At 42.9% G+C, this 72,089-nt stretch overlaps 1 protein-coding gene across 10 annotated transcripts; it reads left to right on the forward strand.

Annotated features, from left to right (window-relative positions):
• The first annotated feature begins 4,675 nt into the window (after positions 1 to 4,675).
• C2H1orf116 (chromosome 2 C1orf116 homolog) lies at positions 4,676 to 47,227 on the forward strand. Of its 10 annotated transcripts, none has more exons than XM_056560694.1 (5): positions 15,835 to 15,994; positions 24,328 to 24,403; positions 38,025 to 38,187; positions 42,404 to 42,584; positions 44,391 to 47,227. In XM_056560694.1, exons 3-5 carry the CDS (start codon positions 38,074 to 38,076, stop codon positions 46,406 to 46,408), a joined length of 2,313 nt encoding a protein of 770 aa, XP_056416669.1. In that variant the 5' UTR covers positions 15,835 to 15,994; positions 24,328 to 24,403; positions 38,025 to 38,073; the 3' UTR covers positions 46,409 to 47,227. The 10 variants fall into 10 exon arrangements, with proteins under 10 accessions (XP_056416676.1, XP_056416670.1, XP_056416667.1 ...); XM_056560697.1 differs by having other exon boundaries at positions 24,328 to 24,365; XM_056560701.1 differs by lacking the exons at positions 15,835 to 15,994; positions 24,328 to 24,403 and adding an exon at positions 4,676 to 4,694.
• The last annotated feature ends 24,862 nt before the right edge of the window (positions 47,228 to 72,089 follow it).

Consider the following 72,089-nt stretch of genomic DNA (forward strand, 5'->3'; position numbering starts at 1 on the left):
GGTCTGTCTATGTATGTGTGCATGCAAGCAAGAGTGTATTTGTGTGTATGTATATATATATATATATATATATATATATATATATATACGCACACGTGCGGTGTGAGTTTGTGCTTTAGGGTGCACACCCTAATGCAATAGGCTGCGCATGCCTATGGGAACACGTCACCAGTCAGGCCGTCTCTACACCAGGTAGAAGCCTGCAACAATCCAATCTTTCCCTCCCCTGGCTCACCAGTGCATGCGAGAGCAACGTGGGACATTACACAACAAACTGGTGAGACATCTACACAGCATACACAGTGGGGGATATTTATCAAAGTTGTCTATGTCCCGCATCAATATAGACCAAACTACAGAGGGTTAGTCTGGTCTATTGTGCTCCTAATTTATCAAAAGGCGCACGGCTCTTGATAAATTCGCACACTGACTGCCGGATCTATGCTTTAGACTGTATTTAAACCTGCTCCAGCATGGTCTGACATTTCGGCGTACTTTCAGCCGATGCAACTTGTCGCTGAAAAGTCGCTTTTGATAAATTCAGCACCAATGCATTTTTCTGTCTAAAATAGACTAGAATGCTCTAAAATAGACTAGAATGCATCATGTTCTAAAAATCCTCTAAAGCAAAACTCGCAGAAAAGTTGCACAGATTTAGACTGCGACTTTCTGTGGAAAAACCAGTCTAAATCCTTTGATAAATATTCCCCTATGAATGGTACATAGTACCAATAATTACATTTGCCAGCAGTCTCTCTACAAGGAATGGACATATTTACAGGAATTGACACAAAAATGACCTCTTGAATATGTGACATTTATACAGGACTAGCTGAGTACCCAACATTGCCCGGTTTTTCCTTCCTAATCCTTTTTGGGGAGGAAAATCAACAAAGGAGGAAGCTTTTGACTTCATATCCCATCCCCATATATTGTTGTCATATCCCAACCCCATATCCCGTCCTCATACCACGACCTCCTAACCCGACCTCCTATCCCGACCTCTTATCCCGTCCTCCTATCCAGTCCTCCTATCCTGTCCTCCTATCTCGACTTCCTATCTCGACCTCCTATCTCGACCTCCTATCTTGACCTCCTATCCTGACTTCCTATCCAGACCTCCTATCCCGACCTCCAATCCCGTCCTCCTATCCCATCCTCCTATCCCGACCTCCTATCCCGACCATCCCGTCCTTCTTTCTTGACCTCCTATCTTGACCTCCTACCTCGACCTCCTATCCCGACCTCCTATCCCGTCCTCATATCCCAAACTGTAAGATGTGTACCAGGTATTGAAATATCTCCAGCCATACAGAAGTTATGTGAGAACATACATTTCCCATTGATTTGCATGGGACTTTAAACAAAAACTCCGCCCCTGGCAAATGGGGGTGAGTAAGGGTTAAATCACCTATCCTATGTTTGTTGTGATGCTGGAACATACACACATACATATACACATGTTGAGTTTTATATATATATATATATATATATATATATATATATACATAGATATATATATAGATATATATATAGATAGATAGATAAGACATATATATATATATATATATATATATATATATATTTATTTTTTTTATTTTTTTTTTTATTTTATTTTTTATAAATATATCTTATTTTATGGCTTTTTACTATATTTATTACCAAGCAGCTGCAAAGGCCCTTCAGCTGGCTCTGTGTAACTATTTGTATTCCTTTTTTTATTAAATTTTATTACCTAATTATTTCTAACAATACCAAAGTAATTAGATTCAAATACATTGCCATATACAGTGCAGCAGCTACATTCCATTTACATAGCAGCTCACCAGAGCATTTTATTTAAAACACATTAAAGGACCAAGCTTTTCTTTGTATATCATTTCTACCTCATTCTCAGTGGCGTACCAAGGGGGGGGGCGGTTTTGTGGCAGTCCTCCCCGGGTGCCACTCTCAAGGGGGGTGCCAGGGGCAGACTGACCCACCGCCGCAACTACTGAGGATCTGGGACACTCGTCCCAGATCCCCAACAGACAGCGCTACATTCTCCTGTATGCGCGATACACGCACATACAGGAGAAGGCGTCCCCTATGTGTGAGCCGCATTTGCAGCTACACAGAGGAGATGTGACCTCTGCCCCCACGCAGCACGCAGTACAGGCGCCGGTGACGTCACTCATCCGGCGCCTGTACTGTGGAGGGGAGAAGACGCGTGCCCCTGCTGAGGAGTTTGCTGTTTGGGATATCAGGTGAACATCCTTTTTTTTTTTTTTTTTAATCCTGCCTATACCTACAGGGAAGGGGGGGGGGGTGCTTTGCATATACCTATGGGAAAGGGAGGGAGAGGGGGGGTGCTCTGCGTATACCTATGGGAAAGGGAGGGAGAGGGGGGGTGCTCTGCATATACCTATGGGAAAGGGAGGGAGAGGGGGGATGCTCTGCATATACCTATGGGAAAGGGAGGGAGAGGGGGGGGTGCTCTGCATATACCTATGGGAAAGGGAGGGAGAGGGGGGGTGCTCTGCATATACCTATGGGAAAGGGAGGGAGAGTGGGGGTGCTCTGCATATACCTATGGGAAAGGGAGGGAGAGGGTGGGTGTAGCCCTGCATATACCTATGGGAAAGAGGGTGGGGTGTAACTCTGCATATACCTATGGGGAAGAGGAGGGGGGTGTAGCTCTGCATATACCTATGGGGAAGAGGAGGGGGGTGTAGCTCTGCATATACCTATGGGGAAGAGGGGGGGGTGTATCTCTGCATATACCTATGGGGAAGGGGGGTGTAACTCTGCATATACCTATGGGAAAGAGGGGGGTAACCCTGCATATACCTTTGGGAAAGATGGGGGTTGCAGCTCTGCATATACCTATGGGAAAGAGGGGGGGGTGTAACTCTGCATATACCTATGGGAAAGAGGGGGGTGTAGCTCTGCATATACCTATGGGAAAGAGGGGTGGGTGTAACTCTCCATATACCTATGGGAAAGAGGGGGGGTGTAACTCTGCATATACCTACTGGAAAGAGGGGGTTACCTGGCTACCTACCTACCTGCCCTTTTACTGTGCAGGACACCAAGGAGGGCATTATTACAGTTTGTGGGCCTATAGATGGGAAGATTGTGTAGAGGAGGGGAGGGCACTGACATGTTTTTCCTGCAGATGTTAAGAGATCTACATGGCAGTCTTATCCGGACAGAGAAGAAAAGGAAAGAGGACACCGCTGATCAGAAAAGACGTAATTGTGAGTCCCAAAATGTAACTGCAATCACTTATATAGTATACACATCCTGTGTGCAGCTGATATCTACCGCCATATGGTCCTGTATATAATCACTTATATTGTATACAGATCCTTTATAGTATACTGGTCTGTGTATAGTGGTTTAATTCAATACAGTATGGCGGTATTATCCAGTTATTGTGTGGTGGTATATATTTGCTCTTTGTATACCAGTATTATTGGTCATGGAAATTTACCTACGTTAAAGTGTTTCTTACATATATAAATTTTAATTTATTGTGTGTGGGATTTGGGTGGAATAGGAGCGTAGCAGAAGATTGACGAGCTGCAGAGCCTAGCAGGGGCCCTTGCCTTTTTTTTTGGTCCGGGGGCCCCGAATGTTGTCAATCCGCCCCTGGGGGGAGGGGAGGGTGGGGTGTAATTAAGGGAGGGGGGGTGCGTGTGTGTGTGTGTGTGGGGCGGGGGGGGGGGGGCAAATAAAGGGTCCGCCCCGGGTGCCAAATGCTCTAGGTACGCCCCTGCCCATTCTATTTTTCTATTCCATTCTTTTTTTTTTCTTTGCAAAATTACATATACCTCACAGTGGAGCAAGCTAGAGGACAGTATTATTGTTAGTGTATATCCCCTTAGGTTGTATAGGGGTACACAACCTTATCTACTACCACTACTAATTTGGTCACAGTTCTAATTTTTGTCCAACTACCTATTACCTTTCTGGAACAGGACTTGCTTAAAGCCTGCTTTAGCGTGTAAAGGACACTATTCTGGCCTGAACTAAACATAGATAGACTCTAAAATAGGTACAAACACAGAACTGGGAGACCTCCTCACACTTCTCTGGCCGGGCCAGGCTTTAACTGACTAGTTTAGGCCATGCCCTCCTCACCCTTATCCTTTATAGTGTACCCATCTCCTCACCCCCATACTTTGTAGTGTATTTCTTGCTCACCATGATACATTATAGTGTAGCTTGTCCTTGCCCCATACTGTATAGTACATACCTTTGTCATTCTTCATCCCCCCTCCTCACACCTATACTTTATAGTGTATCCCCTCTCAATCCTACGCTTTATCACCCCATTTATGAGCATGGCAATGTCAGTGGGTCCTAGGTGACTGATTCAGTGTGCACCGGTTGGAATTTTTCTGTCCGTAGCTTCCTCAGCGTGAACTTATCCTAAAGGTTATTTTTTTTTTTTATGGGCTTCAGCAACATATGAATATTTATGCAAATGCTGGAATATCCCTAAGCCCCAGATACTGTTTCAGAATGTGCTGTGAATGGTGCAAAAGTGAAAAGTCACTAAGGGGGAGATTCATCACACACTGTGCAAAGGAAGGGTGGTGCAGTTGCCCATGGCAACCAATCAGATTGCTTCTTTCATTTTTCACAGGTCTCTTTAAAAACAAAAGAAACAATCTGATTGGTTGCCATGAGAAACTGCACCACATAATGTAAATATTTGGAACTTGTGTAAACATTTTGGACTTCTGTTTGACTTTTTAGCTATGTATGGCCATACCCTACTAGTAAATTCACATATAATACAAATGCTAAAGATTTTACCCGCCAATTTTCACACAGTGAAACGTATTAGTGGGCAGGAGGATGATATCTTTTCTGTGGTAAAACATGGACATACCCTTTCTCAGAAGCTTTTTATTCCGCCCAAGAACAAACTTTCTAAGGGTGCATTCACACCACGTTTTTGCAATACAGTTCCGGTATACGTTTTCAATGTGAAAACCGTACGGAACCTTATTGAAAACCGTATGCATTGACTCTCCATTGAAAACCGTATGCCAAAAGATGCATCAGGTTGTGTCCGTTTTGCATCCTGTACGGTTTTGTCCGTTTTTTTTCCCGTACCCAAAACCGTAGCTTACCACAGTTTTTAGTCCGGGTGAAAAACAGTGTTAAACCGTATACGTTTTTTTTTAAACATGGGAGTCAATGGGAACTGTACAGAACTGTATGTGCATACGGTTCCATCAGTTTTCACCATACGTTTTTTGACCTTGCACAGTTTTTTTCTTGGAATTTCAATCAAACAAGTGAAACTTTATTCAAAATGGAGTGAAAAGTTAAAAACGTATACGTTTTTTTCTTAAAAAATGGATGCAACCGGACATCCTTTTTCAAACCGTATATGGTTTTTAACTGTATAAGGGTTGAAATTTGTACACACGTTTTGATACAGTTTAGTCCGGTTTTGAGAAATCAGTTCTTCATCAAAAACCTGATACGGGAACTGTATTGCAAAAACGTGGTGTGAATGCACCCTTAGGCTAAGTTTCCACTTGGGTTGTTTTCTGTCAGTTTTTGGAATACTGCCACTGCAGTTTTTGAGCCAAAGTCAGAAGTGGATCCATAAGGGAGGAGAAGTGTAAGTCCTTCCTTTATATGTCCTAACTTAGCCTAACACAACTTTATTTCTAGTTGAACTTATCTCCTTCACTGTGCAGGGAGCCATAATAAGATAATAGGCGGCCTAGGAATTGTGCCTTTTAGGTAGAGGGTATAGTTCATATTAGCTTTCATGTAACATCCTCTCTTTGATGTACATACTGTACTTGTGGGTGTGGTGGAAGACGTCTTTATTAGACTTTTGAGGAAGTCCTCTGTATAGACGTTCTGTACTTGAGCACTTGGATATTTAACAACCGTGTCATTAGCCACGTTCTGGGCTGTCATGGGTTAACTCCTTGCAGCATTCCTGATGTACCTGCACATGCAGCAGGTCCAGGTTGGAGACACGTGATTGGCTGGTTGGAGCCTCTACGTCCGCCCCTTCATGGTCAGGCACAAGGAGAGAGAGCAGGTTATGGAGGGAGGGACAGACAGGTGAGTCTTAACCTGTGTTGTTCATTGGGGAAGATCTCAGAAAGGACACTCAGAGTTGTAGGAAAGGATTTATTCTCTTGTACGTCCTCTGAAGCTCTTTCTACTTTAGACTTCTTTGTATATCCTGCTGGTGGTTGTGGTAAGTTAATAATTAACCCTTCATTTATATCTCATACCCATAGACTATGCTGGGACACCTGGGAAGTGTCTGTCCAATATGGCTTTTTTGTATATGTCTGTTTTCGTTTTAATTTTTTTTTTAAGTGAAAATGTAACTTCTCAGCATTTTCTTCATATGCTTGAAGGAAGGGAAAAAAGTTCATTGTGTCTTTAAAGCAGATTTTTTTTTTTTTTAACCATGTATGTCCCGGAGCAGCGCTTCAGGTAAGATCTTGGACATTGTACTCCTGTACTTGCCTGTCTGTTTTGAGGATGTTATAAAGCGGTGATAAAACCAGATTTTCTCATTTTACGTGTTTCTTAGCAGTTGAATGCAGTCTATTGTTCTTTGTAGGCAGCCGTCTCACCCTGGGGAAAGGCTCATTGCTGTGTTAATTTTTTTCGACTTACTTAAAGTCTCAAACTAAATACTTTTAAATATCTTTATTAAGAGTAAATTGTCTACAGATCTAGAAGTTTCCTTATGTTCGTGAATATTACCAGCAATTATAAGAGGCTTTTCTACTCTGGAGTTGGCAAACGTAATATCCATTTGTATATTTCATTGCAGAGTTGACTCCCCACACCTCAGGGGTCACACCTAGAGCACAATAGGGTTTGTTGTGGAAGTGAGCAGTACATTCTAACTTTTAGTTCTCATTGTAGTTGGCAGGATTACACTCTTTCCATTAGGATATAAATCAGTGGTCTCCAACCTGTGGACCTCCAGATGTTGCAAAACTACAACTCCCAGCATGCCCGGACAGCCAACGGCTGTCCGGGCATTCTGGGAGTCGTAGTTTTGCAACATCTGGAGGACCGCAGGTTGAAGACCACTGATATAGATTGTCCTCTTAAAGGGGTTATCCAGGAAAAAAAATAAAAATTATATATATATATATATATATATATATATATATATATATATATTACAGATTTGTAAATTACTTCTATTAAAAAATCTTAATCCTTTCAGTACTTATGAACTTCTGAAGTTGAGTTTTTTTTTTTTGTCTTGGGGTGCATGCACACCCCGTTTTTGCAATACAGTTCCTGTATCAGGTTTTTGATGAAAACGGATTCCTCAAAACCTGACTAAACTGTATGAAAACGTGTACAAATTTTAACCAATATAAGGTTGAAAACCGTATACGGTTTGAAAAATGATGTCCGGTTGCATCCGTTTTTAAAGAAAAAAAGTATACGTTTTAAACTTTTCACTTTATTTTGAATAAAGTTTCACTTGTTTGCAGTTTTTTTTCTTGTAATTTCAAAGTCAAAAACCGGATGGAACCGTACGCACGTACGGTTCCCATTGACTCCCATGTTAAAAAAAAACAAAACACGTATACCGTTTAATACAGTCTTTCACCCGGACCAAAAAAACGTGGTAGACTACAGTTTTGGGTATGGGTAAAAAACTGGACAAAACTGTATGATATGCAAAATGGACTAAACCGGATGATGCGTTTGACATACGGTTTACAATGTCAATGCATACAGTTTTCTATACAGTTCCGTACATTTTTTAACTTGAAACCGTATACGGGAACTGTAAAGCAAAAAACGTGGTGTGCATGCACCCTATGTGCTCTTTGATGACACCTGTCTCGGGAACCGCCCAGTTTAGAAGCGAATCCCCATAGCAAACCTCTTCTACTCTGTGCAGTTCCCAAGACAAGCAGAGAGGTCAGCAGAGAGCACTGTTGACAGAAAGAAAACAACAACTCAACTTCAGCAGCTGATAATTATTGAAAGGATTTAAGATTTTTTAATAGAAGTAATTTACAAATCTGTTTAACTTTCTGGAGCCAGTTGATGTATATAAAAATGTGTTTTCCTGGAATACCCCTTTAAAGAATGATTTAGACACCTGTGGGCAGATCTTGTGTAACCCTCTGGCAAAAAGACAAATAAGTTGTGCTAGTGGATCCTTAGCTTCCATTCCACTTACCCATGGACAGATGACTTCATAATCCCAAACACGTTTTCCTGAAACTCGATCGGCTGCTTTTATTTTAAAGCAGTGAGTAAAGTCCTTGCCTGAATACAGTACGTCAACTAGACTCTGTACTGTGTGGTTATATAGGGAGCCTCTTTGCTACAAGTCCCCATAGTATATCATTTTACATTAGTCATTTTTCACTCGTCTGGTTCATACGTTTTCTATAGGTGCCTCTAAAAGTATGATGGCGTATAAATTCCATTCCGCTAATTCATTCTCGCTGCCTAATTCTGTAATGTGCAATGTTTTGTAACATTATTTGTGGAACATAAAACAGATGTGGTGCCGGGGTGGAAGGATGCAATGGGGTGTTGCGGAGTGATAGTGTAGGGTACTGGTATTAACCCTTAAATGTCGTGATGCCAGGGTGAGGTTTCCTCAATGTAATAGTCCTACCGCCAACCGTCCCACAAGCGATGGGGAGAAATAACGGAATGTCCACAGCAGATTTTATGAAGTAAACTTGAAGTAACTTTACTGTATATTTTATGCAACGGCATGTCACACAACAGTCTTTTACGAGTGAACCGGGATACAGGTTCCTCACAGGTTTGCTTGGACTCCGGATCAATGAGCTTTGATTGCTAGCCACTGTGCTACTATTTTTAGGAGATTTGAGCTTCTAGTGGTCACACAGGATTCAGTAATTTGAGCTTGAGTAACTCACGTTTAGTGGCTGCGGATTCTTAGGCTATGGGCCTAGCTTGAATTGATGATTTGTGCTGAGATGTGCTTTAAGTGCCAGGAACAAGAGCATGAATTTAGTGGCAGCAGCCCCCTATATATTAAGGGGGTGGGACAAAACTCATTAGTCAGCAGAACCTGTCAGTTATGAACCCAGTGAACTCTGGGTGTAACACATGACCCAAAGGTCCTTAAACCATAGCATAACATAAATTAAAGGCACATGACCTCGAAGGTCCTATACAGAGGTATCCTAGGTTAATTAAATATTACCATATTAAGAGGCGACTAGGGGTTAGCCCTTCAGGAGAGCCCAAAGCGCTGCGGAATCTTTAGGTGCTATATAAATAAATTATTATTATTATTAGCATGGAGGGACTCCAGACAAAGGGACAGGACCAGGCCCTGCACCGTGACACCACACAGAGTTAACTACAATAGAAAGATTTGCACTTTTTTTGTTTTGCTCCCACTCCTAGCAGCCATTTCTTGTGCAAAATACTCATGTATAAATGAGGCCTAAGGCTGTGTTCACACACTGCAGTTGTGTTGCAGCATTTGTACTATGATTGCTCAGTACTGTGACCAGGGGCATAGCTATAGAAGTAGATGTTGCATCGGGGCCCTGGTGCCTAAGGGAGCTCAAAGCACATCTGCCCCATATGAGACCAGTATTATAATTGGCATATGGAGCCCTGTTGCAGATTTTGCATCGGGGCCCAGAAGCTTCAAGCTACACCTCTGACTGTGACATTACTGCAATGCAAGTGCATCATGTGAACACAGCCTTGGGCTGCAATGATTTACGATATACTCCTTTTTTTTTCTGTTAGACTGCTGACATTTTGCCAGGCATACATGCGCTCTGGCTTTTTTCACAGCTTGTCTTCGATAATGGACCTTACCTGCTGACAAGAATACAACGCTTATCAAAGCGGTCACAAGGTAGATGTGCTGAAGGTTCACTGACTGTGGAAAAGTGCAAACTGCCTTCTATCTACCATATGCTTGTATCCTGCCACGTCACATGTGGCACCCATCTTCATGTTCAGTTTGTCACTGAGCTTAGCACGGAGCATATTTACAGCCAGTGTATAGTGGCTACAAAGGTCATGAAGCACTTAAAGGAGCAGCAGAGCGAAGAGTGACTTGAGGGCTAAATGTCTCAAATGGCATATGCAACTATTGCTAGGTTACGGATTATTGGAAGGAATGCAGTGAAGAAAAAAGTAGAAGGTGCCCAGATGAACCAACCACGTTCCCCTTATTTATTTATTATTTTAAGAGGCCCTTAGTAAACCAAATATAGCAACATTGTTTGTTTTTGGGCAACTTCTTCGTTTTTCTCCATCATTACTGTAAAATTAACTGTTTAGGTTTCTACTGCACAACCATATGTGAGAATGGGTGGAGAATGGGCATGCTTCACAGGGTATGCCCACTGAGCTCTGAACTTGCAGCTGGGATGTGTAGTAGGCTGCATGACCCCTTTACCTGATAAAGCTGAGAATTTGTGAAAACTTGTGCTATCAACTTAATCCTCAGTATTTTTGTGTTCCTGTTGACTCGCACACAATTACTCCTGTTGTCTGAAAACAGTAAAAAAAAAAAATAAATGTTGAACAGGGATATATTTCTCCAACACAAAAAAAACTAAACAAAAAAAAACTTTTATATGTAGTTAGAAAAGGGGACAATATCATATCTACATCTATTTTCTCAGAATGCACTGGAACATGTTCAGGAATACAACCTCTGTTAGGCAATGTTTACACGGCGGAATGTCCCATTGATTTCAGAGGGATGTTACTGCATTGTGCACTGGCCAAATCTCCATGGCGGATGTTTCGGAGGATGCCGGAATCGGGATTTCCGTGGCAGAAGGAATAGACTTGTCTATAGTTTCAATGGATTCTGTTCGGAAATGCGTTGCAGTCTATTAGATGGCGCATTTCCCAGTGGTCCTAGTGTCCACCGGAATATTCAAATGTGAGGAATGTCTGCCCATGTTTTCCAGGCGGACATTCCACACATTTTTGGTCATCTGAACCCTGCCTTAGTCTGGGTTTCCACTTGGCTGTTTTTTGTAGTAGTGGTACTGCCGCAGCAATTTTTTGAGCCAAAACCAGAAGTGGATCAGGAAAGAGAAGTATAAGTTCTTCCTTTATATTTTCCATTCCATTTGAATCCACTTCTGTCTTTGGCTTAAACTGCAGGGGCATAAATCCAAAAAACAGCCAAGTGAAAACCTTGCCATAGTCTGTTCATATGTGCCTTTTTTTTTTTTTTTTTTAAAGTAGATTTGTTGTAGCAGGTTTTGCTACCCATTAAAGTCAATAGGCAGCAAAACCTGCAACAAAAATATGCACATGTGGACCTACTCTACGGTAGTGTTGCTCGCGAATATTCGCAAGGTGAATTTTATTAGCGAATATTGCATATTCGTGAATTCGTGAATATTCGCGAATATAGCCCTATATATTCTTAATTACGAATATTCATTTTTTTTAATTTTTTTTTTCACAGTACACATCAGTGATCACCCCTCTCTGCTTCCAGCTTGTGTGGTGTAAAGGCTCTAATACTACGGTTTGAGACTGGCGTGCAAATTTTCGCATATGCGAATATTTGCATATGCTAATTTTTGTATATGCTAATTTCCGCATATGTAAATTTTCGCATGCGTGAATTTTCGCATATGCGAAAATAAAACGAGAATATTACAAATATGCGAATATTCGTGAATATATGACGAATATTCGTCCATATATTTGCGAGTATTCGCGAATTCGAATGTGGCCTATGCCGCTCAACACTACTCTACAGTAGTTATTCAGACAGTTTGAGCTTATTTAAAAAAAAAAAAAGTGTTTTCTCCTTTTAGCTGAGTGTTTGTACAAGCTTTATTATATCATTCTACTTCATCCAAGTTAAGCACACATTGTGGTATCCGGCTATATTTTCCATTGTATTCCTGTACTTCTAAATCTGCACCATGTAGATTGATCAGAAAGAACTTGACACTTTCCAAATGTAAGGGCTATATATAGAGAACCCTGTCAGTGGAAGATGTGCTTCTGCTGATGTTAGGAATGTAAAGCTGGCACCCTCTTTGGTTCCTCATACTTGCCTTGTGAAACTAAATTGCTCCACCCTAAAGCAAGCTTTTACAGATCCCAGGGTGGTTTCGCATGTGGCCCAGACTTACTAAAACGATCTTAGACCAGGCAGACTTTGACACACAGTCTTTAATTGTACTAGATTTATCAAAGTGCATCAGACTAATAAACCTGGCATATCTGTAGACTGTCTAGTCTAAGTTTAGACCAACTATTAGGGTGGTTTTATGATGCAGTTTTTCAGCCAAAAGTGGATTTAAAAGGAACAGGAAATATAAGGGATTACCTTATGCTTCTCCTTCCTGCTGGATTCACTTCTGACTTGTGTGTTTTTCTTTTGGTGCATGTGGAATACATTGTCATCTATGGGGGGCGGCAATGTCAGTGCGGTCCTAGAACCAACTAACTTGGTAAGCTCCAACTGGAATTTTTCAGCCAGAGATTTCTTAGTATGAACCCTGTGTAATAGTTTGAAAGTGTAAACTTAGACTAGACATAGGCTTGCTTTGAGGGGGCGGAGCATGACATCACACGGGGCGGAGCCGTGACATCACAATGCTCCGGCCCCGTGATCTACAGTAATCAGACCTGGAGCGAACGCGCTCCGGGGACTGATTTTAATGGGGGGCGGCGTGCAAGATCACGGGGGTCCCCAGCACCGGGACCCCTGTGATCAGGCATCTTATCCCCTATCCAAAGGATAGGGGATACGATGTCTAAGCGCCGGAGTACCCCTTTAAACTCTGCCCGACTCTTGCTCCAAAAGTATGTACACCATTTTTTTTTGGGCATAAATTACATCAGAACTCTGGTGGGTTTTTAATAGTAAATATGCTTCATAAGGTGTGAAACAATTCAGTACAGTAGAAATGTTTGTGGGTACAGCTGGTAATGGGAAGGTCTAAAAATTCTTTCATAAATATTAATACAAGTGTTATAGCCTGTACTAACTTCAGCCCGGCCATTAGGAAGCTTTGCTTCCCGCTCCTGGGGAGTGACCTCTGAACTTGTCATAAAGCATGCCTAAAAACCTCTTCTATTCATATGAATAGGGAATGCTCTAGACCAGTGGTCTTCAACCAGCGGACCTCCCAGATGTTTCAAAACTATAACTCCCAGCATACCCGGACAGCCGTTGGCTGTCCGGGCATGCTGGGAGTTGTTGCAAAACGACATCTGGAGGTCCACATGTTGGAGACCACTGCTCTAGACCATTGTGTGTGTATATAGGCCTTGCTGTAAAACAATCTTCTAAATGTTGCTGGTTCGTACATCCAGTGATGGTCCGGCAGCTCTGAAGTTAGAGCTTTATTGCACTAAAGCAGTAACAAGATAGGGAGGGATGCAGAACAAAACATAAAAATAGGAGCTGGTAGGGAAAGTCTGATAAAATGACCAATAAAAAGAACGCAACACAGAGGCATGAACATGCATGAGTAGGCAATACCATACGCGGTCATGAGTATCAGGATATCTTTTTAAGGGGGAACTCCTCCCCTAGACATCTTATCCCCTATACAAAGGATAGGGGATATGATGTCAGATCGCTGGGGACCCCCTGGGATCTACCATGCAGCACCCACCTTTAGCGGCTTCCTGAACCGCTGGAGGTCCTCATCTCGAGTCCATCTCGACCAAGAGGACGGAGCATAGAGACGCCACGGCTCCGCCCCGTGTGACGTCACACTTCGCCCCCTCAATGCAAGTCTATTGGAGGGGCGTGACAGCTGTAACGCCCCTCCCATAGGCTTGCATTGAGGGGGCGGAGCGTGACATCACACGGGGGCGGAGCCGTTACGTCACTATGCTCCGTCCCCGTGATCGCCAGTAATCAGACCCGAAGCAAACACGCTCCGGGGACTGATTCTAACAGGGTGCGGTGTGGAAGATCAGGGGGGTCCCCAGCGGAGGGACCCCCGCGAGCAGGCATCTTATCCCCTATAGGGGATAAGATGTCTAAGCGCCGGAGTACCCCTTTAAAAATCCCAGAGAGTTGTTACTAGAGATGAGCGAACTTACAGTAAATTCGATTCGTCACGAACTTCTCGGCTCGGCAGTTGATGACTTTTCCTGCATATATTAGTTTCACTTTCAGGTGCTCCCGTGGGCTGGAAAAGGTGGATACAGTCCTAAAAGACTCTTTGCTAGGACTGTATCTACCTTTTCCAGCCCACCGGAGCACCTGAAAGCTGAACTAATTTATGCAGGATAAGTCAGCTACTGCCGAGCTGATAAGTTCGTGACTAATCGAATTTACTGTAAGTTCGCTCATCTCTAGTTGTTAACCTACTAAGACCATTGGGATCAAGAGATGGATTTGCCAAATGGTCGCAGACTCGCATGGGTCTTTCGACAAATATGAATGCATTTTCCTGTCTAAGGAATAGATGTACGCTATGGGGCCCCAAGTGAACCAAACAGATCACAGTTGGGGACGGTATGTTTAAAATATTGTTTGAGGGGGAAAATATATATATATTTTTTTTATTTATTTCCAGATACTACAGACTTGAATGTGTCATGCCTGTGTCAAGCAATGACTAATGCCCTGTAAAAGGTTTTAGCTAAACTGACAGAACATAAAAATCCTGCAAATTGCTTTTTAAAGATGACAAAAGAAGCCCCTCTGCCACTACAAGGCCTGTCATGTGCTGCTCCAATGCAACAGGATTTTGTGGATCAGCCTTTCATACATTGTATGCCAGTAGCAGGTCATTTACTCACATCAATGAGTGTTTGTTTTTTTTTTAATTTTTTTTAACCATTTAGTTCTTCAATATCCACATCTACTTTGTGCCCTCTCCAGTATGGAAATAGTTAGAATGATATGCAATAAATGGTTTGTGGAAGACTATTGCTGTCTGATAATGTATCAGTAAGATGGAGTACTGTATGATTTGGGCACTGTAAGAGCAGCATTTGGGTACTATCATTGATATATACTGTGTATTTTGCTTTGAATTGTCAAACTGCTCAACAATTTGTGACTTTTTAGAGAGATACGTGACTCGTGCTGACTTTCACTTTTATGTGCTGAATTTATTAATAAATACGTTTTCAGATCAACTGATTCCAGAAAGTTTTTACAGATATCTAAACTACTTCTATTTTAAGAGTCTTAGCCTTCCAGTACTTATTGGCTGCTGTTTGCTCGAGAGGAAGTAGTATAGTTATTTCCAGTCTGACAACAGTGTCCTCTGCTGCCACCTCTGGCAGTGTCAGGATCTGTCCAGAGCAGAAGCAAACTACTCCTGCTCTGGAAAGTTCCTGACATGGACAAAAGTGGCAGCAGAGAGCACTAGGGTCAGACTGGAAACTACACTACTTCATACAGCAGCTAAGTACTGGAAGGATTGAGATTGTTTAAATAAAAGTAATTTACAAGCCTGTATGATTTTGTAACACCATTTAAATTCCCCTCCCCCTACGAAGTACCCCTTTAAATAGGACTTCAAAAAAGCTCCATACTGATGCCACATGGGAGGATTTATTTTTAAAGCCTTAATCAAGGGACGGTGTGGTATATGGTTGGTATGAGCGCATGGGCCATGAAATAGACGAGGCCTCCAACTAATGGTAAATTACACCTGGGAAAACCAGTCAGTAGTTTTAGCAACATAGGGGAGATTTATCAAAACCTGTGCAGAGGAAAACTTGCCAAGTTGCCCATAGCAACCAATCAGATTACTACTTTCATTTTTCACAGGCCTTCATTAAAATGAAAGAAGCGAGCTGATTGGTTGCTATGGGCAACTGGGCAAGTTTTCCTCTGCACAGGTTTTGATAAATCTCCCCCATAGTGTAGCAAAAATAACAAAGCAAAGAATACATTTCTTCCTGTGTTTGAGGTTGTAAATGGCCTCCACACAATATTGTGCCACTATGCCTGCACATACCATGATCAGGAAACTTGCATCCACTTGTTTTTTTCTTATACACAGAGGTATTTAAAGCGAATCTCCATCCACCATTCATATATGATCAAAGTTTGAAACGCAAAATCTGTAAATACATTGTCAAATAAGTGAGTACACCCTGGTATATCTTTTCATGTGGCAACACTGACAAAATGCCACTCTGCCACAATGTAGAGTGTGTGTACCGCCTGTATAACAGTGTTTGTTTAATGTTTGTGTTCCCTCAAAATAACTCAACACACATCCGTTAACGGGGAACTCCTCTGCTCAGCGTTTGGAACAAACTGTTCCGAATTCTGGAGCCAGCAACCAGGAGCTTATGATGTCCTAACCCCACCCCCTCATGATGTCATGCCCCCTCAATGCAAGTCTATGGGAGGGGCATGAAAGCCGTCACACCCCCTCCCATAGACTTGCATTGAGGGTGCGGAGTGTAATGTCATGAGGGGCTGGGGGTATGTCACGAGTTCCTGGCGCTGGCTCCAGCATTCGCAACAGTTTGTTCCAAACACTGAGCAGCGGAGTACCCCTTTTAATGTTTAAACCTTGGCATCAAAAGTGAGTACACCCCTAAGTGGAAATGTCCCAACTGGGCCCTAAGTGTTAATACACTGCTCAAAAAAATAAAGGGAACACTTAAACAACACAATGTAACTCCAAGTCAATCACACTTCTGTGAAATCACACTGTCCACTCAACACTGATTGACAATCAATTTCACATGATGTTGTGCAAATGGAACAGACAACAGGTGGAAATTATAGGCAATTAGCAAGACACTCCCAATAAAGTGGTTCTGCAGGTGGTGACCACAGACCACTTCTCAGTTCCTATGCTTCCTGGCTGATGTTTCGGTCACTTTTGAATGCTGGCGGTGCTTTCACTCTAGTGGTAGCATGAGACGGAGTCTACAACCCACAAGTAGCTCAGGTAGTGCAGCTCATCCAGGATGGCACATCAATGCGACCTGTGGCAAGAAGGTTTGCTGTGTCTGTCAGCATAGTGGCCAGAGCATGGAGGCGCTGCCAGGAGACAGGCCAGTACATCAGGCCTTTGTGCAAGGAGGAGCAGGAGGAGCACTGCCAGAGCCCTGCAAAATGACCTCCAGCAGGCCACAAAAGGTGCATGTGTCCACTCAAACGGTCAGAAACAGACTCCATGAGGGTGGTATGAGGACCCGACATCCACAGGTAGGGATTGTGCTTACAGCCCAACACCGTGCAGGATGTTTGCCATTTGCCAGAGAACACCAAGATTGGCAAATTTGCCACTTGGGCTCTGTGCTCTTCACATATGAAAGCAGGTTCACACTGAGCACATGTGACAGAGTCTGGAGATGCCATGGAAACGTTCTGCTGCCTGCAACATCCTCCAGCTTGGTCAGTAATGGTGTGGGGTGGGATTTCTTTGGGGGGCCGCACAGCCCTCCATGTGCTTGCCAGAGGTAGCCTGACTGCCATTAGGTACAGAGATGAGATCCTCAGACCCCTTGTGAGACCATATGCTGGTGCGGTTGGCCCTGGGTTCCTCCTAATACAAGACCATGCTAGACCTCATGTGGCTGGAGTGTGTCAGCAGTTCCTGCAAGAGGAAGGCATTGATGCTATGGACTGGCCTGACCGTTCCCCAGACCTGAATCCGATTGAACACATCTGGGACATCATGTCTTGCTCCATCCACTAATGCCATGTTTCACCAGACTGTCCAGGTCTGGGAGGACATCCCTCAGGAGACCATCAGGAGCATGCCCATGCGTTGTAGGGAGGTCATACAGGCACGTGGAGGCCACACACACCACTGAGACTCATTTTGACTTGTTTTAAGGACATTACATCAAAGATGGATCAGCCTGTAGTGTGGTTTACCACTTTTGATTTTGAGTGACTCCATATCCAGACCTCCATGGGTTGATAAATTTGATTTCAATTGATAATTATTGTGTGATTTTGTTGTCAGCACATTCAACTATGTAAAGAGGAAAGCATTTTTATATGATTAGTTCATTCATTCAGATCTAGGATGTGTTATCTTAGTGTTCCCTTTATTTTTTTGAGCAGTGTATTTAGTGTGGCCACTTTTTCCAGCACTGCCTCAAAGGGGTACTCTGTTGGAAAACGTTATTTATTTTTAATCAACTGGTGCCAGAAAGTTAAACAGATGTGTAAATTACTTCTGTTAAAAAATCTTAATCCTTCCAGTACTTATTAGCTGCTGAATACTACAGGGGAAATTATTTTCTTTTGGAACACAGAGCTCTCTGCTGGCATCTCTGTCCATTTTAAGAACTATCCAGAGTAGGAGAAAATCCCCATAACAAACATATGCTGCTCTGGGCAGTTCCTAAAATGGACAGAGATGTCAGCAGAGAGCACTGTGCTTGTGATGTCAGCAGAGAGCTCTGTGTTCCAAAAGAAAATAATTTCCTCTGTAGTATTCAGCAGCTAATAAGTACTGGAAGGATTAAGATTTTCTAATAGAAGTAATTTACAAATCTGTTTAACTTTCTGGCACCAGTTGATTTAAAAAAAAAAAAAATATATACAAAAAAAAAAAAACCTCGTGCTCCCCGACCTTCCATTTGAGGATGCCCCACTGATGTTCAATAGGGTTTGGGTCTGGAGACATGTCTGGCCAGTCAAATCTCATTTACCCTCAGCTTCTTTAGCAAAGCAGTAGTTGTCTTAGTGGTGTTTGGGGTCATTATCATATTGGAATAATGCATTGCGGCCCAGTTTCAGAAGGGTGGGGATCATGCTCTGCTTCAGTATATCACAGTATATGTTGGCATACATGGTTTCCCTCAATGAACTGTAGCACCCCAGTGGCAGTAGCACTCACGCATGTCTTGGTACTCCCCTGGTTGCAGCCACACACATGCTTGACACCATCTGAACCAAATTGGGGACATTTATCAAGGGATTTAGAGCTCTTTTTTTTTTGTTTACAAAAGTCATACAAAAAGTCGCATTAGCAAAGAGCTACAAAAGAACCTACGAAAGTAAATGTTTAAAATTTTTGGTCAGGGATTTATCAAGTGCAAAAGTCGCAAGTCCTCCAAAACACCCTAAATGTTAGCCAGCCCGGACCTGGCTTACAAAATTGCTTTTGGAGGGCAATTTATTTTTATATTTCCCACAGGCAGCCATGATCACGGTTCCATCAGGAAATGTGATATAACAACTGCACAAAGGAGCCCGGGCTGGCATCACTCTGCAGCCACCCGGGCGCCATCCGGTTCTAACCCCGCTACCCTAACTTAATGACGGGGGCACTGCTTTACATCCCACCCGCCCATGCTGCACATCTCCCATCTGTCTGCTACCTGTTGCAAGACTACAACTTCCAGCATGCCTTACAGTGAGGGCATGCTGGGAGTTGTAGTCTTGTAGTGGGTGGGAGACAAGGGATGGGGAGGGGGGGGGGGGGGTTATGTAAATCAGTGTCCCTGTCCCCTCATTAAGCTAGAGTAGGGGGATAGAATTAGATGGAGTCTGGGCGGCTGCAGAGTGTTGTCAGCCTGGGCTCCTTTTAACATACCTCCGCGCCGCAGAGTTTTTTTTCTAGTTCCTAATGTAATTTCACATTTCCTGCTGGGTCCCTTGATTGGCCGGGACCGAGCAGCCAATCATGGGACCCGGCGGAAAATTCTTACAGTATGGACTAGAAAAACTCAGCGGCTCCTTTATATGTTAAAAGGAGCCCGGGCTGACTACACTCTCTGCAACTTCCCGGGACTCCTGCAGATGGGCTGGGAGATGTGCTGGAGCCATCAATTTCATCCCTCGGCACTGCGGTACACTGAGGGATGGCATGCCCGAGTCCTGCACATCTCTCGGCCCCGCTGCACGAGTCCCAGGCGGCTGCAGTGTTGTCAGCCAGGGCTCCCTTTGCTACGGTGCAGTGGAGTTTACTGTAATGTCAAATTTCCCGCCGGGTCCCGTGACCTGGTGGGAAATATAAAATTACAGTAATTTCCTGAACACCTCTGGCCAGGGAGTGGAGCGCATTACCCCCGTTTCCCTGGCTTGCATGACTACAACTCCCAGCATGCTCTTACAGTAAGGGCATGCTGAGAGTTGTAGTTGTACATGGGGACGGATGACAAGCTTGTCACTCGTCCGCACATCTCCCGCGCCACATGACTACAACTCCCAGCATGTCCTTACTGTAAGGGCATGCACTGAGTTGTAGTTGTGCGGCACGGGAGATGCGCGGGTGGGTGACTAATGTATTAGCCTATAATTTTAAATGTTTTTTTTTTTTTTTTCCCCCTATGCTTTTTTTTTTTTTTTTTTATTTATGCAAAAAAAAAAAAAAAGTTCCCTTTATTTTTATTCTCAGCCAAATACCAACCAAGCAGCAACAGCCTGACATTACCAGGATGGGCGAGGACCATTGTTACTGGCCTGTTGGTACTGGCTCCTCCCGTCACATCTGTGGTGGTGGGTACCGGGGTATTAATTGGGGGTTAGCTCTAGCTGTTTTTGTGGCTAAGCACGGCTTAGTGATTGACTCAGTCTATTAGACAGCTTCCACTACTAAGCTTATCAAGTAAGTAAAAAAATAAAAACAGTTTAAAAAATATTTTATTAAAAAAAACTACCAAAAGCACTCGTTCACCGTTTTATGAACAATAAACCACAAAAACTCTGATCCCTGTACTCCTCTGAATCTAAAGTAATCCACAGGATACATGGATCTGAAATGAGAAGTAAAAAGAAAAAAAATTAGGGGTAAAAAAGGGGTAAAAAAAATGTAATGAACACATATCATATTTTTTTTTTCCAAAGCTGCAAATTGGTGTTCTGAAGTCATTTATTGGTTTTTGCTTATGTGAGCCAAATTTATCAACCCCCCTGTGATAGTATGATACATATGTCACCCATAAGCAAAACTAAAGCCAAAAAAATATGCCTACAGAACTCGCTTACCAAAGCAACGATGATAAATGTCCCCAAATAAGATTATCTTGTTCTTATCTGACCATAGGACATGGTTACAATTATCCATGTCTTAAGTCTGCTTGTCTTCAGCAAATTGATTGCAGGCTTTCTTGTGCTTAATCTATAGAAAAGTCTTCATTCTGGGACAACAGCCATGCAGACCTATTTTATGCAGTGTGCAGCGTATGGTCTAAGAACTGACAGACTGACCACCTGCCCCCCAACCCCCACCCCACAAATCCCTTCAACCTCTTTAGCAATGCAGGCAGCACTCATACAACTATTTCCCATCATAAGACATCATCTGGATATGAAACTGAGCATGTGCACTCAACTTCTTTGGTAGACCATGGTGAGGCCTGTCCTGTGAAACCGCTGTATAGTCTTACCCACTGGGCTGCAGCTCAGTTTTAGGGTCTTGGCAATCTTCTTGTAGCCTAGCTCATCTTTATGTAGAGCAACTTTTGCTTTGCCTTGAGGTGCCATGTTGGACTTTCAGTGACTAATATTTAGAGAGTGTGAGAGCAATAACAAATTTAAGACACCTGAGACCTTGTAATACTAACAAATCACATGACACCGGGCAGGGGAAATGGCTAATTGGGCCCAGTTTGAACATTTCCACTTAGAGGTGTACTCACTTTTGTTTTGCAGGGTTTTTATTTTTTTTGAAGGGACACAACTAGAGATGAGCGAAGTTACATCAATTCGTCACAATCTGCTCGGCAGTTGATGACTTTAGCCTGCATAAATGAGTTCAGCTTTCAGGTGCTCCTAGGACTGTGTCCACCTTTTTCAGCCCACCTGAGCAATGAGCACCTGAAAGCTGAATTAAATTATACAGGCTAAAGTCATCAACTGCCGAGCAGAGAGGTTTGGGACTAATCAAATCGCTGTAACTTCGCTCCTCTCTAGACACAACATTAAAACGCTGATATACAGGCTGTGCACTCACTACTTTTACATTGTAGCAGAGTGGCGTTTCTTCAGTGTTGTGACAACATATGTAGTAATAAATTTACAAAATTGTGAGGGGTGTACCCATGTGAGATACTGTAATTACACCCTTTGAAAGTTCGGTTTTCAGAGTTTCCAGCAATCTTTTCCTATTGTATTGCTGGAATATTTGCATAAGATTGGTCTAAGTTTCTGTGAGTAAAGATTCATTGTCAAGTACACAACTTCTACATATGACGTGAGTGTTACTGCAAAGGGTTAATCCCTTCCACTTGTGATGTCCCAGTATGGGATGATGTGGCCCCGTACAGAGTCCCTGCATGTCCCCAGGGCTCCCCTGCAGCATATCCCCATAATGGATATACGTTTGCCTCATTTAAAGGGGTATTCCCGTGGAAAACTTTTATTTATTTTCATCAACTGGTGCCAGAAAGTTAAAGTAGAAAAAAAAAAAAGTACATGCACCAAAATTAGTATGTTTTAAAATTGTCATCTTCTGACCCCATAACTTTTTAAAAAAAATTTTAAATTTCTTTTTACGTATATGGGGCAGTATGAGGGCTTACATTTTGCGCCATGATTGTTTTGATGAGGCTTTTTGGTAATTTTTTTTTTTTTTATAAAAAAAAGCTATTTTTAGGGGTATACAACGTAGCCAAAAATACGCAATTTTGGACTTTGAATTTTTTTTTACGTGTACGACATTGACTGTGCAGTTTAGGTAACATATTTTTATAGTTTGGACATTTACACATGCGGCGATACCAAATGTTGTTTTTTTTGTTTACATATTTAATTTTAAATGGGGAAAAGGGGGTGATTCAGACTTTTATTCAGGAAGGGGTTAAATCACATTTATGACTTTTATTTTTTATTTTTTATATTCATTTATTTATTTTTTTACACTTAGCTTTAGCAAATCTAGGACCCCTTTACTTTGTCTGCTCAGGAAAGGCAGAGCTGAGACGTACACATGTGGCTCTGGCAAAACCCAGGCCAGATTACTTTTCTTTCCAGCAGGAGCTGAAAAACATTAGCCAGGCTTTGACTACTCACTAACTGGTTTAAAGGGGTTCTCCGGTGCTTAGACATCTTATCCACTATCCAAAGGATAGGGGATAAAATGCCTGATCCCGGGGGTCCCGCCGCTGGGGACCCCCGTGATCTTCCACGCTGCACCCCGTTAGTCAGTCCCTGAAGCGTGTTCGCTCCGGGTCTGATTACTGGCGATCACATGGAGAACCTGCAGAACTTATGCTGCAGACAATCCATAGCAGTTCTTTTACATGCGACTCTAACCGTAGAACACACAATGACAAAACCCTATCAACGGAATGTTTCAGCATTTTACTAAAATTTATACCCTGCTAGCAGCTGGAAAAAGAAGGAAACCCTTTATACTTGCCTAGCGCTGGTTCCCACCAGCTACCCTTTTGACTGTGTGCTTGGTGCAGGACCTGCTGTCTAAGCCAATCACGGGACACTACTGCAACCATGATTGGCTAAGCAGACAGGTCTTGCACTAAGCGCTCATCTCAGAAGAAGATTGGGGGAGTGGGGCTAGTTAAATCTAGGCTTTTATTTATTTTTTCACCAAAGGGCCGCTCAAACAATACAGCGACTGTTCATGCATCTCTCCCTGTTTGACGCTTGGACTATGTAAAGGCTCTGTACACAAACACCGAAATATGAGATCAGGCAGTCTAATAGAGCCCCTAGGCAACTAAGATGCTTTTAATATCACAGGGGATGAGGGTGGAGAATATGAATATAAAACAGCACACTTAGGGTCGATTTAAAAAAAAAAAATTATATTTCACATTAAAAAGAAGAAAAAATATTCGCTCACACTGGAAAAAAAAACTGCAGCAGATTTTCAGATCCACAACATAAGAAAATGTTTCAGATATTCACATTTTATTTAATGCAATTGATTGAAATCTGCAGCGACCATACACTACAAAATCCATTTGGATTTGGTTGCAGACTTTAGGCTATTATACTGTAATTTCTTACTTTTTAAAGTTGCAGAGACAAGTCCTAGGTGTTGAAGGTCACACTATCCACCAACGGTTCAGTATGTCCAGACCAACAGTAACAAGATCTGGCTAGTCCCATGGGTTTATTACCTGTACTTCAGAAATATCCCATGTTGTGTACAGTTACGTACAGTTATTACTTTTTTCATTACATCATGCCTTTACATACTGTACAAGCGGGGAAGTTTTTTAAGGTGATTGTCACTCATCCTACAGAGCCTTAAATGACAGAAATCCATGTGACTGCCGTTCTGTACATTCAAATGTTGTGAATATTTGGTATTTTGAGTCACTTGCATTCCCTTTTGACAAATGTCGGAGTTATGTACAAGACAGACATTTTATAGAACTGTGATGCATAAAAGAGGTGTATATTCAACTTGATACATTTTCCGAAGGTTCTTTACTTGTACTTTGCAGGGCTATTTTCTTTTTACACTATGGAGCACATATGTGAAGTAAGCAGTTGAGTCTCTGTAGCCTATGTCCTGTATAGGTATGTGTATGGTGAAAAAGTAATATATTCCCTGGTCTTATCTGATCTCATCCCGTTAGTATGAATGAGTCTGTATTGGATGGAAGAACTATAAAAATTTGTGAATGAGCCTGCATTAAATTGTACATGGGGAACAAAATTACAAAGTAACTGTTCGATCCCTTACAATACTTCGCTCCTTTTTATACATGCATGTTTATATTGAATAGCTATGTACAATGTTTTAGTGCAAAAGAACTATATAGTATCGGCTGCATTAATATATAGCTCTTTAATGGACATTTATTGGGTTTGGCATGTTTCACCAGTATTTGAATATCTCAGCTGCTCAATTCCATCCCAAGGGAGTAGACTGAGGACTTGGCAAGTGCTATTTTTAACTTGTAAATCCAGTCATATCAGTTATGTAAGGTATACGTAATTCTTGTTTATGTCCTTTACTTGGTAGAAGCCTAACTGCATATTTTGGGTAAATAGAAGTTAAGTAATTAAGGAAAATTGAAGTAATAAAACTAGAAGAGTTTTCTGAGATTTGACATGGTTCTCCCAAGACCTATTTCCAGATTTAAAAGGAACTGCAGCACTACTGTATATCTGTTACTGCAGCTTACCCCTATTTACTTTGATGGGTCTAAGCTATAAGACACAACACTTGGTAGATTGTGGCGCTACCAAGCCCGTGAATTCTTTGTTCTTTTGATTGCTGGGGAGGCCAAAGATATGCTAAAAATGTTCAATCAATGGGCAAAACCCTGGTTTGCAATTGAGCAAGTTGGCCTAGATTCACATCATGTCTTCCTATCATGTTCAAACTATTGCCGTAGAGTTGCACTGTACGAAAAAAATCGATCTGTCAGGATCCTGTTTTAGGACAGAAAAATGAGTCTATCCTGTAAGAGAAGCTTGAAGACAAACCTATCCATTTCCATTGGGATCGAACAGACACTTTTTAACAATTACGGAAGCCCCATCGAAATTCACCTATTGATCTTGTGAAAAAAAAGTATAAAGGGGATGTATTAGGATAGTCAAACATGATTTAAAGGGGTAGTCCAGTGGGAAAAAAATCAACTGGCTTCAGAAAGCTAAACAGATTTGTAAATTACTTCTATTTAAAAATCTTAATCCTTTCAATAATTATCAGCTGCTAAAGTTGAGTTGTTGTTTTCTGTCTGGCAACAGTGCTCTCTGCTGACATCTCTGCTTGTCTCTGGAATTGCACAGAGTAGAAGAGGTTTGCTATGGGGATTTGCTTCTAAACTGGGCGGTTCCCAAGACACGTGTCATCAGAGCACTTAAAAAATCTTAATCCTTTCAGTACTTATGAGCTGCTGAAATTGAGTTGTTCTTTTCTAATTTTAAGTAGTTTACATATCTGTTTAACTTTCTGGAGCCAGTTGATATATAAAACATTTTTTCCTTGATAACCCCTTTAAACAATCCCTAATAGCTATATAATGGTTTTCCTTTTTATTTTGTAAATTTTTACTGTATATGTAAACTGAATACTTGCAATCAGAAAATGATCTATAGTTTTTATACTAATCATATTAAATTGTTTAGTTCTATGTTATAAAGTAATCCTGAAACAATAAGCTAATACTTTCTGTATCACAGAGTTAGGGTATGTTCACACTGCGGAATTCCGCGAACAAAGATTCTGCTTGGTGCCCGCCGCCGAAAATACTTTGGCAGCGGGACCAGGCGGCACTGCGCCGTCACCATTGACCGCTATGCAGTGCTCACGGAATTCCACGCAAAGAAAGAACATGTTGTAATTGTCCACCACTGAAATTCCCCAGTGTGAGCGGGTCTTGCGGAAGACCCATTCACACTGATAATGTTCACAGCGTGGAATTCTACTCACGGAATTCCGTAGTGTGAACATACCCTTACAGTAATAGGTGACACTGGTAGAAAAGACAAGATTAGGTCATTCACAATAGATGATGGACACAGCTCACAACTTCTCCTGGCTGTATAGGGCATACCTAGAATAATCTCTTCCATTCTAGTGAATGGAGTCCCCTCAAGTCTATTGTCCCTGTGTCCATGGGACGTGCTCAGCTCAGACCCCTCCTTCTTACATGTTGCACAAGGTTTAATCATCAGTCATGCTTCAGTCATCTATCTCTGATTAGTAAAAGGGAAAAAAAAAATCTGTGACACATTAACGAAGTTTTTACTGCAGGCAGTAGCTATATATACAGTAGTGGTTGACGTAGTCTTTAAACTGGTCAGTTCAGTTCTTATGTTAAACGGGCAATGTTAAAGTTGAATTGCATCGCTTTGAGTACATAAAAATAGTTAAAAAAACAAAAAATTAAACCCTTATAAATAAACCTGTCTTTACTATGTCTTATTTAGAACAAATTTTAGAATTTGTAGCTTTAAATTATGTATCATTATTTTAGTCATAAACTGTATGACCTTCCTGTTATTAACAGTGATGTTATGCTAAGTACAAAATGGGAGATTATCTTGGACAATTTTAACTATTTCACCAAATTGTTCATGTCGTGGACAAAAGCAACAAACTTGAAAACTGGTCAACTATAATATCAAGTATTAGAAAAAAAAAAATCTGGTTTCTTCCAAAAGGAGTGACACGATTCATGTGGGGGTAGAGTAAGGCTAGGTTCAGACTACGGAATTTCCGACAGAAATTCAGATGTAAAATTTCCATCAGAAATTCCGCTCGCTAAAATTTCTAGTGTAGTGAATGGTTATCCATTCACAAATTCCGAAGTGTGAATTTGTGAAGCGGAAAATCCGCTAGAAAATTTCCACCTGAAGAAAGGGGTTGCTCTTTCTTCAGGCCAAAATCCGCGTGGAACACATTGCAGTCTATGGGAGACTGCAGTGTCCGCGCGGTCCTAGCGCCGACTAATTCAGTTGGCGCAGGCGGAACTCAGAATCTCTGGGCGGAAATTTTCTGCCCGGAGATTCCGTAGTCTGAACCTAGCCTAACTCTGCCTAGTCACTTCAATGGAGCCAAGCTGCGCAGTGCCAGACATAACCAGAAACCACAAGGAATTTCTAATCCTTCCTACACTTGTTAGGCGAGGTTTCCACACAGCTTTTTTTTCTTGTACTTTTTTTTTTTTTTTTTTTTTTTTTTTTTAACTGCCACTTTCAAGTCCTTCCTATATATTTCCCATTCCTTTTGCCTACACATCTGGCTTTGACACAAACTATGCCAAAAAATAAAAAAAAGTGTATAAAACCTAGGCTTAGGATGTTGTTGACATACCACATGTGGACATAAAGTGTATTTCCATACTCAGAAGAGATGGGGTTAACATTTTTTTGGGTGCTTTCTCCTATTACCCCTTGTGAAAATGAAAAATTTGGGTTAACACCAGCATTTTAGTGAAAAAAAATCTGTTTAATTTCATGTCCAACTTCTACAAAAATTAATCAAACACCTGTGGGGCCTTAGGGCTCACTGTACCCCATTGTTACATTCCTTGAGGGGTGTAGTTTCCCAAAAAGTATGCCATGTGTGTTTTTTTTTTTTATTTTTTTTATTTTTTTTTTTATATGCTATTCTGGCACCATGGGGGCACCATGCTCCTTCCCTTCTGATCCCTGTAGAGCACCCGCAGAGTGCTTTACATCAACATGAGGTATTTCCATACTCGAGAGAAATTGGGTTACAAATTTTGGGGGGCTTTTCCTCCTTATACCCCTTGTAAAAATGAAAAAAAAAAGTCACTGCAAAGAATTTCAGATTTTGAGTTTTCTCTTCCACTTTGCTGCTATTCCTGTGAAACACCTAAAGGGTTAGCAACAAACTTTCTGAATGTCATTTTGAATACTTTGCGGGTTGCAGTTTCTATAATGGGGTCATTTTATGGGGGTTTTCTCACAAAGGCCTTCAAATCCACTTCAAACTGAACTGGCCCCTGAAAAATTTAGGATTTTAAAATTTTTCGAGAGAATTTGGAAAATTGCTAAACTTTGAATGTCTTCAAAAAGTAACATGTCAACTCTATGATGCCAACATTAAGTAGACATATTGTATATGTGAATCCATATATAATTTATTTGGGATATCAATTTTCCTTGCAAGCAGAAAGTTTCAAAGTTTCAAAAAAATGCAAAATTTTTAAAATTTTCATGAAATCTTGGAGTTTTTCACCAAGACATTATGCAAGTATAGACGGAAACTTAGCACTATATTAACCCATTAAGGACCCAGACCATTTTAACCTTAAGGACTTGGCCATTTTTTTTAACATCTGACCACTGTCACTTTAAACATTAATAACTCTGGCATGCTTTTACTTTTCATTCTGATTCAGAGAGAGACTTTTTGTATTTTAGGATTTTAGAATTGACGACTTTTCGTTAAAATCGGATGTGTAAATGGAAAAAAAAATTTTTTTTCACTAAAGTGCAGTTTTCTCCCCAAATTTACAATTTTCACAAAGGGTAATGGGAGAAAATGCCCCCCCAAATTTGTAACCCCATCTCATCTGAGTATGGAAATACCCCATGTTAGGATGTAAAATGCTCTGCGGGCGAACTACAATGCTCAGAAGAGAAGGAGTCACATTTGGCTTTTGGAAAGCAAATTTTGCTAAAATGTTTTTTTGGGGGGCATGTTGCATTTAGGAAGCGCCTGTGGTGCCAGAACAGCAAAAGATACCCACATGACTTACTATTTTGGAAAATGCACCCCTTAAGGAACGTAACAAGGGGTACAGTGAGCCTTAACACCTCACAAGTGTTTGACGACTTGTTAAAGTTGGATGTGTAAAGGAACCCTTTTACAAGGGTTAATTGGAGAAAATGACCCCCAAAATTTGTAACCTCATTTTTTCTGAGTATGGAAATACCCTATGTGTGATCGTCAAGTGCTCTGCTGGTGCACTACAATGCTCAGAAGAGGAGGAGCGCCATTGAGCTTTTGGAAAGAGAATTTGTTTGGAATGGAAGTCAGGGGCCATGTGCGTTTACAAAGCCCCCCCCCCCCCCCCCCCCGAGGTGCCAAAACAGTGGACCCCCACACGTGACCCCATTTTGGAAACTACACCCCTCATGGAATTTAATAAGGGGTGCAGTGAGTATTTAAACACCACAGGTGTCTGACAGATCTTTGGAACAGTGGGCTGTGCACATGAAAAATTGCATTTTTCATTTTCACGGACCACTGTTCCAAAAATCTGTAAGACACCTGTGGGGCGTAAATGCTCACTGCACCCCTTAATACACTACACGAAGGGTGTAGTTTCCAAAATGGGGTCACATGTGGGGGGGGGTCCATTGTTCTGGTGCTATGGGGGCTTTGTAAACACACGTGGCCTTCAATTCTGGACAAATTTTCTCTTCAAAATCCCAATGGCGCTTCTTCTCTTCTGAGCATTGTAGTTTGCCCACAGAGCACTTTACATCCACACATGGGGTATTTTCTTACTCAGAAGAAATGGGGTTACAAATATTGGGGGGACTTTTTTCCTATTTTCCCTTGTGAAAATGAAAAATTTTGGGTAACACCAGCATTTTAGAGAGAGAGAATTATTATTTTTTTCATTTTCCCATCCAACTTTAATGAAAATTCGTCAAACACCTGTGGGGTGTTAAGGCTCACTATACCCCTTGTTACAGTTTCCAAAATGGGGTCACATGTGAGTATTTTTTTTGTTTGTCGGAACCACTGCAAAATCAGCCACCCCTGTTCAAATTGCCAATTTAGGCCTCAAATGTACATGGTGCGCTCTCACTCCTGTGCCTTGTTGTGCACCCACAGAGCATTTTACGCCCAAATATGGGGTATTTCCGTACTCAGAAATTGCATTACAAATTTTTTTTTTTTTTTCCTTTTACCGCTTGTGAAAATAAAAAGTATGGGGCAACACCAACATGTTGGTGTAAAAATGTACATTTTTTTTACACTAACAGGCTGGTGTAGCCCCCAACTTTTCCTTTTCATAAGGGGTAAAAGGAGAAAAAGCCCCCCAAAATTTGTAGTGCAATTTCTTCTGAGTACGAAAATACCCCATATGTGGCCCTAAACTATTTCCTTGAAATACGACAGCGCTCCGAAGTGAGAGCACCATGCGCATTTGAGGACTACATTAGGGATTGCATAGGGGCCGACATAGGGTTATACATAGGGTATTCTACACCAGTGATTCCTAAACAGGGTGCCTCCAGCTGTTGCTAAACTGCCAGCATGCCTGTGGCTGTCCAGAAATGCTGGGAGTTGTTGTTTTGTAACAGCTGGAGGCTCCGTTTTGGGAACGCTGCCATCCAGCAGTTTCAAAACTACAACTCCCAGCATTACTGACAGACCGCGCATGTTGGGAATTGTACTTTTGCAACAGCTGGAGGCACACTGGTTGAAAAACCTTCAATTAGGTTCTGTTACCTAACTCAGTATTTTCCAACCAGTGTGCCTCCAGCTGTTGCAAAACTACAACTCCCAGCAGGTACTGATCGCCAAAGGGCATGCTGGGAGATGTAGTTATGCAACAGCTGGAGGAACGCAACTACAACTCCCAGCATGCCGAGACAGCTGTTTGCTGTTTAGGCATGCTGGGATTTGCAGTTTTGCAACATCTGGAGGGCTATAGTTTAGAGACTGTATGGTGGTCTCAACTGTAGTCCTCCAGATGTTGCTTGGCAACTCACCGGCTTCCGTAGGAGCCAGCCGCACGACATTGCCGCCCGCCGATCACCGTCGTCCGCTGCCTCCGGATGGGTAAGTGGATCTTCTGCAGTCAGTCCTCTTCAGTTTCCCCGTACTGCCCGGCCTATTGTGGGTGGGCAGTACGAGGAAACCGAAAGTTAACCCCCCGCCCCCGATCTGCTATTGGTCGTTGCTTCTGGCGCCTCCTATCCATTCAGGGGGATTGTGGGGGTCTTAGACAACCGTGATCCCCCTTATATTCCGGTCACCGTCACCATAGACCCGTATGACCCGGAATCTGCGCAAATCACAGGTGCAATTTGTGCCGATCGCCAACATGATGACCCCTCCCCCCCCCCCCCCCCCTGGGCTTTTGCACGGGGTGCCTGCTGATCAATATCAGCAGTCACCCGGTCCGGTCCCTGCCCGCCGTGCGGTGGAGACCGAAATTGCCACTGGCGTATGGATACGCCCTGGGTCTTCAACCCCTTTAGGACATAGGGCGTATGGATACGCCCTGGCTTCCTGGTACTTAAAGTAGAATATGTCACGAAAAAACAATCTCTGACACAAATTCATAAGTAAAAGCATCCCAGAGTTATTAATACATACAGTGAAGGTAGTCAGATTTGCAAAAAATGGCTGTGTCCTTAAGGTCAAAATGGGCTATGTCCTTAATGGGTTAATAGCGATTTGCGCTGATAAATTTAGACCGAAACTATTTTTTGGGAAAATTCTGTGAATTGGCCTAATTGCAGTTTTCTAAAATTCGCTCATCTCTATTCGCAATTATATAATATTATATATTTTCAATTTATTTGTTCACAGTACTATAACTTTTTTTGCATGACTCACACGTGCCGACAGGAAACCAAAGGAAGTATGCATTTAGCTGGTGGAGAGAAACCCTGAGTTATGGTTAAATATTAACATGGGTCCATGATCTGAGCCAGCACAGACCAGATTGCCTAATGTTATACTTTCTGCAGAGTAAACAGCACAAGTCTTTTTCATATTTACCTTATTGGAAATTCTGATCTCCTGATGTCGTAACCAAGTGATAAAATATACTACTAATATATAAAATGGAAGATGTTGCAGGTATTAGAAGGTATTTTAAGAAGCACATAGGCTAGTAGAACGTCTTGAAGTTCAGAAGGTATCCTACTGTTGTATAGGGAGATCCTAAAAAGCCTGTAGTGCCCAAATCAATTCATCCTTGATCATAAAGATTTATCAAACCTTATGCCAGGAAACAATGGCCCATTGCATCCAATTAGATTGCTTAATTTTTTTAATTTTTATTTTTTTATAAAAAAGCCTTTAAGAAAATAAAAACAAAAGCTGAAAATGGATTGGTTGCTATGGGCAACTGCTTCACTTTGTTTTGACAAGGGTTGATAAATCTCCCCCGCATCTGTTTAACCCCTTAACGACGGCTCCCGCGATATGAAGCGGTGTCGCGCTGCGACCACTCATCACATTGCGTCGGTCCCGGCGCTCATAAATGGCCGGGACCCGCGGCTAATACCACACATCGCCGATCGCGGCAATGTGCGGTATTAATCCTTTAGAAGCGGCGGTCAAAGCTGACCGCCACTTCTAAAGTGAAAGTATCCCGGCTAGTCAGTCAGTCAGTGAAATCGCGGCGTCCCGAACAGCTTACAGGACACCGGGAGGGCCCTTACCTGCCTCGTCGGTGTTCGATCGACGAATGACTGCTCCGTGCCTGAGATCCAGGCAGGAGCAGTCAAGCGCCGATAGCACTAATCACAGGCGTGTTAATACACTCCTGTGATCAGGATGAGAGATCAGTGTGTGCATTGTTATAGGTCCCTATGGGAACTATAACACTGCAAAAAAAAGTGTTAATAAAGGTCATTTAACCCCTTCCCTAATAAAAGTTTGAATCACCCCCCTTTTCCCAAAAAAATAAAAATAAAACAGTGTAAATAAAAAAAAAAACCTATGTGGTATCGCCGCGTGCGTAAATGTCCAAACTATAAAAATATATAATTAATTAAACCGCACGGTCAATGGCGTAAGTCCAAAAAAGCATATTTTTGGTCACTTTTTATACCATTAAAAAATGAATGAATAAAAAGAGATCAAAAAGTCCGATCAAAACAAAAATCATACCGATAAAAACTTCAGATCATGGCGCAAAAAATGGGTCCTCATACCGCCCTGTGAGTGGAAAAATAAAAGTTATAGGGGGTCAGAAGATGATGTTTTTAAACGTATAAATTTTCCTGCATGTAGTTATGATTTTTTCCAGAAGTACGACAAAATGAAACCTATATAAGTAGGGTATCATTTTAACCGTATGGACCTAAAGAATAATGATAAGGTGTCATTTTTACCGAAATAGGCACTGCGTAGAAATGGAAGCCCCCAAAAGTTACAAAATGGCATTTTTTTTTCTTCGATTTTGGCGCACAATGATTTATTTTTCCGTTTCGCCGTGAATTTTTGGGTAAAATGACTAATGTCACTGCAAAGTAGAACTGGTGACGCAAAAAATAAGCCATAATATGGATTTTTAGGTGGAAAATTGAAAGGGTTATGATTTTTAAAAGGTAAGGAGGAAAAAACGAAAGTGCAAAAACTGAAAAACCCTGAGTCATTAAGGGGTTAAAGCAAGGTTCACATCATGTTAGACACAGCTCTAAAACAGTCCATTGAACCTCAGCCCCAGAGGCATGCCATTGATTCCATTTAACAGCTAGACTGGCACTGTACCAGAAGCAAACTTGGATAAAAAAAAACACGGTAGCAGTTCTGTTATCTATACATTACTAAATTACCAGGGTAATAATAAGAAATTGTACTTCTGGCATGCGGGGAGTTGTTGTAGTTTAGTAACAACTGAAGCTGTAATGTTTGTAAACAACTGTTAGAGCAGTGTTGCCTCCAGCTGTTTTAAAATTACAGCTCCCAGCATGCCCACACATCCTTTATCTGTAGTTTTGCATACAGAATAGAAATCTCCTATACTGGATACCGGTATGCTTTACGGCCGGTATCCAGTATGCTGTAAAATCTAGACTAGTCTCTCTGGCTAAAAGACAGGCGACCCCTAGTGGTAGCTATTTTGAGCTTGAATTTCAGGTGAAAATTTACATTTTTTTTAACAGGTGTATATTGTGAAATGTCATATTAGGAGTCCTGCAATATATGAAAAGTTTTTAACAAGGACAGTACCTCTTTAAGTTTTATTACCCAGCATAACGTGCCTGGTACACCTGGAAACAGGTGATGGAGCCCTGAGACAGACATTGGGAAGCCACCCTATATGTGCACACCTAGGTCCAAATATGGACACCTGGAGACATGGCAGAATTCCCTGAATATACAGTATATGGATATTCAGTGACTGATTAGGCCATTATTGGAACATGAAACTCTAACTAGTTTTACTCGAATTATCTCTGAATTATCTGTCTGACTTACATAAGGAAGGGTATTATAGCTTTGAATTTACATATATATATATTTCAATATAGATTGAACTCGATGGACTCTGATCTTTTTTTCAACCTTATGAACTACACTGCTCACAAAAAATAAAGGGAACACTTAAACACAATGTAACTCCAAGTCAAGCACACTTCTGTGAAATCGCACTGTCCACTCAGGAAGCAACACTGATTGACAATCAATTTCACATGCTGTTGTGCAAATGGAACAGACAACAGGGGGAAACTATAGGCAATTAGCAAGACACCCCAAATAAAGGAGTGGTTCTGCAGGTGGTGACCACAGACCGCTTCTTAGTTCCTATGCTTCCTGACTGATGTTTTGTCACTTTTTGAATGCTGGTGGTGCTTTCATGCTAGTGATAGCATGAGACTGAGTCTACAACCCACACAAGTGGCCCAGATAGTGCAGCTCATCCAGGATGGCACATCAGTGCGAGTTGTGGCAAGAAGGTTTGCTGTGTCTGTCAGTGTAGTGTCCAGAGCATGGAGGCATTACCAGGAGACAGGCCAGTACATCAGGAGACGTGGAGGAGGCCATAGGAGGGCAACAACCCAGCATCAGGACCGCTTCCACTGCCTTGGTGCAAGGAGGAGCAGGAGGGGCACTGCCAGAGCCCTGCAAAATGACCTCCAGCAAGCCACAAATGTGCATGTGTCCACTCAAATGGTCAGAAACAGATTCCATGAGGGTGGTGTGAGGGCCCGACGTCCACAGCCAACAACTTGCAGGACGTTCTGCATTTTCCAGATAACACAAGGATTGGCAAATTCGCCACTGGTGCGCTGTGCTCTCCACAGATGAAAGCAGGTTCACACTGAGCACGTGTGACAGATGTGACTGGAGACGCCATAGAGAATGTTCTGCTGCCTGCAACATCCTGCAGCATGACCAGTTTGGCAGTGGGTCAGTAATGTTGTGGAGTGGCATGTCTTTGGGGGGCCGCACAGCCATTGGGAGGTAGCTTGACTGCCATTAGGTACAGAGAGGAGATCCTCAGACCCCTTGGGAGACCATATGCTGGTGCGGTTGGCCCTGGGTTCCTCCTAATACAAGACAATGTTTGACCTCATGGGGCTGGAGTGTGTCAGCAGTTCTTGCAAGAGGAAGGCATTGATGCTATGGACTGGCCCGCCCATTCCCCAGACCTGAATCTGATTGAGCACATCTGGGACATCATGTCTCTCACTCCATCCAACAATGCCACATTGCACCACAAACTGTCCAGGAGTTGGCGGATGCTTCAGACCAGGATATCCCTCAGGAGACATCTTCCACCTCATCAGAAGCATGCCCAGGCATTGTAGGTAGGTCAGACGGGCACGTGGAGGCCACACACACTACTGAGCCTCATTTTAACTTGTTTTAAGGACATTACATCAAAGTTGAATTAGCCGATATTGTGGTATTACACTTTGATTTTGAGTGTGACTCCATATCCAGACCTCCATGGGTTGATAAATTTTGATTTCCATTGATGATTTTTGTGTGTTTTTGTTGTCAGCACATTCAACTATGACAAAAGTATTTCATACGATTAGTTCATTTATTCATTCATTATTTTTTTGAGCAGTGTATGTTACTAAGTCACTTCATGTCCTTTTTATTAGTATGTTTTTTCCTTTTTATTCTACATGGATAATTGATACTGTAGCCATTAATAGGGTGAGCTACTCTGGTGATGTAGGTTAATATTCTCTAGTCCTGGAGTGAGTCAGAACTACACATCACTTGGAATCTGTTATTTTAAGACGACAAGCTGCATGGCAACAGGTTTTCATTATGAAATCTACATTTTTAAAAACCTAGTCACCCAATTTATTTTGACAATAATAAAGATCAGAGAGTATCATGAGGTCAATATCAAGCATTCTTTTCAAAGTGATTTTTCCATACTTATATGGATGTTGTATATATTTGTCAGAGCTAAGTGTTTTTGATTTCCAGCTCCAAACACCCTGTATAGATATGAAATTAAATAAAAACATTCTGGTGGCCTGCAGCCACCACTAGGGGGAGCTTTTTTTAAAGGGGTTCTCTGGTGCTTACACATCTTTTTCCCCTATCCAAAGGATAGGGGATAAGATGCCTGATCGCGGGAGTCCTGCTGCTGGGGACCCCTGGGATCTTGCACGCGGCACCCTGTTTGTAAACATTCCCCGGAGCGTGTTCGCTCCGGGTCTGATTACCGGTGACCACAGGGCGGGCGGCATGTGACGTCACGCCTCCGCCCCTGTGTGACGTCACTCCTCCGCCCCTGTGTGACGTCACTCCTCCGCCCCATAAGGCAAGCCTACAGGAGGGGGCGTGATAGCTCCACTGGTCCACTAAGTGTCAGGCTGAGTCCTGAGTGGACTTCTGTTTTTGGTATAACTTGTTCAAGTGATAAGTATTAACGAATAAAGTATGTTTTGAATGTGAATAAAATGCAATTTGGTAACCTTGTTGGTTCTTGGATCTTTGTTTAGGTGTACCTGTCATTTGCCAAAACTTTTTATATTATGTACAGAACATGTTTGGTTAAAAAATTTGTATATTTGTAGGTGAAAAAATGCTGTGTGGGTAGGACAATAGGGCTCTGTAGGCTCCTGGATTGTAAATCCACCTGCAATTATCCTGCTGTGTGAGCTGGGAGAACATCACAGAGCCTTTGTCCACAGAGCCCTGCTTGTCCTCCTGTGCAAAGAGCCCTGCTTGTCCTCCTGTGCACCCCCGAACACGCTCCAGGTAGTGATTACAAACGGGGTGCCGCGTGCATGATCACGGGCGTCCCCAGCTGCGGGACTCCTGCGACCAGGCATCTTATCCCCTATCCTTTGGATAGGGGATAAGATGTCTAAGCAACGGAATAGCCCTTTAAACATCGCTGGATAGTTCGCGCTGATGCTCCCTGAGCCTGCAGGACAGCTTGAATATCTTTGGAACTAATTTGAGGCTGCTTATCCACCATCCGTTTAAAGGAGCATCACATGCTTCAAACGATCTTAGTTTTCCACAATTTTGAAAGGGTGCCAATACTTTTATCCAGACCATTTTTGGAGTTTGGTGTGACATTATGTCCAATTTGCGCTTTTTTTTTATTTTTATTTTTATTTTTTTTTTCTCTCCCTTTTTTTGGTTTAGTTCCAATACAAACAAAGGGAATAAACATTTTGTATAGCAAAACATGTGTTACTGCAATCCTTTTTTTTTAAAAACACTTCATTATCTTGAGGAATTTCAGGGGTGCCAACATTTATGGCCATGAGTGTATACACGCCTCTTAGTTAACTGATCCCTACAGCCCTGTGGTATTGCAGTTTAAAAAGTGGTTTCTTTTGGTTTAGTTATAGGGAGAGATTTCTCACTCAAGGCCAGTGGGGTAGGTGGAAGCCACTGTCCAGATGACTCGTGGTTTAGGTAGCATTAAAGTAATGACAGGTCCCCTTTAATAGACCATAGTTTTCACCTTTTTTGGTCTTTATTTTCTTCTGTATAACATACAAATGTCTTTTTCACTTACAGAATCCTGGTTTAAAACTGCTCAAGCCTTTTCTGTGATCTGTTTTGGGTGATGCCTGAAAAAACCCTTTGGACACGGCATGTAGGGATGGAAGCCTTGAACAGTGTAGGCAGCACAGGGAGCTGTGACAGCATGGAAAGCATTTCTTCTAACCATTCTGCATTTGTAAGTAGTATTTTAAGGATTTTCCTGCCTTTATAGTATATATCTCTGTGGTTTATATCTTCCTTTTTAAAATGATCATTAACTTCCATGTGGGTAAGGCACATGAGTTATGAGTATAAATGTTAATGGTATTGGGCTTAACTGTTGTCTTAGAAAGCAAATGGAGAAATAAGGTATTCCAGCATCTCGTGCAGATTTAATGGGGTTTTGAACCCTATGTAACTTACTAAGCAGAAAGCTTTTTGCCCAAAGGTTTTTATATACCATAGTCAAATATTGGCTGTCTAAAGTGAATCTGCTTCCTGAATTTTTCCTAACAGGTAATTCTGGGGGGAGAGGAGGGTTGGATGAGTTGGATTTCAACTACCTGACCCTTTTGTACTTAGAGACAAGCCACCCAGAGTTGTCTGGCCATAGCTTACCCCTCCTCTCTCCATTAAGAGATTGGAGAAGACAGCTGTTAGCTAACAGCTATAAAAGGTGTATGGCCACCCCTAAAACATTGCATGTTAGACAGACCCTTATCTGTCTAATTTCCTCCTTGCAGTAAATAGCACTGAACTTGGGCACAGATGTGTTCCCTGCCTGCAGCAGCCAAGCACAATCTTAGCTGCTCAATGATTAACCTGTTCTGCAGCAGGAGTTATCATAGAATAAAGTCCAATATCGCAAATATGTATATTTCTTTAGTAATCTTTAATATGTACATAGAAATACAACAACAGATTCTAATGCTATTAATAACCATTTACCTTTGCCCCTGTTGAACAAATAATCTTCCTGTAAATATGGATTGGTGTTTGCTCAACTAAGTTGTACTCACAGTGAGCAGGTCATCTAATAAGAAAACATGACACTTTATAGAAAATATTAACTTAATGATCTTGTGGATTTGAATAGGCTGTGTTGTGCCTCGGCTAATGCAGTGTAAGTAATGCAATATATTAGTGAAACTAGTTAACTTTAGGTTTTATCCAGAGATGGAGTTACAGAATGTTTATGGTTAACCCTTTAGAGCCTGATTCTATTTGGGGTTGCTAGTGTGAGTCCATCAGTAGTGACCAATATGGCTTCCTGTACAATAGAGATGTACAACCTATAAGGCTGGCCCCATAGTTTTTAAATATTTTACTAATTGGTAATTATCAGAAACGGACATTCCAATGTGTGGTTAGCCAATGATATGTATCTTAGGGTCAGCAGAAACAGTTTTATGGCAGCGTGTGGTATTGACTACTGGTTGAAGACCTATTCTGATGTCCTTTTGATGTAGAAGTAGTTAAGTATACTGCTTGTTTTGTGTTTAGTGTACTGGATGCTTTAGCAAGAAGAAACAGGATGTCCAGCGCAGGTTCGTGAAATGGAAATTCTTTATTCAAACAGCATAGTTGCCATAGGAAACACACAGGATTCAGTAAAGTGACGCATTTCGGCCCATAAGGCCTTAGTCATACATTTATGCATTCATGTATGACTAAGGCCTTATGGGCCGAAACGCGTCACTTTACTGAATACTGTGTGTTTCCTATGGCAACTATGATTGAATAAAGAAGTTCCATTTCATGAACCTGCGCTGGACATCCTGTTTCTTCTTATTTGTTTGGACACGTCCAGTCCAGTCCGGGCGCACCTGTGAGAGTGAGTTGGAATACACCACTTGTCTTTACTGGATGCTTTACTCATACCAAGAATGGATAAACCCATGCACTGTACAGCTATTATATTGTATCACTACACTGCTGACATTAATCTCTCTTAACCTCTTAAGGACCAAGAGCGTTGCACATGAGCTTTATGAAATGGTTTACCTACTTTTTAAATTTGGATTTTAAAATATGGTGGCATAAACTGTTTGTAAAAGTGAATCTTGACGTTGACATTTTACTTCTAGGGTGCGTTAACATGAGCAGATTTTGTTTCAAACTCTCAGCAGGTTTTCCGCTGCAAGTTTGAAAGGGACGGTCTGTCTCTGCTGTGGAAAATTCGTTGTAGACCTCCATTGAAGTCAATGGGGTCTGTAGCGGATTTTCAACAGCAGAGATTCCACTGCCGAAAATCTGCAGCAGAAAGCCCACCCCTTTGAAATTTGCAGCGGAAAACCTGCTGCAAAATCAGCTTGTGTGAACGTACCCTAAGCCAGGATGTTTAGTCTCTGCATTCAGTTAAGAATTTATGGTATAGGGTCACAATATGGATACCAGAATGAACACTTTACTGGTCAAAGCTGAAAGGAAAGAGTAGAACAGTTTCCAGATCTACAATAAGACTATAAATGATATAATACAATTGTATAAAATGATCCAGACCTCAAGGACATAACCAGACCTAAAATATCTGGTACATGATGACCCAATAATGAATATATGGTAAGGAGACTGCCCCAAATGCCCAAAATATGTTCGCAACCAGTTCTGATTTAAGGCAACAGTCCTTGATGGGGCAATAATTGCTGGCACAATAATTTATATAGATGGCAGGAGCCGAACAAATGCTCACCTGCGTAGAAGCAGCTGGTACTCGGCTTGGCAAAGTCTGTGAGAGGTGAGCAGTTGGTGGTGAGACCTGTATCACTCGTGTTCCAGGATCAAGCTTTACTACGGAGGATGCATTGATACAGTTAGTACCCTGCAACGAGTCTAGTCTCTCTAGACACCGAAGACTCACTACTACCATTGAATTGCTATGCTCCAAATAAGGTTCCAGTTTGCTCCACCGCTCCAGCAGACTCAAAGATTGTGATTTAGCGCTTACCAATGCTATCAGCGCTTAACTCCTGTGACGTCAGACTCCGCTCCTGTCCTCGCCAGCCACGATCCTGGAACACGAGTGACGCTGGTCTCACCACCAACTGCTCACTTCTCACAGACTCTGCCAAGCCTGCACCAACTAGAGGTCTCGTAAGGTGAGAGGTAGAGTACCAGCTGCTTCTTCTCATGCGAGCATTTGTTCGACTCCTGCCATCTATATAATTATTGTGCCAGCAATTATTGTCCTATCAAGGACTGTTGCCTTAATCAGAACTGGTTCCGAACATATTTTGGCATTTGGCACAGTAATAAGACCGAAATCCAGTGTTTACACACTCTTAACAGACAATCGTATCTACATCTTAAACAGTTTTGTTTAAATCTGCCAGGATCGATGCCTAGGAGCAATTTTTGAACTGCCATTTTACATGTTTATCAAACAAATCATATAACTTTTTTCTTTTCTGTGTGTATATAGATATAGAGAAATATATATATATGTATGTATGTATATGTATATGTGTGTGTGTGTGTGTGTGTATGTATATATATATATATATATGTATATGTGTGTGTGTGTGTGTATGTATATATATATATATGGATGTATAGATGTATAGATGTATAGATGTATAGTATGTGTGTGTATATATTATAAAAATATAGCTTCATACACATTTAGATATAACTTGCCAAAATATATCGTTCTCTTCTAATAGCAGTACAGCGTATATATTAGGTGTTTTTTATATGTATTTACATCGAACTATTCTCCTCACATTGGCCCTGTGTTGAGATAGTAGTATTCATATTTTAATGTTTTAATAAAATCATCTATATCTGAAGCACGGTCTCCCTACCATACATTCATTATTGGGTTCATCATGTACCAGATATTTTAGGTCTGGTTACGTCTTTGAGGTCTGGATAATTTTATACAATTGTATTGTATAATTTATAGTTTTAGGGTACGTTCACACTGCGGAGTGAATGCTGAATCTCTGCTCGTGGAATTAAGCAGCTGGCATCTGCCGTCGGCAGTAGGACCCTGCGGCACTGCGCCATCACAATTGGAATTTTCCCCTGCTGAAATTGCTCAGCGTGAACGGGTCTTGCGGAAACCCATTCACACTGATGTAAAAGTTCACAGCGCGTAATTCATCGGGAATTGCGTAGTGTGAACGTACCCTTATTGTGTATCCTTTTGTGCCTTGGGGTATGGGCAAACATCCTTAGCCCCCTCTGACAGTATAGCTGTGAGCTGCACTTTCTAGTTTCTACTTACATCTAGTTTCCAGATCTCCTCATTTGTCCTTCTAGAAAATAAATACAGTAATCTTATTTGTTGCTATGGTTAACTTCTCAACTTTTCCCTTTCACACATTTTAATCTCCACAATTCTCATAACCATGTTGTCTAAGTTATAGATCTAAATTATTGTTTAGCAATATTACTTTTTCTTCTTACAGAGTGGAGATGGATATGACCATCTTTCAGCTGAAGAACGGGAATGCTTAATGTTTCTGGAAGAAACAATCGACTCTCTGGACAATGAAGACGATAGTGGGGTATCCAATGATGAACTGGAGGTGACTGAAAAATCTAACATCCATTCGGCACCAGAGCCAACAAAAGCTGTAGCTTCAGATGGTAAGAATATACATTTTTATTACATATCGGGGGAGATTCATCAAAACCTGTCCGGAGGAAAAGTTGCTTAGTTGTCCATAGCAACCAATCAGATCGCTTCTTTCATTATTGAAAAGGCCTCTGCAAAATAAAAGAAGCAATCTGGTTGCTATGGGCAACTCGGCATCTTTTCCTCTGGGCAGGTTTTGATAAATCTCCCCATCACCTCTGCCTGATGGTCCGGAATAAAAGGGGGAGATTTATCTTAACCTGTCTAGAGGAAAGGTTGCCAAAAAGTTGCCCATAGCAACCAATCAGATGTTTTCTTTCATTTCTGAAAAATGAAAGAAGCGATCAGGTTGCTATGGGCAAGTCAGCATTTTTTCCTCTAGACAGGTTGAGATAAAACTCCCCCATAGTGTTTAAATTCATTTGATGCTTTTTGGTTCATGCCAATATTTGATGCCAGTTTTCTTTTACATTTCTTTGTCTTATCGGCAAAACTATAAAATCTCAAGTAAGGTAAAGTAATTCTCTGTCCCCACGTAGCAACTACAATGATCAGCATTGGTTGTACATGAGCTACACAGGGGTGTGTCAGCTGTACAAAAGCTTTGACTTCATAATCCAGGTCCGCATTCTCTGTAAAAGTTAACCCCTTTTAACATTGTCTGACTGTGAAGTCTTACATAAGACACACATCATGTAACTATGAGCTAGTCTATGTGATCAATTGCTTAGGTATGAGACTTCTAAATATAACTGCAAGGGTGTGATTAAACACCCAAAAAATGTCATTGTCCATCATAGCATAGGGATCCTCCCTTCCTTTTACACTATGTTCTATGCTGCTTGGAACATTAGGTCCTAGGAACATATATGATACCTTTTAACTCTGTACCTAAGATATTATTGAAGACTAGTAAATATTTAAAATAATAAAATTAAAAATAATAAAAGTTAAATTACTATCTGGTATAAGGAACAAGCCATTCAAGCACTAAGGAAGGAATATGAAGACACTCCATGAGATAAACTTATCTAATGCTTTGGCCTTCAGAACTGCAGAAAACGGACATGGTATAGATTCTATTAGGTGTTCAAATTTTTTTACATTAATATTGGCCCATGGGTTAGGCTTTAGTCTTTCACAGTTGCCACAAATTAGATGTAAAAATATACTGACTTGTTTTGAACAACCCATTCAACCGAATTCCAGATATGTCCAAAAAGATTACGATGTGGGGAGATATGACAGAGCACTATTTAAACAAGCTACAATTTCAGAATATAAAGATACAACCTGTAGTAAAGCCACTTAGGGCACCAGCCCCGTCACTGTTTCCAAGAGTATCTTCCCCGAAGACTAAACACTTTCACCAGGACAACAATTTGTGCCAGAGTAAATAGCTGTCATGAAGAGAGCAACTTGGTTGCCATAATTCTTAGAAAGACCCTACTTTCCAAATTTCTCTTCACAGGTATCAAAGAAGCCAAGGTGGGCCAAAAAATGTAAAAACTTCCTACACAAATATGCCACCTCTGCCAGCCTGAACTGTTAACACTTGCAGCAGCCTAATGTAGATTCACACTGAAACTGATCCACAGAAAACTTGCTCACTTTATTTAATGCTGCACTCGGGGGTCACAAATCATATTTCCACACAGGGGAGCTCTAATAGTGAAATGACAGATCGGTGGGGTGTTGGTTGAAACGGGTACGGCAATCTATATCCATACATTTTAGTTTGTTCTACTGACAAAAATATGTTTTTATGTATCTATGAATATATATATATGCTTAAGTTGTATTTTATATTTTTGTAGGTAATGACAAAACAAAACCAATACTTAAAACCTTTCCTAAATTGGAGGAATGGGCCTATGTGGCCAGAATTCCTCAGGGATACCACAGTTTCCCAAGGATAATTCAAGCTTCGCGGGAGGAAATCACAAAGCATACAACTGATGTTAAGCTCCCAGATTCCACCTCTGACCAAAAGTCATGGCATGGGAAACCGAAGAGCCTGTCTTCAATTAACAAACCACAAACAGGGGAACCTCGCATAACTGACCTTCTGATAATACCACCTCCTGAACCATTTAGAGATCCTCAAGTTATAGATAAGAGACGTTCTGTTACTGATCCCACAGATGCACGTGAAGTAAGATATGACAGAGCACTATTTAAACCAGCTACAATTTCAGAATATAAAGAGACACAATCTGTAGTAAGGCCATTTAGTGCACCAGCCCCATTACTGTTTCCAAGAGTATCTTCCCCTAAGACTGACACTGGTTCACAAGAGACTGTTAGTCAGGCTGAAGAAAAAATTTTGGAGGCAAAACAAGGACCACCAACTGCACCAAAGCCACGTACGCTGCCACCACACATAGTTATTAAGTCAAGCTCTGGAATGGTTTCCAGTCTAGACCCACAAAAGAGACCAAGAACATTTTCTGCACATGAAAGGACCATGGACAAAACTAGTGAACATACAATTCCAAAAGTTCCTCATTCTAAGGAGCAAGAACGCGCTAGGCTTGAGGCACTACACAAACTAGGTTTGGATGTTAAATTAGGTTCACAAGAGAATCTTTCAATGAGGTCTTCAAAGACTGATCTCTCTCTAACACAAGGTGTTGCTGACCAAGGCTACAAAGACAGAAAAAGTGATGGTCATCAAGATAAAGTGGATTCAGTGGGGGAGCTCCCTGCACCACCTTCAATAATTATTCATAAGACAGAGGAAGTAAGGAAGGAAACTTTTAGCAAGAACAGACTGAGCATAAAATCAAACTCTCTAGAAAAAGATGAACCTGTGACTGTAACTGCTCCTCTTAGTCAGAAATACCCTAATATTGTTGAAGTTCCTCCACAGCATCATATTAAAAGTAGTATTTTTGGAAAAAGACCCAGCATAAAAGTTAATACACAAGAAAAAGCAGAGGATGTAGTAATTCCATCGTCCAAGCCCTTAAATGAGGTTCACACTATCACTGATGGTTCGTCTAAGAATATTGAAGCAGACTCTACAAAACACACCTCACCATCACATTCTCGTCCTCAGACAAAAGATACCAAATCTGATAAATCTGGCAGTCCAGCTCGTGAAGTACATACTGGATCGGAAGTGGCCTTAAAAAGTCCAAAACATGATGTTGATAGAAAACCTTCAGCTTTAAAAACAAACCCTGTTGAGAAAGGGAGAGTTCCAGAAATTAATCCTGTGTCACTAAAACCTACGAGTGAGAAGCCTCAGGAAATACTGGGTTCCTCTGAAAATATTAGTCTGATCAGTACCAGTCCTGGAAAAACCTTTAGTTTTCCACGCCCAAAAGAGGTTGTGGTCCCTCACCATAGTCCAGAAGTAGTTAAAGTACAAGGGAATGATAAAGTCCTTGATAAGAGCAACAGACACAGTACACATTTTGAAGCTTCTAATGAACCATACCTGCGTTTCCCTCAAGGCTCTGTGCCTGGCCTCAGACAAATCAACATTAAGTCAAACACGTTGGAACGGTCCGGTGTAGGCCTTAGTGGATCTATGCCTAGCCTAGAAAAGGAGTCTCAAAAGTCAAGCAGCTCATTTTTCAAGAAACCACTGTTTTCAGGAGGTTTTTTGCGGAACAGCAGGCCTAGGCCAGCATCCCTTGGTACAGGAAAAGACTTTGCCAACCTGGAGCCATCTACATCAGATGCAGAAACTACTGAGAAACGATCTTTCTTTTCAAGACCAGCTCGCTCATCTGCTCCTGTAACTAGTGTTAAGATTACTCCTAAGGGAACTTCAGAGGAGCACCGGAAAGAAGCATTGAAAAAACTTGGTATACTAAAAGAATAAACCAGTGACAAAAATGTACATTGTATGAACTAAATGCTAATATTCATTTATAGTGCACTCTTTATAACAATGTGATCTTATTTTAGTCATGGGATTTTTTGAATTTGAGAACTCTTTAACAATTTCTTCATGTTCTGAGAGCATTATGTAGTAGTGACCGGCTTGGCATACATTTAATATACTGTAGCTGGTAAATGCACGCTTGTTCAGCCTTCAAGGTTACTTGCACAAATACACATGCACACTTGCCTGAATGTGTATTGCCAAACCACAGCATAATCCTTAAAGGGGGCACCATCACGTAGCTGACAGATTATCTTCAACATATGCAAGTTTATTAGAACTCCTTGATGGTAGAATCATTGCTTTCAAAAATCAGCACTGTAAACCCTACGGCACATTATCGTGGACGTAACATTGTAGAGCACTTAATTTTGTACCTAGTCTTATGTGCTATAATGTACTGTAATATTATCCTTTTTTTCCCCCCCTCATTCGTCAATGCATCATTTTATTTAAACTGTGGATTGCTTGTTGGTATTGGGGTAATATACAATTCACTAACATAAGAATGTAAATATAAATTGTTAATCCTTTTATGTTCTATAGAGTTCTTTTGAACATATTGTATGTTTTGTTTCAAGATGTGGCTGGGGTTAAGCATTTGTGTTAATGTATAATTGTGAACTTTCTTCTGCCAATTCACTTGGAACTGTGAAAGCCTTTTAACATTTTTAGTTTGAATGAATAGACAGATATTGTCTATAGCATAAAATCTTGGTTTATGTATGTTTTGTTTTATTCCACCTGAACTTGTACATTGTCTCATTAATAAAACAAAAGTTTTAATAAACATTTTTGAATTTTGTTTAATTTTAACATTTTATGTCTGAATGTTGCCAGGCAGGATGAAGTAGATCATAACCTGCATCTTTGTGGTTCCCGAGTCCTTGCGCTCATTGGTTGGATCAGAACTCCAGACTATGTGTGCCCGCTTTAAAAACTTAATTTGACAGGCACAACCTGTTCAGACAAGGGGCAGAAGATACAGGTCAAGCAAGTAACTCTAAACTGTACATGCTCAAACTGGGCAACAGACCATATGTTCACCATCTTGTTGTGTAGAGGGAGGAGTAAAGCCTCTATGACTAAGATTATGCGAACATATTGCTGAAGATCTGCACGTTTTCTGCCTGTAATAAGTTGCCAGGAGAACAATGAATTAAAGGGGTTATGCAGAAGAAGAAAACAGGAGGATTTCTTCTGTAAAACAGTGCTACACATGTTCTCAGGTTGTGTGTTACAGCTCCATTCACTTTAACCCCTTAAGGACGGAGCCCATTTTCACTTCTAGGACGAAGCCCTTTTTTGCGAATCTGACCACTGTCACTTTAAACATTAATAACTCTGGAATGCTTTTAGTTATCATTCTGATTCTGAGAATGTTTTTTCGTGACTTATTCTACTTTAACATAGTGGTAAATTTTTGTGGTAACTTGCATCCTTTCTTGGTGAAAAATCCCCAAATTTGATGAAAAAATTTAAAATTTAGCATTTTTCTAACTTTGAAGCTCTCTGCTTGTAAGGAAAATGGATATTCCAAATAATTTTTTTTTTGGATTCACATATACAATATGTCTACTTTATGTTTGCATCATAAAATTGACGAGTTTTTACTTTTGGAAGACACCAGAGGGCTTCAAAGTTCAGCAGCAATTTTCCAATTTTTCACAAAATTTTCAAACTCGCAATTTTTCAGGGACCAGTTCAGGTTTGAAGTGGATTTGAAGGGTCTTCATATTAGAAATACCCCATAAATGACCCCATTATAAAAACTGCACCCCCCAAAGTATTCAAAATGACATTCAGTAAATGTTTTAACCCTTTAGGTGTTTCACAGGAATAGCAGCAAAGTGAAGGAGAAAATTCACAATCTTCATTTTTTACACTCGCATGTTCTTGTAGACCCAATTTTTGAATTTTTACAAGGGGTAAAAGGAGAAAATGTATACTTATATTTGTAGCCCAATTTCTCTTGAGTAAGCACATACCTCATATGTCTATGTAAAGTGTTCGGCGGGCGCAGTAGAGGGCTCAGAAGCAAAGGAGCGACAAGGGGATTTTAGAGAGTACGTTTTTCTGAAATGGTTATTGGGGGCATGTCGCATTTAGGAAGCCCCTATGGTGCCAGAACAGCAAAAAAAAAACACATGGCATACCATTTTGGAAACTAGACCCCTTGAGGAACATAACAAGGAATAAAGTGAGCCTTAATACCCCACAGGTGTTTCACGACTTTTGCATTTGTAAAAAAAAAAAAAAAATATTTCACTAAAATGTTGGTTTTCCCCCAAATTTCACATTATTTAAATTGTTAATAGCAGAAAAGACCCCCCCCCCAAATTTGTAACCCCATCTCTTCTGAGTATGGAGGTACCCCATAAGTGGACCTGAAGTGCACTGCGGACGAACTACAATGCTCAGAAGAGAAGGAGTCATATTTGGCTTTTTGAGAGCAAATTTTGCTCGGGGGTCATGTCGCATTTAGGAAGCCCCTATGGTGCCAGAACAGCAAAATAACCCCAACATGGCATACCATTTTGGAAACTAGACCCCTCACAGAATGTAATGAGGGGTACAGTGAGCATTTACCCCCCACTGGTGTCTGACAGATCTTTGGAACAGTGGGCTGTGCAAAATTTTTCATTTTCACGGACCACTGTTCCAAAGATCCGTCAGACACCTGTGGGGTGTAGATTCTCACTGCACCCCTTATTACATTCCGTGAGGGGTGTAGTTTTCAAAATGGGGTCACATGTGGGTGTGTTTTTTTTTTTTTTTTTGCGTTTGTCAGAACCGCTGTAACAATCAGCCACCTCTGTGCACCTCATGTACATGCGCACTCTCCCTTCTGGGCCTTGTTGTGCGCCCCCAGAGCACTTTGCGCCCACATATGGGGTATCTCCGTACTCGGGAGAAATTGCGTTACAAATTTTGGGGGGCGTTTTTCCCTTTTACCTCTTGTGAAAATGAAAAGTATAGGGCAACACCAGCATGTTAGTGTAAATTTTTTTATTTTTTTACACTAACATGCTGGTGTAGACCCCAACTGTTCCTTTTCATAAGGGGTAAAAGGAGAAAAAGCCCCCCCAAATTTGTTAGGCAATTTCTCCCGAGTACGGCGATACCCCATATGTGACCCTATTCTGTTGCCTTGAAATACGACTGGGCTCCAAAGTGAGAGCGCCATGTGCATTTGAGGCCTGAATTAGGGACTTGCATAGGGGTGGACATAGGGGTATTCTACGCCAGTGATTCCCAAACAGGGTGCCTCCAGCTGTTGCTAAACTCCCAGCATGCTTGGACAGTCAATTGCTGTCCAGAAATGCTTGGAGTTTTTGTTTTGCAACAGCTGGAGGCTCCATCTTAGAAACACTGCCATACAATACGTTTTTCATTTTTATTGGGGAGGAGGGTGGTGGGGGGGCAGTGTACGTGTGTATATGTAGTGTTTTAATCTTTATTTTATGTTAGTGTAGTGTAGTGTTTTTAGGTTACATTCAAACTGGCGGCAGATTACACTGAGTCTCCCGCTAGGAGTTTGAGCTGCGGCGGAAAATTTGCCGCAGCTCTAATTTGTAGCGGGGAACTCACTGTAATCTGCCACCAGTGTGAATGTAGCCTGTACATTCACACGGGAGGGGGGTCAAAACTACAACTCCCAGCATGCACTGACAGACCATGCATGCTGGGAGTTGTAGTTTTGCAACAGCTGGAGGCACACTGGCTGGAAAACCTTGAGTTAGGTTCTATGACCTAACTCAGTATTTTCCAACCAGTGTGCCTCCAGTTGTTGCAAAACTGCAACTCCCAGCATGTACTGATTGCGGAAGGGCATGCTGGGAGATGTAGTTATGCAATGGCTGGAGGCACGCAAGTATAACTCCCAGCATGCCAAGACAGCCTTATGCTGTTCCTGAATGCTGGGAGTTGTAGTTTTGCAAGATTTAGAGGGGTTCAAGTTGTAAATCACTGTCCAGTGGTCTCAAAACTGTGGCCCTCCAGATGTTGCAAAACTACAACTCGCAGCATTCCCAGACAGCAAACTGCTGTCTGGGCATGCTGAGAGTTGTAGTTTTGCAACATCTGGAGGGCTACAGTTTGAGACCACTTAGTGATCTACAACCTGAACCCCTCTAAATATTGCAAAACTACAAGTCCCAGCATGCCCACACAGCAAACAGCTGTCTGGGCATGCTGGGTGTTGTAGTTTTGCAACATCTGGAGGGCCACGGTTTAGAGACCACTGTAAACTGTGGCCCTCCGCATGTTGCTAGGCAACAACTCACCTAGCAGGACCCGGAAGCCGCCGCCCGTGGGGGATCCCCGCATGGAGGATCGCGCTCCGGGATCCAGGTAGGGACCTTCGGCGCCGACCTTCCTTCTACGGTTCCCCCGTTTTGCCCGGACACCGATAGGTGGGCAAAGCGGGGGAACCGAACTTTAACCCCCCCTCCCCCGGTCTGCCGACCGATAGGAGGGGTGGCACCCCTGCCACCAAACTCCTATCCCTTTAGGGGGGATCGAGGGTGTCTCGGACACCTACGATCCCTCTTATTTTCCGGGTCACCGGGTCACCAGTGACCCATATGACCCGGAATCGCGCAGATCGCAGGTCTGAATTGACCTGCGATTTGCACGCATCGCGGTCATGGGGGGGTCTCAGGACCCCCCTCGGCGATGTGCCGGGATGCCTGCTGTTAGATAACAGCAGTCATCCCGCCCCGATCACCGCTACCGGTGACGCGGTGCTCCCGGAACCCCGCGACGTACATGTACGTCGCCGCGCGCCAAGTGACACTTCGCGGCGCCGTACATGTACGTCGCTCGTCGTGAAGGGGTTAATGAATCTAAACAGTAATACCCCCACACCAACTACAGACAGATGTGGTGCTGTTTTTGGAAGAAATCATCATTTTTTTTCGAATCCTAGATAAATCCTTTAACTAAGCCAGGAGGCAACTTAGAAACTTGCAATATAAAAATATATATATATATAGATAGAGAGAGAGAGAGAGAGAGAGAGAAGGAATCTTGGAAATTGCACTTTAGGAACAGTTTACTATTTGTGCGTGATTTGATAAGTTCTGACTTGCGCAATAATGACTGCTCACACTAGGTAATGTACAGTATGTGTAGAATAGAGACAATGAACATATGAATACTAAAACAACTGCTATGGCAAAAAGAATCCCTAAAGTGATCATTTCTTTACAGACAGAAATGGGTTAAGAACTAATTAAATGTAACTATTTAGAGCTTTTACTTCAGTGTTTACCTCTACCCTTCATACATGTGCGTTAGCGAGGAGGAAACGCCTTCATTAAATATGCATTGGGACATGGAATTTTACTGACGTGCCCCTAGGGCCTGAAGCACTGGCTAAACTGCTCTGGCTGGTCGTGGTTGCATGTGGTGAAGCTGAGATTTCACTTGACACTGTCATCATAGCATACGCACATAGCCATGGCTTATTTTCAGTTTCAACCTGCCACGCTTTATTTTTATTGGCATATATATCTAGGGAATTGCAAAGCTGCACAGAACTGCTATTTGTTATAGGCGCATTGAAGGAAGGTATATGTATGTCATGGAATGAAGAACAAACATCATAGGCTTAAATAAGGGGTTGGAAGCTAGTCACTGCTGTAGATCTGTAGTGCACAACCTAATCGGGTATACCTGCGCCCCATGAAGATTTTGTGATCCTCCACAATCGGGACATAGTCGAGATTAAAGATTTTGTTGGGGGACTTGGACGGTATATGTGATCACCTATTTGCTGCTTCCATGTATCTTTCATGTTAGATAAGAGAAGTATTTTCAGAGGTACACTGTAAAAAGGCCACTGTATAGCTGACACGGCATGTAAAACTACCTCTTCTGTAGTGTGTGTACAGGGGCGTCCCAGAATTTTTTTTAGTTATTACACATTGTTGATATACTAACTAAGCCAGGTTGCTTTGCTGTGGCAGGTAGGCTCACATATTGATCATCATGTGCACTAACAACCTAAAATGTTATAGTAAATTTAGCTCTCATATAAAAAGTTTAGTGTTTTATGCCTTTTACATTGTGGTCCATCTAATCACCTGCTCATTTCATCTCTTTGAGAGGAGATTCTGACTAACTTTTTACTTTTGCATTGCACATATGGGTTGCAGAGATGACTGTCTCCATCTTGTTCCTGTACCACTCCCACCAGTCTAAAGCTGTCGCGAGAGAGGGGTTAGCAGTGTCGTATTGTACGTTTGTGGCTTGTGGTCAGGTGTCATCTGCTCAGTATATTGTTTCTGAAATGTCTGACTCTCATTATGCTTATAATTTATGTTTAGTCCACTACAAAGAACCTTCCAGAGGAAAGGGAGGCGCTTGCTCTGGTCCAGGTTTTCTAAGCCCATGGACATCAGATTAGTGGATTTAGCTGTAAATTGTGTGATCTGCCAACCATTATCTATATACAACATTACACTGTAGCTTTTGCATGCTTAGACCGTATCTTACATCTTAGTATTTGTAAGCTAAAACCAGAAAGGAATCTAACACATGCAAGAGGCGAAATGGTTCAGTTGTTGTTTTTCTCTGTAGTTTGTGTACGGTAAGGAAGAGATAAAAATAGGGTTCTATGTCTAATAGATTTGGAAAGGTAAAAATTTGGCTCAATGTTGGTTTAATCTAAGGGTAGATCATTAAAAATATAGTTTTCAAACACACATGTTAAAATGGAATACTAGTGGGGAATAGTGAGGTCCAGTCAGTGTCAGAAAGCTGCTGCCAAAGCAAATGAGGTCCTGCAATGCACCAAAAGAATGCACCCTTACCCACATACAGAACATTTAGGAAGACTTGCTTAAGACAGACGACGTACACACTGGTCATGAGCTGAAATTGTTTTTTGCACATGTGCATTGCCACTCTTTTTTTTATGGTAGCTGCTGGAGTGCAGCCAAATCTATTCTGATCAGAGATATGGGTTTCTCTCTGAGCAGTCAGACCCCTGCAATCAGGTAGTCATTCTCTGTCCTGTGGAAAGGGGATTATCTTTAATCATGGGACTGTAAGAACCTGAAAGGTGAATCTGCACGGAGGACTGTTTTTTTTATTTATTTTATTTTTTATTTTTTTCAATTTTTTTTTTTTTTTTGCTCTGGTTACTGTGGAAATGCCCTGTTCTCTGGATGGTCAGCTGACCTCTTTGGCTTATCTGCTTAGCTCCCTATTTAAACCCTCAGTATTCATCCAGGCCTTGCCTGCGAAAGAGCTCATACTCCTAGCTAGTGTTTGTACTGTATCTTGTATTTCTGGCATATTTGACCCATTGGCTCCGCTTTCTGACTCCTCTGTTTCTGCAATTTGGCTTTTCTGTTGTCTCTAGGTACTGACTCGGCTTGTGGACTGTGACATAGTGTGTGAATGTTTAGTTATTTCTGTTAGTGTGTTATTCAATACAGTGTCTCCATCTGTATTGTAAGTTTATTTTGTTGATGTTTTACTCCCTGTACTTATTCATGCAGGAACTGTCACCATAGTTGTGGACCCGTTGCCTAGGGCTAGTATGCAAGTAGGCAGGGTAAGTGGGAGCGGGTGAGTTCAGGGCTTCACTCTTCCCTGCCCATAGCAGCTATGTCTGTTTTGGTAGAGCAAATGCAGGGTTTGACTCAGTGTGAGTCTTCTCTGTCTCAGTCAGCATCAGTTCAGACCTTGACTCAGAGACTACTAGATCAGAAGTAGTTAATCCAGAGTTTACTAGCTAGAATCTAGGAGTTGGAGTCTGCCCATACCCAGGTGTCATCTGGTTCTGTCCCAGCTCCAGGGGAGCAGCAAGTTAGTCTCCCCGATTGTTTTTCGCGTAACCGAAACATGTTTGACCTTCTGTGAAAGTTGTAAGTTGTACTTTCGTCTGAGACCTTACTTTCCTGGCACTGAGGCCCAGAGAGGGGGAATTATGTCTTCTTTGCAAGGGTGTCCCCAGAAATGAGTATTTTCCCTTGGTCCCGATGCCCCTGAGTTGACCTCCGTGGATTCACTATTTGCGGTATTGGGGCTCTTTTAGGCAAACCAGACCGTGCTGCATATGCTGAATCTCAGCTGCATTCTTTAACCCCTTAAGGACTCAGGGTTTTTCCGTTTTTGCACTTTCGTTTTTTCCTCCTTACCTTTTAAAAATCATAACCCTTTCAATTTTCCACCTAAAAATCCATATTATGGCTTATTTTTTGCGTCGCCAATTCTACTTTGCAGTGACATTAGTCATTTTACCCAAAAATGCACGGCGAAACGGAAAAAAAAATCATTGTGCGACAAAATAAAAAAAAAAAACGCCATTTTGTAACTTTTGGGGGCTTTCGTTTCTACGCAGTGCATATTTCGGTAAACATTACACCTTATCATTATTCTGTAGGTCCATACGGTTAAAATGATACCCTACTTATATAGGTATGATTTTTTACAGAAGTGCGACAAAATCAAAACTACATGCAGGAAAATTTATACGTTTAAAAATGTCATCTTCTGACCCCTATAACTTTTTTATTTTTCCACGTATGGGGTGGTATGAGGACTCATTTTTTGCGCCGTGATCTGAAGTTTTTATCGGTATGATTTTTGTTTTGATCGGACTTTTTGATCACTTTTTATTCATTTTTTAATGATATAAAAAGTGACCAAAATACGCTTTTTTGGACTTTGGAATTTTTTTGCGCGTACGCCATTGACCGTACGGCTTAATTAATGATATATTTTTATAGTTCGGACATTTACGCACGCGGCGATACCACATATGTTTATTTTTTATTTTTTTTACACTGTTTTATTTTTTTTATGGGAAAAGGGGGGTGATTCAAACTTTTATTAGGGAAGGGGTTAAATGACCTTTATTAACACTTTTTTTTTACATTTTTTTTGCAGTGTTATAGGTCCCATAGGGACCTATAACACTGCACACACTGATCTCTAATGCTGATCACTGGCGTGCATTAACACGCCTGTGATCAGCATTATCGGCGCTTGACTGCTCCTGTCTGGATCTCAGGCACGGAGCAGTCATTCGTCGATCGGACACCGGGGAGGCAGGTAAGAGCCCTCCCGGTGTCCGATCAGCTGTTCGGGACGCCGCGATTTCACCGCGGCGGTCCCGAACAGCCCGACTGAGCAGCCGGGTCACTTTCACTTTCACTTTAGAAGCGGCGGTCAGCTTTGACCGCCGCTTCTAAAGGGTTAATACCGCACATCGCCGCGATCGGCGATGTGTGGTATTAGCCGCGGGTCCCGGCCGTTGATTACCGCCGGGACCGACGCGATATGATGCGGGATCGCGGCGCGATCCCGCTTCATATCGCGGGAGCCGGCGCAGGACGTAAATATACGTCCTGCGTCGTTAAGGGGTTAAAGCAGGGTTGTAGACCCATTGAGGAGTATTGTGCAGACTTTAGGAAGTGGTGTGTGGCTTCTCGGTGGAACACTCAAGCTTTGGTTCGTCAGTTTAAACTGGAATTATCTGACACCTTAAAAGACATGCTGGTGACCTACCCCTCTCCTGACACTCTTGACCAAGCCATGACGTTAGCTGTCTGTTTAGATAGAAGTCTATGTGAGCGCAAATGGGAGTGTTAATCTTCCTCTAATCATCCTCATTTGATGTATTCTTTTCCTGACTGTAATAACAAAGTTGTTCCTGAGGTGGAACATATGCAGATAGGGTCTATTTGTACCCCGGAGGAGCGCAGAAGATTTTGCCCACTAAACGGCCTGTGTTTTTACTGTGGAGAGAATACGCACTTCATCACCTCCTGTATCCGCGCCCAAGTGGTAATCGTGAGGCCACTTGGGAGTACAGGTATGTCATACCTCTCAAAGAGCTACGCCTGGCAAAGTTCTTCACGGGGGCATTGTCCCCGTGTTGTGGTACTATGGACAATAAGATTGCTGAGAGCACTCATGCAGACTTGTGGTCAGAGGGAAGTGGTGAGATTCTGGAGGATGACTGTGAGGACACCAATATCACACACACACACACACACACACACACACACACACACACACACACACGGTGTGTGTATGCATGATGGTCCTGATTTACCAAGTGTGGCATGTAGATTTCTTTGGGGGTTTAAATTCCCTACAAATTGTCTTTCCATGGTATTCACTAACATTTCCCTACATGTTACACTTTTCCCCTACATTTTACTATTTTTTTTTATTTTTATTTTTTTTTATTTTTATTTTTTTTTAACACATGCTCTGATCTGTCGGGTTTTTCACAGCTCAAATCCACTAAATTTTCTGTGGAAACCTTTGAAAATATGTTGTTGTCGTACAAATGACCGGGACATGTCCCCTTTTTGGCTACCATGCCCAATTTTCCCAATGGCCACGCCCCTTTTCGGAGTTTTCTGTACAGCCTGGAGTTGGCTGAAGCATGAATACACACCAGGGTTTCACAATCCCCAAGAAAAAACACAAGAATTTTTGAAATTTAAAATGAAGATTTTAGATAGCTGGTGCTACCTACCATAACAAAATGTTTATTCCCAGGCCCAGCAGCAGCATCAATAAAGCATATATTGCCTGAATGACACAGCCTGGAGTTGGCTGAAGTATGGGGAGACTATTGAAATGTATGATTTTTTTAATTTAAATTTAAGATTTTGAAATTGAAATTAATGATTTTGAAATGGAACTTTTAAATCCCAAGTTTGTGTCCCGGACCCTGTCATGTGGGTACAAAGGGCCAAATTTAACAAGCCCCCACAGGGCTCATGTGGCCGTGAGATGTAGGCGCAACGTCCCCATTGCCCTGACCAGCCATTGTTGCAAACACTTTTCGCCGAGGCAAACCATGTGAAGAACAGCGTGACACCGCCGTGCCCTGCACACATGGTATGCTGAAGGGCCACTGAGACTTGTCCGGGCAGTGGAGGCTGAGGACACGTTGGAGGATGAGGCGAAGTCGCACACTGTCACAGGACCAACGGCCTGACAGAGTGGAGCAGGAAGCAGCATGAGTACACAAGAGGGGTTCACAGCACCTAAAATTAAAAGGTGAATGTTGAAATCTCTATTGAAGATGCATCTTAGGTAGTGGTACCATCCAAAAATTTAAGGGCCAAGCCCAGAAGCATCAGTAAGCCAAGTAGTTCCTGAAAGACACAGTCAGGAAAAGGCATCAGCAGTACACAAGAGGATTTCATAACCCCTAAGATTGAAAGACCAATGTTGAAATCTCATTCAATCATGTATGTAAGCTAGTGCAAAACATCAAAAAAATTAAGGCCCAAGCCCTGAAGCATCAGTAAACCAATTAGTTCCTGATAGACACAGGAGCAGTCAGGAGCGTTTTTTAGCATATGCGAAAATATAACGCGAATATTACGAATATGCGAATTTAGCGAATATATGACGAATATTCGTCCATATATTCGCGAAATATTGCAAATTCGAATATGGCCTATGCTGCTCAACACTAATCAGCGGTACCCAAGAGGGTTTCATAACCCCTTACATTGAAAGATCAATGTTGAAATTTCTATTAAGCATGTATTTAGCTAGTGCTAAACATCCAAAAATTTAAGGCCCATGCCCTGAAGTATCAGTAAGCCAAGTAGTTCTTGAAAGACACAGGAGCAGTCAGGAGCAGGCATCAGCAGTACACCCGAGGGCTTCATAATCCCTTTACATTCAAAGATCAATGTTGAAATTTCTATTAAGCATGTATTTAGCTAGTGCTAAACATCCAAAAATGTAAGAATATCAGGAACCGCCTCAGCAGTACCCAAGAGGGTTTCATAACCCCTTTCATTGAAAGATTAATGTTGAAATTTCTATTAAGCATGTATTTAGCTTGTGCTAAACATCCAAAGACACAGAAGCAGTCAAGAGCAGGCATCAGCAGTACACCCAAGGGCTTTATAACCCCTTTACATTGAAAGATCAATGGTGAAATTTCTATTTAGCATGTATTTTGCTAGTGCTAAACATCCAAAAATGCAAGGCCCAAGCCTAGAAGCATCAATAAGCCAAGTAGTTCCTGAAACACACTGTCAGGAGCAGGCATCAGCAGTAGTGTTGCTCGTGAATATTTGCAATGCGAATTTTATTCGCAAATATTGCATATTTGTGAATTTGCGAATATTTACGAATATAGCACTAAATATTCGTAATTACGAATATTGTAGTTTTTTTTTCACAGTACACATCACAGTGATCACCCCTCTCTGCTTCTAGCTTGTGTGGTGTAAAGAAGGCTCTAATACTACTGTATGAGACTGGCGTGCAAATTTTCGCATATGGGAAAATTAGCATATGCTAATTTTCGCATATGCAAATTTTCGGTTATGCACATTTTCACGTATGCTAATTTTCACACATGCAAATTTTCGTTTATGTTATTTTTAGCATATGCGAAAATATAACGCGAATATTACGAATATGCGAATTTAGCAAATATATGACGAATATTCGTCCATATATTCGCGAAATATTGCGAATTCGAATATGGCCTATGCTGCTCAACACTAATCAGCGGTACCCAAGAGGGTTTCATAACCCCTTACATTGAAAGATCAATGTTGAAATTTCTATTAAGCATGTATTTAGCTCGTGCTAAACATCCAAAAATTTAAGGCCTATGCCCTGAAGTATCAGTAAGCCAAGTAGTTCTTGAAAGACACAGGAGCAGTCAGGAGCAGGCATCAGCAGTACACCCGAGGGCTTCATAATCCCTTTACATTCAAAGATCAATGTTGAAATTTCTATTAAGCATGTATTTAGCTAGTGCTAAACATCCAAAAATGTAAGAATATCAGGAGCCGCCTCCGCAGTACCCAAGAGGGTTTCATAACCCCTTTCATTGAAAGATCAATCTTGAAATCTCAATTAAGCATTTATGTTAGCTAGTGCTATTAGAACATATTTCGAGTTAATATTCCAGTCCCAGTAGCTTAAGAAAACAATATATTGGCTGAATGATACAGCCTGGAGGTGGGGAAAGCATAAGGGGCCCATATAGTGTCTGAATGGTACAGCCTGAAGGTAGCTGAAGCATGAGGAGACAATTGAAATACAAGAATTTTAAATAGAAATCTAAGATTTTTTCATTGAAATTGAAGAGTTTGAAATGGAACTTTTAACTCCCAAGTTTTAGTGGCCCGGGCCCCAGCGTGTGGGTACAAAGGACCTAATCTAACAAGGAGTCCAATGTCACATGTCGGCACAATGACAGAGCCTGAAGGTGGCATCAGTAGGAGGAGACCATATAGTGTCTGAATGGCAGAGCCTGGAGTTGGTTGAAGCATGAGGAGACCCCAGGGCTTCACAAAAATTGTCAGAATACCACCTGACATTCAAAATAATAAAATGATAGACACTTTCTCTGAAGAAAAGGATCCTTCATTAGATGACAATATGAGTATTGTGTGTTCCAGTGACATTAGCTTATCGGAGGAACAGGAAAAGATGATAAAACTTAATTCTGCAACTGAAGAACCACAACAAAGAATGAACGACTTAAAGCCTACTGGAACTGAGGAACTTCAAAATCCTAAAGCTACCACCTGGGATAGTCAGTCAATTCCAACAGCTGGTGGTCAGTATCCTCAGTTGCCTGTTTCTGCTAGTCTTTGGCAATATTCCTTTTATTACTGGTCTGGTATCAGCATGACAATAATGCTGGGAGAGTAACTCAAGGATAGCCACATGTTTTCTACAATACACAGTCAATATATAGAGACCATATCAGGGCTGAATGACACAGCCTGGAGATGGCTGAAGCATGAGGAGACCATATAGTGTCTGAATGGCACAGCCTGGAGTTGGCGGCAGATGAGGAGACAATAGGGCTTCACAATCTCTCAGAATAAAAGATGAATTTTGAAATTTCCATTGAAGATGTATGGTACCTAGTGCTACTATAAACATATATAGGTAATGTCCTAGGCCCAGCAGCATCACTAAACCATGTAGTTGCTGAATGACACACACAGGAGCAGTCAGCAGCAGGAGTGCACAAGAGAGTTTCATAACCCCTAAGATTGAAAGATCAATGTTGAAATCTCAATTAAGCATGTATGTGACCTAGTGCTAACATCCAAAAACTTAAGGCCCAAGCCCAGCTGCATCACTAAGCCAAGTAGTCCCTGAAACACACAGCCTGGATTAGGCAGCAGGATGTGTACATAAGAGGGCTTCACAACCCCTAACATTAAAAGATCAATGTTGAAATCTTTATTGAGCATGTATGTTTGCTAGTACTACCATAAAAAAATTGTAGGTAATATCCAAGACAGTCCCAGCAGCATCTGAAAACAATATATTGGCTGAATGACACAGCCTGGAGGTGGGGAAAGCATAAGGAGGCCATATTGTGTCTGAATGGCACAGCCTGGAGGTGGCTGAAGCATGAGGATACCATATAGTTGGCTGAATGGCACAGCCTGGAGGTGGCATCAGGAGTCCTGAAAGTGACCCTAAGGTGGCAGCATCAGCATGAGGAGACTATAGAGACGCACAATTATAGAGCCTGGAGGTGGCAGCATCAGCATGAGGAGACCATATGGCGGCACAACGACAGAGCCTGGAGGTGGTAGCATCAGCATGAGGAGACCATATGGTGGCACAATGAAAGAGCGTGGAGGTGGTAGCATTAGCATGAGGAGACCATAGAGCACCAGAATGAGAGAGCCTGGAGGTGGCAGCATCAGCATGAGGAGACCATATTGTGGCACAATGACAGAGCCTGGAGGTGGTAGTAATAGCATGAGGAGACCATAGAGCAGCACAATGGCAGAGCCTGGAGGTGGCAGCAGCATGAGGGCCATGCCAACTGAAGATTGAGTGTGAGGAACCCACCGACTGTTGACTGGGGGTGTCGAATGTCACTTGAGATGAAGTGGATGACCGAGTGAACCGATCAATCACGGCTGCTGGCTTGCTGGTCGCGACACGACTGCTAGCTGACACCGGGAGCTCAGAACTCTCGCTGCGACTCCGGCTGGTACACCCCCCCCCACTCTGCTGTGACCTCTGCCTGCGCCTGATGAATTTAGGCCTCTGCCATTCATCTGTGCACGTCCTGGCAATACTCTTCCTGACATACTTATTGCGTATATGAGGGGAGTAGAATACGCTTCACTACACTTAAAACAGTATTTGTTTAAAACAGCAGCAGGTGTGTACTGTTGGCTGTCCTTTCACAATATCTAGGCCCTTGACAGATTAACAAGTACAAAATAGTACACTTCTTAGATGTAGGTATGCGGTATGCACTGATGAGGGCAGAAAATGCACTACAATATGCATTAAAAACTCAGTAGATTTGTAAAACACCAGCCGGTGAGTACAATTGCTTGGACTTTTACAGTATGTAGGCCCTTGACAGATTAACAGGTACAATATGGTACACTACTTAGATGTAGGTATGCGGTATGCATGTATGAGGGCAAAAAAATGCGCTACAGTACCCTTGGAAAACGTATTTTCATGAAACAGCCAGTGAGTAGTTTTCCCTGGCCTTTCACTGTATGTAGGCTTGTTACAGATTAACAGGTACAAAAAAGTGCACTACTTAGATGTAGGTATGTGGTTTGCATGTATGAGGGCAGAAAAATGCGCTGCAGTACACTTGGAAAACGTATTTTTGGAAAACACCAGCTGGTGATTACTTTTGCCTGGACTTTCCCAGTATCTAGACTTGTTACAGATTTACAGATGCAAAATAGTAGACTGCTTTGATGTAGGTATGTAGTATGCATGTATGAGGGCAGACAAATGCACTACAGTCCGCTGAAAAAACATATTTTTGCACAGCAGCAGGACACAACAGTGCAGCACCACAAAAAAAAAAGGCATTATACCCTAAATTGCACTTGGTCACAGAGTGTTAAGAATGGTGTGAACTGGTTTTGATACAGTCTACAGACTAGTATAAGCAGCAGATGATTTCTTGTGGAAAAAATACACAGAATTGCACTGAAAAATCATTCCTGCCTCCTGTGATAAGGTTCATGAAGTTCAGGCAGCTTCTTGATATATATGAGGCAACGAAAAGCTCTCTGCCCTTTGCCCCACTGTATGTATGATGTGTGTATGCATGATGTGTATGTTTGATGTGTGTGTGTGTATTATGTGTAGATGTGTGTATGTATGATAGATGTGAGTATGAATGATATGTATGTATGATGGATGTGCGTATGATAAATGTGTGTATGTATATGTGTGTATGTGTGATAGATGTGTGTATGTTTGATGTGTGTATGTATGATATATGTGTGTATGATAAATGTGTGTATGTATGAAGTATCTGTTAGTTGTGTGTATGTATGATATATGTATGCTGTATTATGTGTGTATGTGTGATAGATGTGTCTGATAGATGTGTCTATGATAGTTGTGTGTATGTACATGAAGAAGAAAAAGCAAGCAGTCACTGAATATCACAAACCAACTAGGTTACAAAAAATGAATAAATCTTTATTTTACACAGGAAAAACAAACACATTAAAGAACATTTAAAATAGAATATACTGAGTGGAGGCTTTCACATCTCTAGCCTGCTCACCCCTGCGGGGATATTAGGGACCCTCAGTTGTCATCTATCCCACAGGGGTGAGTGTAGCAGGCTAGAGATATGTAAGCCTCCACTCTGTATATTCTATTTTAAATGTTTTTAAATGTCTGTGTTTTTCCTGTGTAAAATAAAGATTTAATAATTTTTAACCTAGTTGGTGTGTGAATTTCATTAACTGCTTGCTTTTTCTTCTTTATGTACATACACACATATATCATATATAGTTGTGCGTATGTATGTATGATATATCTATCATACATACAAACACATACCCATACAGCGTACATACGCACAACTAGCATAGACACATCTGTCATAGACACATGTCATACATACACACATTTATCATACACACATCTACCATACATACACACATCAAGCATACACACATTATCATACACACATCTATCATACATACACACATAAAACATACACCTATCATACACGCGTCAACCATACATACACACATCAAACATGCACACATCAAACAACTGATACACATCTATCAGTCTTCAGGAGCAGGACTTTTGGGAGGGGGGTAGTGGAGCCTGTAGAGGACCTGGGGGTCTGGGGAGGGGGCATAGGAGTGTTGGGAAGACTTCAAGGTCTGGGGAGGGGGGCAGAGGAATGTGGAGAGGACATGAGGGGGGATGGAACTGAGGAGTCGGAATGAAAATTTAGGGATCGAAGGGATAGAGGAGCACTGGGAGCCGAGAGGAAGAGGATAGTACAGGAGTAGGATTCAGCTAAACTGAGAGGGTACAGTGTGTTGCAGTATTCTATTAAGAGGGCACTGTGTGTGGAAGAGTTATATTTAGTTGACAGTGTGTGGTAGGGTTATATTCAGGGGGCACTGTGTGTGGCAGGGTTATATTTAGGAGACAGTGTGTGGCAGTATTATATTCAGGTGGCACAATGTGTGACAGGGTTGTAATGATTATTGTCTTTATACAGAGGATGAGGATCTGCTGACAGTGAAGAACCAGTGGTGTCCGGGCATCAGACTCCGCAGAGGAAGATGTAGCTGGAAGAAGTCCTGGAGTCTGGACCAGATGAAGAAGAAAAGGAAAGACAAAATTAAGACATCATCTGTGAGTCGTATCATTGTGTATTCTCCTGACTGTCCCATCAGGGCTTTAGTCTCTTGTAAGTTCTGCAGTGAAGTTGGATGACACTGTGCCCCAATCTGAGGCTCTCCAGCTGTTACAGAACTACAACTCCCATAATGCCTGAGGCTCTCCAGACAAGATGGAAGTTGTCACTTTGCAACTGCTGGAAAGCAACATGAACCAAGATGATCGTGGGGGTCTCAGAAGTTATACTTCCACCAATAAAATGGGATGCTTATTCTAAAATGGCCAGGCCATTTTTTGGTCCAAGTACGGCCCTGGCATGGGGAGGGGGTTGGGGGGCCCAGGTCAATTTTTTGCACCAGGGCCCTGAGGTTTCTAGTTACTCCCCTGCTTGTAGCCATTCTATAATAAAATCCCAAATAGTGCACACTATATACAAAATACAACTCAGACTGGTGGGTAGCTATTAAAACTTGTCAACATTTGACGTTTAACCCTTATGGAACATATTCAATAATGCAGTCTCGAGTGATGGAGAGACATTTGTTTTGCAGATGGTATTACACATCTAAAATCTCAAAGTTTTGATCAGTACTGCAACAAGTGAGACAGGGAGTGGCTCTCCTACCTTGCTATGATGATCAGTGGGGGTCTAAACACTTAGATCCTGACCAATCAAACCTTTGGACATGTCTCTTTGTGATGGAGGAGTCAACTGAGCAACAGAGGTAGAAGCTACAGGATCCTAAAGCATAGTTTACCTCCACAATAGAGTCTCTTTAACGAAAACTTTGCTGTAAAAGTTGTCCCCAGTGTTTGTTCCATTTTTTTTTGTATATTCTCACTAAAGAGAACTATTATATAACCTTTAATGACTCCCCAGAGTTAGTTTAGTTACAGATGTTTTGTTGTCATGGTTTATAAATGTTCTATGGTAAAACTTTACTGTAGCACAGAATGAGTCAGGTGAGCTGTAGGGCAAGGTGGGTGACCTCAGAAAGTCATTCTGTTGACACAGCTCCAGTATTCCTATCATACCTTCACACACCTCCCTGTATCTGCCAAACAGAACTATCAACACTTTTGTTCACATTCCATGCAAGCCAAACCTGAGAATTCTTGGATATTGAGTAATATCTAGACTGCAAACATAATCAAAATGGTGAAACATTAAACATGGGTAAGGACCACTCATACTCTTAAAAAAATGAGAATGTCTTCCTATTAGAAATTATTTCGACATTCTATCACGCATTATGTTCACAAGCCCAGACAATTCTAATGACCACCTCTGAACACCATAATTTTTTCTGTACTAAATAAGTTAACATTTTTATATACATATTGGAAGTAGAGATGAGCGAATAGAATCTGATGAATCCGAATTTGTTGCAAATTTCAAGAAAAATCTGATTCGCAACAAATGCGAATATCGCTACAATTCTATTGCACGAATCGCTTCATTAAACTCCATTTAGTGTGGTCCAGGCTCAAGGGCATCTAAAATGGCGAATCCACATGTGAGGACATGGGGCAAGGAACTCTGGGAAGGCAGGAATAAGGGTAGGCGGGATGACCCTGAATCACATGCAGGATGCAGCCTATCAGCAGCCAGTCACCCCTGTGATGTAACAACCCTATATAATCGGCAGCCATATTCTGGCTAGTCACTTCATCCTTTCACTGCAGAGAGATAGGACAGCGCTGTGTGTTACACAGAAAAGCTTTTTCCAGCAGCGTTTCACCTCCTAGTAACGTCAGCATTCCGGTGGACAGAGAGCAGTGCATTTTTCACAGAAAATATTTTTTACTGCAGCCATTAACCTCCCAGTCACTTTCTATAGCAGTGTCTTACAGAGAGGAGCAGAGAGCTGTGTGTTGCCTCATACATTTCAACAAGCTGCCTCAACTTCATCAACCTTAGCAGAGGAGGCAGGAATAATTGTATAATAATAATCTGTTGTTACGCCGAGCGCTCCGGGTCCCTGCTCCTCCCCGGAGCGCTCGCGGCGTTCTCCTCTGTGCAGCGCCCCGGTCAGACCCGCTGACCGGGAGCGCTGCACTGACACTGTCGGAGGGGATGCGATTTGCATAGCGGGACGCGCCCGCTCGTGGATCGCATCCCAATCTACTTACCTGTCCCGGTCCCCGGCTGTCACGTCCTGGCGCGCACGGCTCCGCTCTCTAGGGCGCGCCCGCGCCAGCTCTCTGAAATTTAAAGGGCCAGTGCACCGCTAATTGGTGCCTGGCCCAATCAGTGTAATTAGCTCACCTGCTCCAGGCCTATATTACCTCACTTCCCCTTCCCTGCATTGACGGATCTTGTTGCCTTGTGCCTAGTGAAAGCGTTGCTGTGATTGCCTTACCAGTGTTTCCAGACCTTCTGCCGTTACCATTGACTACGAACCTTGCCGCCTGCCTTGACCTTCTGCTACGTCTGACCTCGCCTCTGTCTAGTCCTCCTGTCACACGCCACTCTCAGCAGTCAGCGAGGTTGAGCCGTTACCGGTGGATACGACCTGGTTGCTACCGCCGCAGCAAGACCATCCCGCTTTGCGGCGGGCTCTGGTGAATACCAGTAGCAACTTAGAACCGGTAAACCGGTATGGTCCACGCCAATCCCTCGCTGACACAGAGGATCCACCTCCAGCTTGCCGAATCATAACAGTAGATCCGGCCATGGATCCCGCTGAGGTGCCACTGCCAAGTCTCGCTGACCTCGCCACCGTGGTCGCCCAACAAGGACAACAGCTGTCACAGTTGTCCGCCATGCTACAGCAGCTTCTGCCTCTACAGCAGCAACCATCTCCTCCTCCAGCTCCTGCACCTCCTCTGCAGCGAGTGGCCGCTCCCAGCCTCCGCTTGTCTCTGCCGGACAAATTTGATGGAGATTCTAACTCTGCTGTGGTTTCCTGTCTCAATGTTCCCTACACTTGGAGATGTTGTCGGACCAATTTCCCACAGAACGGTCTAAGGTGGCTTTCGTAGTTAGTCTTCTGTCTGGAAAGGAATTGTCATGGGCCACACCGCTCTGGGACCGCAATGATCCTGCCACAGCCACTGTCCAGTCCTTCTTCGCTGAAGTCCGTAGTGTCTTCGAGGAGCCAGCCCGGGCCTCCTCTGCCGAGTCTGCTTTGCTGAACCTAGTACAAGGAAGTTCTTCTGTAGGCGAATACGCCATCCAGTTTCGTACCCTCGCTTCTGAGCTAGCCTGGAACAACGAGGCCCTCTGCGCGACCTTCAAGAAAGGCTTATCCAGCAACATCAAAGATGTACTGGCCGCACGAGAAATTCCTGCTAACCTGTCTGAACTTATCCATTTGGCCACCCGCATCGACATGCAATTTTCTGAAAGACACCAGGAGCTCCGCCAGGAAAAGGACCTTGATTTCTGGGCACCTCTCTCCCGGAATCCTTTGCAATCTACTCCTGTGCCTCCTGCCGAGGAGGCTATGCAAGTGGATCGGTCTTGTCTGACCCATGAAGAGAGGTCTCGTGGCAAAGATAAAAATTTATGCCTGTACTGCGCTAGTACCGAACATTTCCTAGTGGACTGCCCTATTCGTCCTCCGCGTCTGGGAAACGCACGCACGCACCCAGCTCACGTGGGAGTGGCGTCTCTTGGTGTTAAGTCTGCTTCTCCACATCTCACTGTGCCCGTGCGGATTTCTCCTTCTGCCAACTCCTCCTTCTCAGCTGTGGCCTTCTTGGACTCTGGTTCTGCAGGAAATTTTATTTTGGCCTCTTTTGTTAATAGGTTCAGCATCCCAGTGACCCGTCTCGTCAAGCCGCTCTACATTTTTTCTGTCAACGGAGTAAAATTGGACTGCACTGTGCGTTACCGCACAGAACCCCTGCTTATGAGTATTGGACTGCATCACGAAAAAATTGAACTTTTTGTTCTGCCCACCTGCACCTCTGAAGTCTTCCTCGGTTTGCCATGGCTCCAACGTCATTCTCCTACCCTTGACTGGACCACCAGGGAGATCAAAAATTGGGGTCCTTCTTGTCACATACGATGCCTCACATCTTCTCCCACTTGTCTAACTCCTGAGGTTCCACCCATACCGGCCCCTCCCAAGGCTTACCAGGATATTTTTGGCAAAAAGCAAGCTGAGATTTTGGCCTCCTCATAGCCCCCTTCTTGGTAACACTCTGCCCTGTGGCTAGCTTCACCCTCTGCCCCCCTCCCCATTCCCACTTCTTCTGGATTGCCTGCCGTTGATGAAGTTACCCAGGACTTCTCTATCATCCGGAAGGAAACTCAAGAATCGCTCCCAATGGCCTCGTCTCGTATGAAGGGACAAGCAGACAAAAAGAGGGGGAGACCTAAGGGGGGGGGGGTACTGTTACGCCGAGCGCTCCGGGTCCCTGCTCCTCCCCGGAGCGCTCACGGCGTTCTCCTCTGTGCAGCACTCCGGTCAGACCCGCTTACCGAGAGCTCTGCACTGACACTGCCGGCGGGGATGCGATTCGCATAGCGGGACGCGCCCGCTCGCGGATCGCATCCCAATCGACTTACCTGTCCAGGTCCCCGGCTGTCACGTCCTGGCGCGCGCGGCTCCGCTCTCTAGGGCACGCGCGTGCCAGTTCTCTAAGATTTAAAGGGCCAGTGCACCGCTAATTGGTGCCTGGCCCAATCAGTGTAATTAGCTCACCTGCTCCAGGCCTATATTACCTCACTTCCCCTTCCCTGCATTGCCGGATCTTGTTGCCTTGTGCCTAGTGAAAGCGTTCCTGTGATTGCCTTACCAGTGTTTCCAGACCTTCTGCCGTTACCATTGACTACGAACCTTGCCGCCTGCCTTGACCTTCTGCTACGTCTGACCTCACCTCTGTCTAGTCCTCCTGTCCCACGCCACTCTCAGCAGTCAGCGAGGTTGAGCCGTTACCGGTGAATACGACCTGGTTGCTACCGCCGCAGCAAGACCATCCCGCTTTGCGGCGGGCTCTGGTGAATGCCAGTAGCAACTTAGAACCGGTCCACCGGTACGGTCCACGCCAATCCCTCGCTGACACAGAGGATCCACCTCCAGCCTGCCGAATCATAACATCTGTATCTTTATTCTACAACAAATCATCTGCTGGACATACTAGACTGTAGATGGTATAATACCCAGCAGTCTATTCCTAATAGTCTTTGACAGAGTGCAATTCTGGGTTTAGTACACAGCGACTGTGTACTGCTGGTGTTGTGCAAAAATATGTTTTGTTAGCGTACTGTAGTGCATTTTTTCTGCCCCCTTAAGTGCATACCACATACCTATATCTAAGTAGTGTACTGTTTTGTACCTTTTAATCTGTTAAGGCCTAGATACTGTGAAAGGACAGCCAAAAGTACACACCTGCTGTTGTTCTAGACAAATACTGTTTTAAGCGTAGTGAAGCGTATTGTACTCCCCTCATATACGCACTAAGTATGTCAGGCAGAGAAGTGCCAGGGTGTGCACAGAGAAGTGGCAGAGGCCTAAATTCATCACACGCAGGCAGAGGTCGCAGCAGACTAAGGGAGAGCGGCAGCAGGAGTCACAGAGAGAGGCCTGATCTCCCGTTATCAGTTAGCGGTTGTGTCTCGACCAGCAACCCATCTGCTGTCATCGATTGGTTGACACGGTCATCTACTTCATCACAATTGACATCTGATACCCCCAGTCAACAGTCGGTGGGTGCCTCAGACACAACCCTCAGTTGGCATGGCCCGCAAACAGTCCCTGTCCTCTTATTGCTGTTACGCCGAGCGCTCCGGGTCCCCGCTCCTCCCCGGAGCGCTCGCAACATCCTCGCAATTGCAGCGCCCCGGTCAGACCTGCTGACCGGGTGCGCTGCGATACCTCTCCCAGCCGGGATGCGCACCCCGGCTCCCATACCTGACTCGCTCTCCGTCGGTCCTGTCCCGGCGCGCGCGGCCCCGCTCCTTAGGGCGCGCGCGCGCCGGGTCTCTGCGATTTAAAGGGCCACTGCGCCACTGATTGGCGCAGTTGGCTTAATTAGTGTGTTCACCTGTGCACTCCCTATTTATACCTCACTTCCCCTGCACTCCCTCGCCGGATCTTGTTGCCATTGTGCCAGTGAAAGCGTTTCCTTGTGTGTTCCTAGCCTGTGTTCCAGACCTCCTGCCGTTGCCCCTGACTACGATCCTTGTTGCCTGCCCCGACCTTCTGCTACGTCCGACCTTGCTCTTGTCTACTCCCTTGTACCGCGCCTACCTTCAGCAGTCAGAGAGGTTGAGCCGTTGCTAGTGGATACGACCTGGTTGCTACCGCCGCTGCAAGACCATTCCGCTTTGCGGCGGGCTCTGGTGAATACCAGTAGCAACATAGAACCGGTCCACCAGCACGGTCCACGCCCATCCCTCTCTGGCACAGAGGATCCACCTCCTGCCAGCCGAATCGTGACAGTAGATCCGGCCATGGATTCCGCTGAAGTTCCACTGCCAGTTGTCGCCGACCTCACCACGGTGGTCGCCCAGCAGTCGCAACAGATAGCGCAACAAGGCCACCAGCTGTCTCAACTGACCGTGATGCTACAGCAGCTACTACCACAGCTTCAGCAATCATCTCCTCCGCCAGCTCCTGCACCTCTTCCGCAGCGAGTGGCCGCTTCCGGCCTACGACTATCCTTGCCGAATAAATTTGATGGGGACTCTAAGTTTTGCCGTGGCTTTCTTTCACAATGTTCCCTGCACTTGGAGATGATGTCGGACCAGTTTCCTACTGAAAGGTCTAAGGTGGCTTTCGTAGTCAGCCTTCTGTCTGGGAAAGCTCTGTCATGGGCCACACCGCTCTGGGACCGCAATGACCCCGTCACTGCCTCTGTACACTCCTTCTTCACGGAGATTCGAAGTGTCTTTGAGGAACCTGCCCGAGCCTCTTCTGCTGAGACTGCCCTACTGAACCTGGTCCAGGGTAATTCTTCCGTTGGCGAGTACGCCATCCAATTCCGTACTCTTGCCTCCGAATTATCCTGGAATAATGAGGCCCTCTGCGCGACCTTTAAAAAAGGCCTATCCAGCAACATTAAAGATGTTCTGGCCGCACGAGAAATTCCTGCTAACCTGCATGAACTTATTCATCTAGCCACTCGCATTGACATGCGTTTTTCCGAAAGGCGTCAGGAGCTCCGCCAGGATATGGACTTTGTTCGCACGAGGCGTTTTTTCTCCCCGGCTCCTCTCTCCTCTGGTCCTCTGCAATCCGTTCCTGTGCCTCCCGCCGTGGAGGCTATGCAAGTTGACCGGTCTCGCTTGACACCTCAAGAGAGGACACGACGCCGCATGGAGAATCTGTGCCTGTACTGTGCCGGTACCGAACACTACCTGAAGGATTGTCCTATCCGTCCTCCCCGCCTGGAAAGACGTACGCTGACTCCGCACAAAGGTGAGACAGTTCTTGATGTCAACTCTGCTTCTCCACGCCTTACTGTGCCTGTGCGGATATCTTCCTCTACCTTCTCCTTCTCTACTATGGCCTTCTTGGATTCCGGATCTGCAGGAAATTTTATTTTGGCCTCTCTCATCAACAGGTTCAACATCCCGGTGACCAGTCTCGCCAGACCCCTCTACATCAATTCTGTTAACAATGAAAGATTGGACTGTACCGTGTGTTACCGCACGGAACCCCTCCTAATGTGCATCGGACCTCATCACGAAAAAATTGAGTTTTTGGTCCTCTCCAATTGCACTTCCGAAATTCTCCTTGGATTACCGTGGCTTCAACGCCATTCCCCAACCCTTGATTGGTCCACAGGAGAAATCAAGAGCTGGGGTACTTCTTGTTTCAAGGACTGTCTTAAACCGGTTCCCAGTACTCCCTGCCGTGACCCTGTGGTTCCCCCTGTAACCGGTCTCCCTAAGGCTTATATGGACTATGCTGACGTGTTTTGCAAAAAGCAAGCTGAGACTTTACCTCCTCACAGGCCTTATGACTGTCCTATTGACCTCCTCCCGGGCACTACTCCACCCCGGGGCAGAATTTATCCTCTGTCCGCT

Source organism: Hyla sarda, chromosome 2 (genome assembly GCF_029499605.1).
Source record: "Hyla sarda isolate aHylSar1 chromosome 2, aHylSar1.hap1, whole genome shotgun sequence".
In the NCBI taxonomy this organism is placed as follows: domain Eukaryota; kingdom Metazoa; phylum Chordata; class Amphibia; order Anura; family Hylidae; genus Hyla; species Hyla sarda.

What these genes read in the sequence shown, in the direction of transcription:
- C2H1orf116 (XM_056560701.1), top strand. Translation starts at nt 38,074, where the DNA reads ATGCCTGAAAAAACCCTTTGGACACGGCATGTAGGGATGGAAGCCTTG. An exon ending in CTTCTAACCATTCTGCATTT is followed by an intron (nt 38,188 to 42,403) that starts GTAAGTAGTATT and finishes TTCTTCTTACAG; the next exon opens with AGTGGAGATGGATATGACCA. An exon ending in AAAAGCTGTAGCTTCAGATG is followed by an intron (nt 42,585 to 44,390) that starts GTAAGAATATAC and finishes ATATTTTTGTAG; the next exon opens with GTAATGACAAAACAAAACCA.